The sequence below is a fragment of the Bufo bufo genome, chromosome 4, assembly GCF_905171765.1.
Source record: "Bufo bufo chromosome 4, aBufBuf1.1, whole genome shotgun sequence".
Lineage (NCBI taxonomy): Eukaryota > Metazoa > Chordata > Amphibia > Anura > Bufonidae > Bufo > Bufo bufo.
In genome coordinates this window covers 306,157,964-306,230,052 of record NC_053392.1, presented here as the reverse complement: position 1 = coordinate 306,230,052, position 72,089 = coordinate 306,157,964, and the positions used below count along the sequence as shown (strand labels likewise).

At 45.5% G+C, this 72,089-nt stretch overlaps 2 protein-coding genes across 2 annotated transcripts; one reads left to right on the top strand and one right to left on the bottom strand.

Annotated features, from left to right (window-relative positions):
- The first annotated feature begins 27,319 nt into the window (after nt 1-27,319).
- On the top strand, nt 27,320-45,227 carry SRSF12 (serine and arginine rich splicing factor 12). The gene is made up of 5 exons (XM_040428752.1): nt 27,320-27,514; nt 36,189-36,293; nt 40,745-40,848; nt 42,346-42,466; nt 44,804-45,227. Exons 1-5 carry the CDS (start codon nt 27,450-27,452, stop codon nt 45,135-45,137), a joined length of 729 nt encoding a protein of 242 aa, XP_040284686.1. The 5' UTR covers nt 27,320-27,449; the 3' UTR covers nt 45,138-45,227.
- Nucleotides 45,228-54,257: 9,030 nt separating this feature from the next.
- On the bottom strand, nt 54,258-56,568 carry PNRC1 (proline rich nuclear receptor coactivator 1). Its single transcript, XM_040428753.1, has 2 exons — nt 56,079-56,568; nt 54,258-55,353 (listed from the first exon to the last, which is right to left on the bottom strand). Exons 1-2 carry the CDS (start codon nt 56,325-56,327, stop codon nt 54,904-54,906), a joined length of 699 nt encoding a protein of 232 aa, XP_040284687.1. The 5' UTR covers nt 56,328-56,568; the 3' UTR covers nt 54,258-54,903.
- Between the last annotated feature and the right edge of the window lie 15,521 nt (nt 56,569-72,089).

Genomic DNA, 72,089 nt, shown 5'->3' with positions numbered 1-72,089 from the left:
TTCTGAGCCCAGCTGCCTATTTAAAGGACAGCCAGGTGCTGCCAAAACCTGGATCGGCACTTAAACTCCGGTCCGGTATTTGATCTCACCTGGCTGGAAATCAGCCCAGCCGCCCATGTTGGGATGAAAATACCTGCTTTCCCAAACAAAACTCCTTGCTATGTCACATACCCCCCCCCTTTGTTCAACCCTGAGGGGGTGAACACACACCAGACAGTGTACCCGGGATAGGGCATCCGCGTTTGTCTGTAACCGGCCTGCCCTGTGTTCTACTGAAAATTTTAAGTTTTGCAAGGACAAGAACCATCTGGTGACCCGAGCATTCCTCTCTTTGGCCTGGCTCATCCACTTGAGAGTTGAGTGGTCGGTCACCAGACTGAACTTTCTCCCCAACAGATAATAGCGGAGAGACTCGAGTGCCCACTTGATGGCCAGGCACTCTCTCTCCACTATACTGTACCGGGTCTCGGGTGGAGTGAGCTTACGGCTGAGGCTGACAACGGGATGCTCCTCCCCGTTGACTTCCTGAGACAGTATAGCACCGAGGCCTACTTCGGAGGCATCGGTTTGTACTATAAACTCCTTTTGAAGTCGGACGTCACCAAAACCGGAAACCCACACAGGCCCGACTTCAAAGCAGAGAAAGCCTCTTCTGCCTGGTCATTCCAGTGGACAATCACAGACTTCCATCCCTTCAAGAGCCCTGTCAATGGAGCTGCTAAAGTGGCAAAATGGGGAACGAACCTCATATAATAGCCCACCATTTCCAAGAACGACTTTACTTGCCTACAGGTGACAGGTCGGGGCCAATTCCTTATCGCCTCTATTTTGTTTACTTTGATGTTGGGTTTGATGACTTCGCGCCTAATGACATACCCTTGGTATTTGGTCTCCTCTAACCCTATCGCACATTTTTTGGGTTAGCTTTTAGACCAGCCTTTCGAAGGGAGTCCACTACGGCCTGTACTTTGAGAAGGTGACTTTCCCAGTCGGTACTGTGAATGACAATATCGTCCAGATAAGCCGAGGCGTACCGCAGATGTGGACGAAGCACAATGTCCATTAGACGTTGAAAAGTGTCAGGGGTGCCATGCAGACCGAAGGATAACACCTTATATTGGTACAGCCCCTCTGGTGTAATGAAGGCAGTTTTATCTTTGGCAGCCTCCGTCAAGGGTACCTGCCAGTACCCTTTGGTGAGGTCCAAAACAGAAAAATACCGGGCTTGACCTAACCTTTCAATATGCTCATCCACCTGAGGCACGGGATATGCAACAAATTTAGATATTTCATTCAGCTTACGAAAATCGTTACAAAACCGTAGCGTCCCGTCCGGCTTGGGTATTAAGACTATAGGACTGGCCCACTCACTTTTAGACTCCTCGATGACGTCTAGCTGCAGCATGAGCTGCACTTCCTCCGAGATTGCATGTCGCCGAGCCTCGGGCACCCGGTATGGCTTTAACCGGACTTTTGCTTGAGGCTCAGTAACAATGTCATGCTGGATTGCGGAAGTGCGTCAAGGGAGGTCCGAGAACACATCCGAGTTCCGACTAATGAACTCCCTGGTCTCCTGAGAGGCTGAGGCTGTCAGCAATTTTTACTGTGGCAACCGCTTCCCTTGCCTCAGACATAGGAGCCGGAACCGCTTACCCTAGAAAACCAGGCCGCAGGCTGTCTTCAGTACAGGTCTCCCTATCTTTCCAAGGTTTAAAGGGTTTCTATCACTTCGTATCACATATTTAGGTGTCAGACACTAGCGATCCGCTAGTGTCTGCTCTAACAAACTATCCTAATATGATAGGTTTTGGGGCAGCCGTTTCGCTAAAATAAGAACTTATATCTATATGCTAATGAGCCTCTAGGTGCTATGGGGGCGTCATTAGCACCTAGAGGCTCCGTCTACCTTCATAAAATGTGGCCGCCCAGCGCGTCCCTCCAGCCCGCCCATCTCCTGCTGAATGCGATCCTCTCCGTGCGCGTCTCTGTTCGGCGCATGCGCAGTGAATGTCTGACCGCTTCCCTGCTCAGACATCTCCACTGCGCCTGCGCCGATGACATCATAGTGCTCCGAGGAACAGGCGCAGTGGAGATGTCTGAGCAGGGAAGCGGTCAGACATTCACTGCGCATGCGCCGAACAGAGACGCGCACGGAGAGGATCGCATTCAGCAGGAGATGGGCGGGCTGGAGGGACGCGCTGGGCGGCCACATTTTATGAAGGTAGACGGAGCCTCTAGGTGCTAATGACGCCCCCATAGCACCTAGAGGCTCATTAGCATATAGATATAAGTTCTTATTTTAGCGAAACGGCTGCCCCAAAACCTATCATATTAGGATGGTTTGTTAGAGCAGACACTAGCGGATCGCTAGTGTCTGACACCTAAATATGTGATACGAAGTGATAGAAACCCTTTAAGTAAATTAACATGGTAAACCTGCTGTCACCGCCAGCTCTCTGAGAAGCGCTGGCAGATGTTCTTCTGTACCTCTTGCATGATGTTCTTTGTTTTGGTTTCACTTTGTCATCTGTTTTCCTTCTCCCAGCTGTCATTTATTTACACTGATTGCCTCCCTTTATATTCCCTCCCATACTGCCTCACTTTGCGGTTTATACTACTTCCTGGTTCGTGTTCTCTGCTAGATGCTGCAACTGCTGGTTCCTCAGATAAGTCTTTTCCTTTATTTGTGTTTCCGTGCTGGCTTGATTCTAGGTGACCCTGACTCCCTCCGTATTAAGTGCAGGGAGCCGGTGGTCGTGTCCTCTCACTATTATAGGGTTTTCAGGTGTCACACAGTCTAAGTACGAGGGCATGCAATTATCTATCATAAAGATCTTTGCATGGGCAGAGCAGTCAGGGAGAGCTCTAGGGGTTTTATAGGGCTCACCCATATGTTCCTTAGTTTGGGATCAAGTCAGTCGGATGTTTATTTATAACTTCCAGTTTTCTGCAACACCATCCGTGACATTATAAACCGCCGAAACCGTCTTAAGCATGGATCCGGTTTCAGCCTTGATTGACCGCATGCAGGGTCTTTCACTGGAGGTAGCAGATCTCCGTAAAACTGTGTCTCAGTTTCAGGTGACCGATTCTGCTTGCGTTCATGGAGTTTGTTCCGAGCCTAAGATCTTGCTTCCGGATACGTTCGTATTGCTCTGGCTGAATCTAAACTGCGTCTTTTATGCCAGGGTAAACAGTCCACAGAGATATATTGTTCAGAATTTCGGAGATGGGCAGCTGATACTGGTTGGAATGATGCTGCACTCCGAAGTCAATTTTGCCATGGTCTTTCGGAGGGATTGAAAGATGCATTTGCCTTTCATGAGAGACCTGCCTCGTTGGAGTCTGCCATGTCTCGAGCTGTTCGTATTGACAGGCGTCTTAGAGAGAGAGGAGAGATAACTCCTTCCTGTCATATTCAGTCCAAGGACAGTGGGGCGGTCTCATTCAGTGCGCAGGGGCCTCAGTCTCTCTTAATCCCCTCTGAGCAGGAGGCCATGCAGCTGCGTTTGCTTGCCTATGATAGTAGAGGATTCAGCTCTCAGAGGGTTTGTTTCTGTTGTGGAGGTATAAATCATTTGGCAAATGTTTGCCCCTCTAGGAGATTCAGGGAGTTTTCTGAGGGTAATAAAGAAACAAAAAGAAAAAAAAAACTTTAAAAACTTTCCATCTGTTACTATTGGCAAGGTTGATGCGGAAATTTAAGGTTTGCCGTTTGCTTGTAGTTCCCGTTTTGTCCTACCTGCCAGGGTGGCGCTAGATAGCAAGAACATTGTTTGTGAGATTTTTGTAGATAGTGGAGCAGCTGCCAATCTCATTGATAATCAATTTGCTATAACACATGGTTTCCAGGTATGCACTTTGGGAAAGGATATACCTGTTTTTGCTATCGATTCCGCTCCACTTTCTCAAAAATCGTTAAAGGGCATAGTTCACAATATCCGTTTGACTGTGGGTGATGCTCATGTTGAGGATTCGTCATGTTGAGGATTCGTCATGTTTCGTCCTAAGCGGATTACCTACTCCTCTAGTGTTGGGGCTACCCTGGCTCACTAAACATAATCCCACCATTGATTGGCAAGCAAGGCAAATACATGGTTGGAGTGACTTTTGCAGAGAGAATTCCCTCACGGCATCTCTTTCAGAGGTTTCTACCAAGACTGTACCATCTTTTCTCTCTGAATTTTCGGATGTGTTTTCAGAGAGTGGTGTCCAGGAGCTGCCCCCTCACCGGGAGTACGATTGCCCTATTAATCTCATCCCAGGCGCCAAGCTGCCAAAATCACGTTTATACAATCTCTCCCAACCTGAAAGGGTCGCTATGCGTACTTATATCTCTGAGAGCCTGAGAAAGGGACACATCCGACCCTCGAAGTCACCTGTTGCCGCTGGTTTTTTTTTTGTTAAGAAAAAAGATGGTTCTTTAAGACCATGTCTGGATTTCAGGGAGCTGAACCGTATCACAATTCGTGACCCTTATCCGCTTCCTCTGATCCCGGACCTGTTTAACCAGATTGTTGGTGCTAAAGTTTTTTCTAAGTTGGATTTAAGAGGGGCATACAACCTAGTCAGGGTCAGGGAAGGAGACGAATGAAAGACGGCCTTCAATACCCCAGAGGGCCATTTCGAGAATTTGGTTATGCCCTTTGGTTTGATGAATGCTCCAGCCGTCTTCCAACATTTTGTGAACAGCATTTTTTTATCATTTAATGGGGATATTTGTACTGGTGTATCTAGATGACATTTAGATTTTTTCTCCTGATTTCAAAACTCATAGGGACCACCTACGTAAGGTCTTGCTCATTCTGCGGGAGAATAAATTGTACGCTAAACTGGAAAAATGTGTGTTTGCGGTTCCAGAAATTCAATTTCTAGGGTTTCTTCTCTCCGCTTCTGGTTTTCGCATGGACCCTGAGAAGGTCCGCGCTGTGCTTGATTGGGAGCTTCCTGAGAATCAGAAGGCGCTGATGCAGTTTTTGGGTTTTGTCAATTATTACAGGAAGTTCATTTTGAATTATTCCTCTATTGTTAAGCCACTCACTGATATGACTAAAAAGGGGGTAGATTTTTCCTCCTGGTCGGTAGATGCGCTTAAGGCCTTTTCTAGTATCAAAGAGAGTTTTGCTTCTGCTCCCATCTTGGTACAACCTGATGTCTCTCTGCCTTTCATTGTTGAGGTGGACGCTTCTGAGGTGGGTGTGGGTGCGGTCTTGTCTCAGGGTCCCTCTCCTGCCAAATGGCGACCGTGTGCCTTTTTCTCAAGGAAACTCTCCTCCGCAGAGAGAAATTACGATGTGGGAGATAGGGAGTTGTTGGCCATCAAATTAGCTTTTGAGGAATGGCGCCATTGGCTAGAGGGAGCCAGACACCCTATTACCGTGTTTACCGACCATAAGAATCTGGCCTACTTGGAATCAGCCAAGCGTCTGAACCCGAGACAGGCCAGATGGTCTTTATTTTTTTCTAGGTTTAATTTTGTTGTCACGTTCCACCCTGGGGTTAAAAATGTGAAGGCTGATGCCCTGTCACGTTGTTTTCCGGGAGGGGGGAACTTTGAAGACCCGGGTCCCATTTTGGCTGAAGGGGTGGTCGTCTCTGCTCTTTATCCTGATTTGGAGGCAGAGGTTCAGGCAGCCCAGGCAGAGGCTCCTGATCTTTGTCCTCCTGGGAGGTTGTTTGTGCCTCTCGCTTTACGACACAAAGTTTTTAAGGAGCACCACGATACTGTCTTTGCTGGGCACCCGGGGAGTAGAGCCACAGTGGATCTCATTGCTCAGAGATTCTGGTGGCCGGCTCTTCGTAAGAGGGTTGAGGGCTTTGTGGCAGCCTGCGAGACCTGCGCTCGTGCCAAGGTCCCTCATTCACGGCCATCGGGTTCTCTCCTCCCGTTACCCATTCCTTCCCGTCCTTGGACGCATCTGTCCATGGACTTCATTACGGACCTGCCTCGTTCCTCGGGGAAGACTGTGATTCTGGTAGTAGTGGACCGTTTCAGCAAAATGGCGCATTTCATTCCCTTTCCTGGGTTACCCAATGCTAAAACGCTGGCCCAAGCATTTATTGATCACATTGTCAAATTGCATAGCATTCCTTCAGACATAGTTTCTGATAGGGGCACACAGTTTGTTTCCAGATTCTGGAAGGCTTTCTGTTCTCGCTTGGGGGTTCGGTTGTCGTTCTCTTCTGCTTTTCACCCACAGTCGAATGGCCAGACCGAACGCGTCAATCAGAATCTGGAGACATATCTGCGCTGTTTTGTGGCAGAGAATCAGGAGGATTGGTATTCTTTTTTGTCCCTTGCTGAGTTTGCTTTAAATAACCGTCGCCAGGAGTCCTCGGATAAGTCACCATTTTTTGGTGCATATGGGTTTCATCCGCAGTTTGGGACATTCTCTGGAGAGGGGTCTTCTGGTTTACCTGATGAGGAGAGATTTTCCTCGTCTTTGTCATTTATTTGGCAAAAGATTCAGGGTAATCTGAAGAGGATGAGTGAGAGATATAAGCGTGTGGCGGATAAGAGACGTGTGCCTGGTCCGGACCTGAATGTGGGTGATCTGGTGTGGTTGTCTACAAAGAATATCAAACTGAAGGTTCCCTCCTGGAAGTTGAGTCCTAAGTTTATTGGGCCTTACAAGATCTTGTCCGTCATCAATCCCGTTGCCTTCCGTCTTGATCTTCCTCAGACTTGGAAGATCCATAATGTTTTTTACAGGTCCCTATTAAAACCGTATATCCAACCCACTGTACCCTCCTCTTTGCCTCCTCCTCCGATTGTTGTTGATGGTAATCTTGAATTTCAGGTCTCTAGGATTGTGGATTCTCGCATTATCCGCGGTTCTCTCCAGTATCTGGTTCATTGGGAGGGTTATGGTCCTGAGGAAAGGATGTGGGTCCCAGTGGTGGACATTAAGGCCACTCGTCTTATCAGGGCTTTCCATAGGTCCCATCCTGAGAAGGTGGGCTCTGAGTGTCCGGAGTCCACTCGTAGAGGGAGGGGTACTGGCACCGCCAGCTCTCTGAGAAGCTGTGGCAGACGTTCTTCTGTACCTCTTGCATGATGTTCTTTGTTTTGGTTTCACTTTGTCATCTCTTTTCCTTCTCCCAGCTGTCATCTATTTACACTGATTGCCTCCCTTTATATTCCCTCCCATACTGCCTCACTTTGCGCTTTATACTACTTCCTGGATTGTGTTCACTGCTAGATGCTGCAACTGCTGGTTCCTCAGATAAGTCTTTTCCTTTATTTGTGTTTCCGTGCTGGCTTGATTCTAGGTGACCCTGACTCCCTCCGTATTAAGTTCAGGGAGCCGGTGGTCGTGTCCCCTCACTATTATAGGGTTTACAGGTGTCACACAGTCTAGGTACGAGGGCATGCAATTATCTATCATAAAGATCTTTGCATGGGCAGAGCAGTCAGGGAGAGCTCTAGGGATTTTATAGGGCTCACCCATATGTTCCTTAGTTTGGGATCAAGTCAGTTGGATGTTTATTTATAACTTCCAGTTTTCTGCAACACCATCCGGGACACCTGCTCCGGCTTCCGCTGCCCTGGCTGGTGTACCTTGTAATTTACCTCTCCAACTTTCTCGAGTACCTTGTAGGGCCCCTGCCATCTAGCCAGGAACTTACTGTCCACGGTCGGTACTAAAACTAAAACCCGATCACCCTGGTTAAAGATCCGGACCCAAGCCTGCCGATTCTAGATCCGACCCTGGGCTCGCTGAGCGGCCTCCATATGCTCCCTGACAAGAGGCAAAACGGTCTCTATCCGCTGTTGCATCTTGATAACATACTCCAGGACACTTTTATGCGGAGTGGGTTGCTTTTCCCACGCCTCTTTGGCCACATCCAACAGACCACGAGGTTGTCTGCCATAAAGCAATTCGAAGAGCGAGAACCCAGTAGAAGCCTGGGGTACCTTTCGCACAGCAAACATGAGATAGGGCAGAAGAAGGTCCCAATCCTTCCCATCTTTAGACACCACCCTTTTTAACATTGTTTTTAGAGTTTTGTTAAACCTTTCAACCAGACCGTCCGTTTGCGGATGGTACACGGACATCCGTAACTGTCTGATATGCAGCAACTTACAGAGTTCCCTCATGACCTTGGACATAAAAGGGGTCCCCTGGTCAGTCAGAACCTCTTTAGGTAGCCCCACTCGGGAGAACATCTCCATTAGCTCCTTAGCTATAAGCTTCGCCGATGTATGTTGCAGTGGCACCGCCTCCGGGTAACGAGTGGTGTAGTTCAGGACGACCAAGATGTGTTGGTGTCCTCTAGCGGACTTTGGTACTGGGCCTACGAGGTCCATAGCAATTCGCTGAAACGGTACCTAGATGATCGGAAGAGGTACCAAGGGACTGCGGAAAATGTGCTGGGGGCTAGTTGCCTGCCAGGTCGGGCAAGACTTACAGAATTCTTCCACCTCCTTAAACACACTGGGCCAGTAAAACCGTTGTAGTATCTGGTCCTGTGTCTTCTGCATTCCCATATGACCCCCGAGAACATGCTGGTGGGCTAACTCTAACACAAGTCTGGGGCGCCACCAACTGTTCAATGGATTCACCTTGCAGCTGGTTTACCCAGTACAACATACCCTGATGAACGACAAAATGGGGGAACACCGACTCTGCCCCTGGTTGTTGTGGTTCACCATCTACTATTAATACATTTTCCCAGGCTCGAAATAAAGGGTTGGGTCCCGGTGTTGGGCGGTACCAAAATTATCCCCGAAGACATTGAGGTCTGCCAGCTCAGGACCCGGCGGCAAGTCCTCCGTGTTTTCTACCATCACACTTAGCGGGGTTGTCTCCACCGAAGTGGTGGTCACCCCTACCACTGGCCCTTCACCCCCGATCCTCCTCTCGCCTGCAACCGAAATCCCGCGCAGTCGCAGTGTCGGCGATTTAGCTGACTGAGGAAACAGCGAACACGTCACTGGGATCGGCGCATGCCCAGTGACGCTGTTGAAGCTGTTGCCCTCAGTCGTCTTATCATAGCGCAGGCCCAGGAAATCGCCGGCACTGCGCCTTGCGTGGGATTTCGGTTGCAGGCGAGAGGAGGATCGGGGGTGTTTGCCGCTGAGCGCGGCGCTGGGGGGGGTGAGCACTTAGCCTCGCCTCTGGGAGGCGTTTTAGCTGAACTTGGAGGAGTTATTAGTTTTCAAATTTAGGCGGGCACGGCACTTCAGAGGAGCGTTCCTGGGCACCGTGGAGAAAGAATAATGCCCCTCTGGGCTCCTTACAGCTTCATTTGCATATCATAAGAAGCGTTTTTTTGAAGAAATGACAAGACTCACAATAAAAAGAACAAGACATATGGAAATAAGGTACTTTATTACACATGGATTCATAAAAAAAAAAATTGATAATATGCTAGTGACAGATTCCCTTTAAAGAGGACCTTCCACCTGTATAAACTATGTGAACTGAGTATACTGCCATATAGAGCGGCGCCCGGGGATCTCACTGCACTTACTATTATCCCCGGGCGCCGCTCCGTTCTTCCGTTATAGGCTCCGGTACCTTTGCTCCTTAAGTTATAGTAGGCGGGTCTTCCCTTGTCCTGTGGGCGTCTCCTTCTCCTAGGCTGCAGCGCTGGCCAATCGCAGCGCACAGCTCACAGCCTGGGAGGTTTTTTTCTCCCAGGTTGTGAGCTGTGCGCTGCGATTGGCCAGCGCTGCAGCCTAGGAGAAGGAGACGCCCACAGGACAAGGGAAGACCCGCCTACTATAACTTAAAAAGCAAAGGTACCGGAGCCTATAACGGAAGAACGGAGCGGCTCCCGGGGATAATAGTAAGTGCAGTGAGATCCCCGGGCACCGCTCTATATGGCAGCATACTCAGTTCACATAGTTTATACAAGTGAAAGGTCATCTTTAAGCATTGAATGAAAGGATGTGGTGCGCATTAATTACTGAATAATATATTAAATTTTATTCCCTGTCACCTATGTATAGCAGTATATTCACGTCTAAAATTGTATAATGTCAACCCAAGAATGTAACAGAAAAATTATTGAAATTTATTAAGCTTTCAACTAGGTAGAGGAGGGGTATATTGCACCTAAAAATTGGTGAATTTCACCAGAATATATAACTGACAATTTTTTTTTTTGAACCGGCTTAATAGGTATAGCAGTGGTACTATACACCCAAAAATTTGTTCATTTCACCCGAAAAAGTAAATGACAATTTTATTTTATTTTTTTACCGGTCTACTAGGTATAGCAGTGGTACTATACACCCAAAAATTGGTGAATTTCACCCGAAAATGTAAATGACAAAGTAGTGAAATGATATAAAATAAAACACGTACAAAAAAAAAAATGGATTTATGAGGTGGAGTTCCATATGGAGTAGGAGTTTGAGGAGGCGGTGGACGTAGACGAATAGGTGGAAGCGGCGGTGGAGGAGGACGAGGTAGCCAACACAGATTTTTGGTTTTAATTTAATTTTGTAAAATAAAGGTACACTCCAAAAGAGTGTGAAATATCCAAAATACAAACATGAGCAATTGCTCTGCAGTATAACAATGGCTGCTTAGTGCTGGTATACATGTCTATTCTGCACAAGGTACGAACAAGTCCTGAGAGACCCATGCCTGGTTCATTTTAATAAACGTGAGCTTGTCCACATTGGCTGTGGACAGGCGGCTGCGCTTGTCTGTGATGACGCCCCCTGCCATGCTAAACACACGTTCAGATAATACACTGGCTGCAGGGCAGGCCAGCACCTCCAAGGCGTAAAGGGCAAGCTCAGGCCATGTGCCCAATTTGGAGACCCAGAAGTTGAAGGGGGCAGACCCGTCATTCAGTACGTGTAGGCATGTGCACACATACTGCTCCACCATGTTGGTGAAATGCTGCCTCCTGCTAAGACGTTCCATATCAGCTGGTGGTGCTGGTTGTTGTGGCGTGCAGACAAAGCTTTTCCACATTTCGGCCATGCTAACCCTGCCTTCTGAGGTGCTGTCGGTGCCCCAGCTGCATTGGAGACATCTTCCTCGTCCTCTGCCTTCGCCTTGTGCTTCCACTGTGCCCCCGCTGTCAGGTGGGAATGCCACCAGCAGCGCGTCTACCAGCGTGCGCTTGTACTCACACATCTTACGATCACGCTCCAGTGACGGAATTAAGGACGGTACGTTGTCCTTGTAACGGGGATCCAGCAGCGTGGCCACCCAGTAATCAGCACAAGCTAGAATGTGGGCAACTCGACGGTCGTTGCGGAGACACTGCAGCATGTAATCGCTCATGTGTGCCAGGCTGCCCAGAGGCAACGAAAAGCTGTCCTCTGTGGGAGGTGTATCGTCTGTGTCCTCTGTATCCCCCCATCCACGCACCAGTGATGGCCATGAGCTGGTCTGGATGCCACCCTGCTGTGAACATGGTTCCTCCTCCTCCTCCACCTCCTCATCCTCCAGAACTGTGCCCTGGCTAAACAATTGTGTACCTTAGGTTTGTGGGTGCAGGAACCCACCCTCGGAGCCACTTGGAAATGACTGTCCGGAAACCCTACGAAATGATCCCGCTTCCTCCTCCTCCTGTGCCACATCATCTTCCATCATCGCCAGGAGCGTTTTTTCAAGGAGGCATAGAAGTGGGATAGTAACGCTGAGAACGGCGTTATCGGCACTGGCCATGTTGGTGGAGTACTCGAAACAGTGCAACAAGGAATACAGGTCTCGCATGGAGGCCCAGTCATTGGTGGTGAAGTGGTGCTGTTCCGCCGAGCGACTCACCCATGCGTGCTGCAGCTGAAACTCCACTATCGCCTGCTGCTGCTAGCACAGTCTGGCCAGCATGTGCAAAGTGGAGTTCCACCTTGTGTGGGCACGTCGCATATGAGGCGGTGAGCGGGAAGGCCTAAGTTACGCTGCAGCGCTGACCGGCGAGCAGCAGCAGGGTGAGAACGCCGAAAGCGTGCACAGACGGCCCGCACTTTATGCAGCAGCTCTGACATATCGGGGTAAGTTTTAAGGAATCTCTGCACCACCAAATTCGGCACATGCGCCAGGCAAGTGATGTGCGTCAAACCGGCTAGTCCCAGAGCTTCTACGAGATTTCGCCCATTATCGCACACCACCAGGCCGGGCTTGAGGCTAACTGGCACAAACCACTCATCGGTCTGTTGTTCAAGGCCTGTTCACAGCTCCTGCGCAGTGTGGGGTTTGTCCCCCAAACAGATAAGTTTTAAAACTGCCTACTGTCATTTACCCCTGGCTGTGCTGAAGTTGGTGGTGAAGGTGTTACGCTGACCAGATGAGGAGCTGGTAGAGTATGAAGAAGCAGAGTAGAAGGAGGAAGCAACAGGAGGCAAACTGAAGCGCCCTGCAATCCTCGGTGGTGTAAGGACATGCGCCAAACTGCTATCCGCCTCAGGCCCAGCCACCACTGCATTTACCCAGTGTGCTGTTATGGAGATATAACGGCCCTGACCATGCTTACTGGTCCACGTATCTGTAGTCAGGTGCACCTCGCCACAGATGGCGTTGCGCAGTGCACACCTGATTTGTCCCCTACTTGGTTGTGCAGAGAAGGGATGGCTCGCCTTGAAAAGTAGTGGTGGCTGGGCAGGACGTACTGTGGGACAGCCACCGCCATAAGGCCTTTAAAACTATCCGTCTCCACCAGACGGAATGACAGCATTTCAAAGGCCAGTAATTTAGAAATGCTGGCATTCAGGGCTAGGGATCGAGGGTGGGTAGGGGGGTACTTCCTCTTCCTCTCCAGCGTTTGGGATATGGAGAGCTGTCCGTGGGACATTGTGGAGATGCTTGGTGACCCAGGTGTTGGTGTTGCTGGCAGATCCTCTGTTTGCGGGGTGCCAGGTGGCACTGTCACTCCAGAGGTGGATGAAGAGGCCGCGACTGCAGCAGAAGAGGAAGCAGAAGGAGCCAGAGACCTTTCTTGGTTTTTGAGGTGTCTACTCCACTACAGCTCGTTCTTTGCACTTAAATGCCTGGTCATGCAGGTTGTGCCTGTGCTTCAGGCTCTGATTGCACAGCGTGCAAACCACTTGTGTCTTGTCGTCAGCACATTGTCTGAAGAACTGCCACGCCAGGGAACTCCTTGGAGCTGGATTTGGTGTGCTCGGTCCCTTGCTGCGGTGGGCAGTAGGATGCGTACTGTCTAGAGGACGGCCACTCCGCTTTTGCACCCTGCTCCCTCTTCTGCTGTGCTGGTGGCTCTGTGCGACCACCGCCTCTTCCTCCGAATTACATCGGTCACTTGCATGACCTTGATTCCATGTGGGGTCGAGGACCTCATCGTCCTCCACATCATCTTCCACCCAGTCTTCACCCCTGCCTTCCTTGTCGGTCTGCACACATTCGAAAGACCCAGCAGTTTGCACCTGTGTTTCGTCATCATCCGAGACGTGCTGCGATAGTCCTCCCATGTACTCATCTTGAAAGATAAGTGGTTGGGCATCCACTTCTGGGGCAGGGCTAGGTGGATGGCCCTGGGAAACCCTGCTAACAGAGTCATCAAAAAGCAGAAGAGACTGCTGCATGACTTGGGGCTCAGACTGCTTGGCTGATTTGCAAGGGGGTGAGGTGAAAGACTGATGGACATCGGCTGCAGGTGCCAACTGTGGTTTTTCAGCAGGAGACTGGGTGGGAGACAATGTGAAGGAACTGGATCCATTGTCAGCAACCCAATCTACTATAGCCTGTACTTGTTCAGGCCTCACCATTTGTAGAGCACCATTAGGCCCGACCAAATACTGCTGCAGGTTTTGTCGCCTACTCGCACCTGAGGAAGGGGTTTCACTTGTGCTTGTAGCTGGCACAGATCGACCACGTCCTCTCCTTTAAACAGGAGCTCCACCACCAGCACCACGACCTGGGCCACGTCCCTTATTTGACGCTATCCTCATATTTTTCTAATTTAGGATCTTGCCCTAAATGGGTGTTTAATTAATAGTAGAATAGAACAACAGTATGTAAAGGGTGTATCTCACACGGTCTGAACTAGTGTAGGCCTGAAGTATATATTTCTTTGCCCAAAATGGCTGTATTTCAAATGGCTGTATTTCAAATGCCTGATTCAAACCCCTGTATGTAGAGGGGGTATCTCACACGGTCTGAACCAGGGTAGGCCTGAAGTAAATATTTATTTGCCCAAAATGGCTGTATTTCAAATGCCTGATTCAAACCCTTGTATGTAGAGGGGTATCTCACAAGGTCTGAACCACTGTAGGCCTGAAGTAAATATTTCTTTGCCCAAAATGGCTGTATTTCAAATGGCTGTCTTTCAAATGCCTGATTCAAACCCCTGTATGTAGAGGGGGTATCTCACAGGGTCTGAACCACTGTAGGCCTGAAGTAAATATATCTTTGCACAAAATGGCTGTATTTCAAATGGCTGTATTTGAAATCCCTGAATCAAACCCCTGTTTGTAGAGGAAGCATCTCACACGGTCTGAACCACTGTAGGTCTGAATTAAGTATATATTTGCACAAAATGGCTGTATTTCAAATGGCTATATTTAAAATGCCTGATTCAAACCCCTGTATGTACAGGGGGTATCTCACAGGGCCTGAACCACTGTAGGTCTGAAGTAAATATATCTTTTCCCAAAATGGCTGTATTTCAAATGGTTGTATTTCAAATGGCTGTATTTCAAATGCCTGATTCAAACCCCTGTATGTAGAGGGGGTATCTCACACGGTCTGAACCACTGTAGGCCTGAAGTAAATATATCTTTGCCCAAAATGGCTGTATTTCAAATGGCTGTATTTCAAATGCCTGATTCAAACCCCTGTATGTAGAGGGGGTATCTCACAGGGCCTAAACCACTGTAGGCCTGAAGTAAATATTTCTTTGCCCAAAATGGCTGTATTTTGTATTTCAAATGCCTGATTCAAACCCCTGTATGTAGAGGGGGTATCTCACAGGGCCTGAACCACTGTAGGCCTGAAGTAAATATATCATTGCACAAAATGGCTGTATTTCAAATGGCTGTATTTCAAATCCCTGAATCAAACCCCTGTATGTAGAGGGAGTATCTCACATGGTCTGAACCACTGTAGGCCTGAAGTAAATATATCTTTGCCCAAAATGGCTGTATTTCAAATGGCTGTATTTCAAATGCCTGATTCAAACCCCTGTATGTAGAGGGGTATCTCACAGTGCCTGAACCACTGTAGGCCTGAAGTAAATATATCTTTGCACAAAATGGCTGTATTTCAAATGCCTGATTCAAATCCCTGTATGTACAGGGGGTATCTCACACAGTCTGAACCACTGTAGGCCTGAAGTAAATATATCTTTGCCCAAAATTGCTGTATTTCAAATGGCTGTATTTCAAATGCCTGATTCAAACCCCTGTATGTAGAGGGGGTATCTCACAGGGCCTAAACCACTGTAGGCCTGAAGTAAATATTTCTTTGCCCAAAATGGCTGTATTTTGTATTTCAAATGCCTGATTCAAACCCCTGTATGTAGAGGGGGTATCTCACAGGGCCTGAACCACTGTAGGCCTGAAGTAAATATATCTTTGCACAAAATGGCTGTATTTCAAATGGCTGTATTTCAAATCCCTGAATCAAACCCCTGTATGTAGAGGGAGTATCTCACATGGTCTGAACCACTGTAGGCCTGAAGTAAATATATCTTTGCCCAAAATGGCTGTATTTCAAATGGCTGTATTTCAAATGCCTGATTCAAACCCCTGTATGTAGAGGGGGTATCTCACAGGGCCTGAACCACTGTAGGCCTGAAGTAAATATATCTTTGCACAAAATGGCTGTATTTAAAATGCCTGATTCAAACCCCTGTATGTAGAGGAGGTATCTCACAGGGCCTGAACCACTGTAGGCCTGAAGTAAATATATATTTTGCCCAAAATGGCTGTATTTCAAATGGCTGTATTTCAAATGCCTGATTCAAACCCCTGTATGTAGAGGGGGTATCTCACAGGGCCTGAACCACTGTAGGCCTGAAGTAAATATTTCTTTGCCCAAAATGGCTGTATTTCAAATGCCTGATTCAAACCCCTTTATGTAGAGGGGGTATCTCACAGGGCCTGAACCACTGTAGGCCTGAAGTAAATATATCTTTGCACAAAATGGCTGTATTTCAAATGGCTGTATTTCAAATGCCTGATTCAAACCCCTGTATGTAGAGGGGGTATCTCACAGGGCCTGAACCACTGTAGGCCTGAAGTAAATATATCTTTGCACAAAATGGCTGTATTTCAAATGCCTGATTCAAACCCCTGTATGTAGAGGGGGTATCTCACAGGGCCTGAACCACTGTAGGCCTGAAGTAAATATATATTTTGCCCAAAATGGCTGTATTTCAAATGGCTGTATTTCAAATGCCTGATTCAAACCCCTGTATGTGGAGGAGGTATCTCACAGGGCCTGAACCACTGTAGGCCTGAAGTAAATATTTATTTGCCCAAAATGGCTGTATTTCAAATGCCTGATTCAAACCCCTGTATGTAGAGGGGGTATCTCACAGGGCCTGAACCACTGTAGGCCTGAAGTAAATATATCTTTGCACAAAATGGCTGTATTTCAAATGGCTGTATTTCAAATCCCTGAATCAAACCCCTGTATGTAGAGGGAGTATCTCACACAGTCTGAACCACTGTAGGCCTGAAGTAAGTATATCTTTGCACAAAATGGCTGTATTTCAAATGTCTATATTTAAAATGCCTGATTCAAACCCCTGTATGTAGAGGGGGTATCTCACAGGGCCTGAACCACTGTAGGTCTGAAGTAAATATATCTTTGCCCTAAATGGCTGTATTTCAAATGGCTGTATTTCAAATGCCTCATTCAAACCCCTGTATGTAGAGGGGGTATCTCACAGGGAATGAACCACTGTATGCCTGAAGTAAATATATCTTTGCACAAAATGGCTGTATTTCAAATGGCTGTATTTCAAATCCCTGAATCAAACCCCTGTATGTAGAGGGAGTACCTCACACGGTCTGAACCACTTTAGGCCTGAAGTAAATATATCTTTGCACAAAATGGCTGTATTTCAAATGGCTGTATTTCAAATGCCTGATTCAAACCTCTGTATGTAGAGGGAGTATCTCACATGGTCTGAACCACTGTAGGCCTGAAGTAAATATATCTTTGCCCAAAATGGCTGTATTTCAAATGCCTGATTCAAACCCCTGTATGTAGAGGGGGTATCTCACAGGGCCTGAACCACTGTAGGCCTGAAGTAAATATATCTTTGCACAAAATGGCTGTATTTCAAATGGCTGTATTTCAAATCCCTGAATGTAGAGGGAGTATCTCACACGGTCTGAACCACTTTAGGCCTGAAGTAAATATATCTTTGCACAAAATGGCTGTATTTCAAATGGCTGTATTTCAAATGCCTGATTCAAACCCCTGTATGTAGAGGGGGTATCTCACAGGGCCTGAACCACTGTAGGCCTGAAGTAAATATTTATTTGCCCAAAATGGCTGTATTTCAAATGCCTGATTCAAACCCCTGTATGTAGAGGGGGTATCTCACAGGGCCTGAACCACTGTAGGCCTGAAGTAAATATATCTTTGCACAAAATGGCTGTATTTCAAATGGCTGTATTTTAAATCCCTGAATCAAACCCCTGTATGTAGAGGGAGTATCTCACGCGGTCTGAACCACTGTAGGCCTGAAGTAAATATATCTTTGCCCTAAATGGCTGTATTTCAAATGCCTCATTCAAACCCCTGTATGTAGAGGGAGTATCACACACGACCTGAACCAGTGTAGGCCTGAATTCAATATTGGTGCACCAAATGGCGGTATTTAAAATCTCTGAATGTAACCCAAATGTATTAAGGGTGTATCTAACAATGACATCTGCATCAAAGGCTGCCAACAAATTTTTTTGTGCCCAAACGAGTGTTTGTTCAACAACTGAATTTGACAGCAGTATATAAGCCTCTAATTTCACACGTGCTGATGCTGCAAGGCCTGAAAATAGTGTTTTTTGTCAAAAAAGTGTGTTTTCAAAACCCAGAAAATGATGGGTGTATTTCTAGCTTAAATTGCACACTGACTAATACAGATGTTGTAGATTGCCAAAAAAGTCTTTTTTTGGTAACAGAATATGAAAGCTGTATATATTAAACTTGAATTTAACACTTGCAGATCTGGAAAATACTGTTTTTTGAAAAAAAAAGTGTGTTTTTCAAACCACAGAAAATGATGGGTGTATTTCTACCTTAAATTGCACACTGACTAATACAGATGTTGTAGATTGCCAAAAAAGTCTTTTTTTTGTAACAGAATATGAAAGCTGTATATATTAAACTTGAATTTAACACTTGCAGATCTGGAAAATTCTGGTTTTTGAAAAAAATGGTGTGTTTTTAACCACCTTAGCCCCTATAGCCTAAACACCCTGAAAGACCAGGCCACTTTTTACACTTCTGACCTACACTACTTTCACCGTTTATTGCTCGGTCATGCAACTTACCACCCAAATGAATTTTACCTCCTTTTCTTCTCACTAATAGAGCTTTCATTTGGTGGTATTTCATTGCTGCTGACATTTTAACTTTTTTTGTTATTAATCGAAATTTAACGATTTTTTTTGCAAAGAAATGACATTTTTCACTTTCAGTTGTAAAATTTTCCAAAAAAAAAGACATCCATATATAAATTTTGCTCTAAATTTATTGTTCTACATGTCTTTCATAAAAAAAAAATGTTTGGGTAAAAAAAAAAAATGGTTTGGGTAAAAGTTATAGCGTTTACAAACTATGGTACAAAAATGTGAATTTCCGCTTTTTGAAGCAGCTCTGACTTTCTGAGCACCTGTCATGTTTCCTGAGGTTCTACAATGGCCAGACAGTACAAACACCCCACAAATTACCCCATTTCAGAAAGTAGACACCCTAAGGTATTCGCTGATGGGCATAGTGAGTTCATAGAACTTTTTATTTTTTGTCACAAGTTAGCGGAAAATGATGATTTTCTTTTTTGATTTTTTTTTTCTTACAAAGTCTCATATTCCACTAACTTGTGACAAAAAATAAAAACTTCTATGAACTCACTATGCCCATCAGCGAATACCTTGGGGTGTCTTCTTTCCAAAATGGGGTCACTTGTGGGGTAGCTATACTGCCCTGGCATTCTAGGGGCCCAAATGTGTGGTAAGGAGTTTGAAATCAAATTCAGTAATAAATGGCCGGTGAAATCCGAAAGGTGCTCTTTGGAATGTGGGCCCCGCCCACCTAGGCTGCAAAAAAGTGTCACACATGTGGTATCTCCGTATTCAGGAGAAGTTGGGGAATGTGTTTTTGGGTGTCATTTTACATATACCCATGCTGGGTGAGAGAAATATCTTGGCAAAAGACAACTTTGTATAAAAAAATGGGAAAAGTTGTCTTTTGCCAAGATATTTCTCTCACCCAGCATGGGTATATGTAAAATGACACCCCAAAACACATTCCCCAACTTCTCCTGAATACGGAGATACCACATGTGTGACACTTTTTTGCAGCCTAGGTGGACAAAGGGGCCAACATTCCAAGGAGCACCTTTCGGATTTCACTGGCCATTTTTTTACAGAATTTGATTTTAAACTTCTTACCACACATTTGGGCCCCTAGAATGCCAGGGCAGTATAACTACCCCACAAGTGACCCCATTTTGGAAAGAAGACACCCCAAGGTATTCGCTGATGGGCATAGTGAGTTCATGGAAGTTTTTATTTTTTGTCACAAATTAGTGGAATATGAGACTTTGTAAGAAAAAAAAAAAAAATCATCATTTTCCACTAACTTGTGACAAAAAATAAAAAATTCTAGGAACTCGCCATGCCACTCACGGAATACCTTGGGGTGTCTTCTTTCCAAAATGGGGTCACTTGTGGGGTAGTTATACTGCCCTGGCATTCTAGGGGCCCAAATGTGTGGTAAGGAGTTTGAAATCAAATTCTGTAAAAAATGGCCAGTGAAATCCGAAAGGTGCTCTTTGGAATGTGGGCCCCTTTGCCCACCTAGGCTGCAAAAAAGTGTCACACATCTGGTATCTCCGTATTCAGGAGAAGTTGGGGAATGTGTTTTGGGGTGTCATTTTACATATATCCATGCTGGGTGAGATAAATATCTTGGTCAAATGCCAACTTTGTATAAAAAAATGGGAAAAGTTGTCTTTTGCCAAGATATTTCTCTCACCCAGCATGGGTATATGTAAAATGACACCCCAAAACACATTCCCCAACTTCTCCTGAGTACGGAGATACCAGATGTGTGACACTTTTTTGCAGCCTAGGTGGGCAAAGGGGCCCATATTCCAAAGAGCACCTTTCGGATTTCACCGGTCATTTTTGACACATTTTGATTTCAAACTTCTTACCACACATTTGGGCCCCTAGAATGCCAGGGCAGTATAACTACGCCATAAGTGACCCCATTTTGGAAAGAAGACACCCCAAGGTATTTCGTGATGGGCATAGTGAGTTCATGGAAGTTTTTATTTTTTGTCACAAGTTAGTGGAATATGAGACTTTGTAAGGGAAAAAAAAAATCATCATTTTCCGCTAACTTGTGACAAAAAATATAAAATTCTAGGAACTCGCCATGCCCCTCACGGAATACCTTGGGGTGTCTTCTTTCCAAAATGGGGTCACTTGTGGGGTAGTTATACTGCCCTGGCATTCTAGGGGCCCAAATGTGTGGTAAGGAGTTTGAAATCAAATTCTGTAAAAAATGGCCAGTGAAATCCGAAAGGTGCTCTTTGGAATGTGGGCCCCTTTGCCCACCTAGGCTGCAAAAAAGTGTCACACATCTGGTATCTCCGTATTCAGGAGAAGTTGGGGAATGTGTTTTGGGGTGTCATTTTACATATACCCATGCTGTGTGAGATAAATATCTTGGTCAAATGCCAACTTTGTATAAAAAAATGGGAAAAGTTGTCTTTTGCCAAGATATTTCTCTCACCCAGCATGGGTATATGTAAAATGACACCCCAAAACACATTCCCCAACTTCTCCTGAGTACGGAGATACCAGATGTGTGACACTTTTTTGCAGCCTAGGTGGGCAAAGGGGCCCATATTCCAAAGAGCACCTTTCGGATTTCACCGGTCATTTTTTACACATTTTGATTTCAAACTTCTTACCACACATTTGGGCCCCTAGAATGCATGGGCAGTATAACTACCCCACAAGTGACCCCATTTTGGAAAGAAGACACCCCAAGGTATTTTGTGATGGGCATAGTGAGTTCATGGAAGTTTTTATTTTTTGTCACAAGTTAGTGGAATATGAGACTTTGTAAGGGAAAAAAAAAATCATCATTTTCCGCTAACTTGTGACAAAAAATATAAAATTCTAGGAACTCGCCATGCCCCTCACGGAATACCTTGGGGTGTCTTCTTTCCAAAATGGGGTCACTTGTGGGGTAGTTATACTGCCCTGGCATTTTCCAGGGGCCCTAATGTGTGGTAAGTAGGTAAATGACCTGTGAAATCCTAAAGGTGCTCTTTGGAATGTGGGCCCCTTTGCCCACCTAGGCTGCAAAAAAGTGTCACACATGTGGTATCGCCGTATTCAGGAGAAGTTGGGGAATGTGTTTTGGGGTGTCTTTTTACATATACTCATGCTGGGTGAGAGAAATATCTCGGCAAAAGACAACTTTTCCCATTTTTTTATACAAAGTTGGCATTTGACCAAGATATTTATCTCACCCAGCATTGGTATATGTAAAATGACACCCCAAAACACATTGCCCAACTTCTCCTGAGTACGGCGATATCACATGTGTGGCACTTTTTTGCAGCCTAGATGCACAAAAGGGCCCACATTCATTTTATGAGGGCATTTTTAGACATTTGGATCCCAGACTTCTTCTCACGCTTTAGGGCCCCTAGAATGCCAGGGCAGTATAAATACCCCACATGTGACCCCATTTTGGAAAGAAGACACCCCAAGGTATTCAATGAGGGGCATGGCGAGTTCATAGAAATTTTTTTTTTTTGGCACAAGTTAGCAGAAATTGATTTATTTATTTTTTTCTCACAAAGTCTCCCTTTCCGCTAACTTGGGACAAAAATTTCAATCTTTCATGGACTCAATATGCCCCTCACGGAATACCTTGGGGTGTCTTCTTTCCGAAATGGGGTCACATGTGGGGTATTTATACTGCCCTGTCATTCTAGGGGCCCTAAAGCGTGAGAAGAAGTCTGGAATATAAATGTCTAAAAATTTTTACGCATTTGGATTCCGTGAGGGGTATGGTGAGTTCATGTGAGATTTTATTTTTTGACACAAGTTAGTGGAATATGAGACTTTGTAAGAAAAAAATATATAATTTCCGCTAACTTGGGCCAAAAAAATTTCTGAATGGAGCCTTACAGGGGGGTGATCAATGACAGGGGGGTGATCAGAGAGTCTATATGGGGTGATCACCACAGTCATTGATCACGCCCCTGTAAGGCTCCATTCAGACGTCCGTATGCGTTTTGCGGATCCGATCCATCTATCAGTGGATCCGTAAAAATCATGCGGACGTCTGAATGGAGCTTTACAGGGGTGTGATCAATGACAGGGGGGTAATCAATGACAGGGGGGTGATCAGGGAGTCTATATGGGGTGATCACAACAGTCATTGATCACGCTCCTGTAAGGCTCCATTCAGACGTTCGTATGCATTTTGCGGATCCGATCCATCTATCAGTGGATCCGTAAAAATCATGCGGATGTCTGAATGGAGCTTTACAGGGGTGTGATCAATGACAGGGGGGTAATCAATGACAGGGGGGTGATCAGGGAGTCTATATGGGGTGATCACCACAGTCATTGATCACGCCCCTGTAAGGCTCCATTCAGACGTCCGTATGCGTTTTGCGGATCCGATCCATCTATCAGTGGATCCGTAAAAATCATGCGGACGTCTGAATGGAGCTTTACAGGGGTGTGATCAATGACAGGGGGGTAATTAATGACAGGGGGGTGATCAGGGAGTCTATATGGGGTGATCACCACAGTCATTGATCACGCCCCTGTAAGGCTCCATTCAGACGTCCGTATGCGTTTTGCGGATCCGATCCATCTATCAGTGGATCCGTAAAAATCATGCGGACGTCTGAATGGAGCTTTACAGGGGTGTGATCAATGACAGGGGGGTAATCAATGACAGGGGGGTGATCAGGGAGTCTATATGGGGTGATCACCACAGTCATTGATCACGCCCCTGTAAGGCTCCATTCAGACGTCCGTATGCGTTTTGCGGATCCGATCCATCTATCAGTGGATCCGTAAAAATCATGCGGACGTCTGAATGGAGCTTTACAGGGGTGTGATCAATGACAGGGGGGTAATCAATGACAGGGGGGTGATCAGGGAGTCTATATGGGGTGATCACCACAGTCATTGATCACGCCCCTGTAAGGCTCCATTCAGACGTCCGTATGCATTTTGCGGATCCGATCCATCTATCAGTGGATCCGTAAAAATCATGCGGACGTCTGAATGGAGCTTTACAGGGGTGTGATCAATGACAGGGGGGTAATCAATGACAGGGGGGTGATCAGGGAGTCTATATAGGGTGATCACCACAGTCATTGATCACGCCCCTGTAAGGCTCCATTCGACGTCCGTATGCGTTTTGCGGATCCGATCCATCTATCAGTGGATCCGTAAAAATCATGCAGACGTCTGAATGGAGCTTTACAGGGGTGTGATCAATGACAGGGGGGTAATCAATGACAGGGGGGTGATCAGGGAGTCTATATGGGGTGATCACCACAGTCATTGATCACGCCCCTGTAAGGCTCCATTCAGACGTCCGTATGCGTTTTGCGGATCCGATCCATCTATCAGTGGATCCGTAAAAATCATGCGGACGTCTAAATGGAGCTTTAAAGGGGGGTGATCAATGACAGGGGGGTAATCAATGACAGGGGGTGATCAGGGAGTCTATATGGGGTGATCAGGGGTGATCAAGGGAGATCAAGGGTGAATAAGGGGTTAATAAGTGACGGGGGGGGGGTGTAGTGTAGTGGTGCTTGGTGCAACATATTACTGAGCTACCTGTGTCCTCTGGTGGTCGATCCAAACAAAGGGGACCACCAGAGGACCAGGTAGCAGGTATATTAGACGCTGTTATCAAAACAGCGTCTAATATACCTGTTAGGGGTTAAAAAAAATCACATCTCCAGCCTGCCAGCGAACGATCGCCGCTGGCAGGCTGGAGATCCACTCTCTTACCTTCCGTTACTGTGAGCGCGCGCGCCTGTGTGCGCGCGTTCACAGGAAATCTCGCGTCTCGCGAGAGGACGCGCCGGCGCGTCCATTCGGAATGAATCAACCACCTCCAGGACGCGTCGCTGCGTACGGCGGTCCGGAGGTGGTTAAAACCCCAGATAATGATGGGTGTATTTCTAGCTTAAATTGCACACTGACTAATACAGATGTTGTAGATTGCCCAAAAAGTCTTTTTTTGGTAACAGAATATGAAAGCTGTATATATTAAACTTGAATTTAACACTTGCAGATCTGGAAAATACAGTTTTTTGAAAAAAAATTGTGTGTTTTTAAAACCCCAGAAAATGTTGGGTGTATTTCTACCTTAAATTGCACACTGACTAATCCAGATGTTGTAGTTTGCAAAAAAAAAGGTAATTTGCAATGTCCCAAAAGCTCAGATGCAGTGCTGGTGCACTGAGCTTGCATAAAATGGCCGCCGCCACCCACCTAACTATCAGAATTATAAAAGTTATTATTTTTTTGGTCAATGGCGTCAGGGCAGGGTGAAACGATTGTGTTCTGCACCCACACAACTATTTCTATGTAGATCGCTGAGTTAGATTCTCTCCTATTCTCTCCCTGAAATCACAAGTCCAGCAGCATCCTCTCCCTACACTTGTAACAGCAGAGTGACGTGCAGCGCTACGTGACTCAAGCTTATATAGGGCCTGGGTCACATGCTGCTCTGGCCAATCACAGCCATGCCATTAGTAGGCATGGCTGTGATGGCCTCTTGGGGCAACTAGTATGACGCTTGTTGATTGGCTGCTGTGCAGCTTTTCAAAAAGCGCCAAGAAAGCGCCAAACCTTAACTTTTACGGAAATGTTCGGGGTACAAAAAAACCTAAAGTTCGGTACGAACCCGAGTTCGGGTTCGCTCAACCCTAATCGCCACCTCTTCTTGGGTATTGAATCTGCTCCATTACTTGATATTTTAACCCCTTAGCGACCACCTATATGACATTTTACAGCGGTCACTAAGAGGCCATAGGCTGGGCGGCGGGTCTCCAGCAGCAGAGAGCCAGGGCTTGACTCTGGGATGTGAGCCGTGCTCCTGCTCTAAGGAGCACCGATCCAATCCCTTACATAGAAGTAAATAAAGAAATACTGACTCTATAAAGGAGTGTCCCCCCGATATGGTGACAAAACAGGGAACAAAAGAATGAACAAAAATTCCCCACATACTAATAAAAACAAAACACTTTACAAAAAAACTGTGAAACAAGATTTTTATCAGGTAAGAAAAAACAAAAACGGGATACATGGGTGGGTAATTCTCTAAGGTGTATAGGAAGGGGCCATCCCATAGAAGTGAATAGGACGGCTTGTAATTACACTGCTCACTGCTGCAATGTCAACGGCGAACAGGTAGACAATGAAGGGAAGGCTGCGCTCGCACTGATCGCAACCTTCTCTTCAAGTAGATGAGTGGCAGAGGTGCTGGGTGTCATACCCCGCCCATCTGATTGTGATGACCTATCCTGAGGATTAAAATCCTGGAAAGTACCTTTAATTTCGATGGAACTGCCACAAATAGCTGAGCGCTGGCTTGGCTATTTATGTCAGCCCCATTGAATTGAATGGAGTGGTGGCTGCGCTTGCCTAATGTGCTTTCCATTCATTTTGATGAGAAGTCTGGAAATAGCCAGGCAGTGCGCTCAGCTATTTTCAGCAATCCCATAGAAATGAATGGAGTGCAAGCCGGGCTCTGTTCTAAAGAGAGGTGTGTGTCCCAGAGTTAGGACCTGCACCTATCCTAGCAATATGCCCCCAATGCACAAGACGGGCCAAACTTTTTAAAGGGTTCTCTGGGCTTTTAATATTGATGACTTACCCTCAGAATAAGTCATCAATATCAGATCGGTGGGGGTCCGACACCCGGCTGATCAGCTATATGAGAAGACGGTGCATGCAATACGCACGTGCCATCTCCCGTCTCTCTTCTGGCACGTGTGCACTGCATGCACAGTCTTCTCATATAGCTGATCAGGATAGGTCATCAATATAAGATCATTGGGGGTCCGACACCCGGCTGATGAGATATACGAGAAGACGGTGCATGCAGTGCGCACGTGCCATCTCCCGTCTCTCTTCTGGCACGTGTGCAATGCATGCACAGTCTTCTCATATAGCTGATCGGGATAGGTCATCAATATAAGATCATTGGGGGTCTGACACCCGGCACCCCCGCCAATCTGATATTGATTACCTATCCTGATGATAGGTCTTCAATATTAAAAGCCAGGACAACCCCTTTAATGCTGAGAGCATCAGATCATTGTGTACCAAGTGGGTGGCCGTGAGGAGAACTTGGTTGGCCCTCCAGGAATTTTCCCTGTAGCCAAGCCATGCCCACTCACAGCAATCAATAACCATGTGATTTTGCTGTAAAATCATGACGCCATTGGCTGCTGTGGGTGGGCAGGAATTGGTTGCATGCATTCAGCCATCTCATCAGGTTGTACCCTAAGGCCCCTTTCAGACGAGCGAGTTACACGCATCGGAATCGCAGTGTGAGTATGCGGCACCGCCCGTCCCGACCTCCCAGCACTGTCACTGTTATCCAGTACATTCCAGAGGGTTACATAGAATCATAAATCAATATAATGCTATGAGACTCTTGCAGTGCTGGGAGTTACATATCTAATGTGTGGAACTGGCTCGTCTGTAAGGGCCCTAAAGGACAGAGCTCCAAGTCCACAGTCATTTTTCAGGCACCATAAACCTACATATAAAAGTATTCTTTGGGTTTGCATAATACTGCATTTGCGTCCAATTGTGCGAAACGTATGCAGTCGTGTGACTGGAGCCTTAGCTTCTAAGCTGGAACTCCTCTAAGCCACTTGAATACCCTCTCATTTCTTGCCACTACCTCAGGAAGGCTATGGCATGTAGGATTGTGACACGTGACATAACGCCAGCAAGCCCTGGACTAACCGCCTACAGATAAGCTCAATGACTACACTGCAGTGCCCTCTGGTGGCCGTCAGGTAGAAGTTATCACAGGTGAACAGGATATGCGCAGAAAGGTAAGAGTTTCCCGTTCAAAAATGGCCGCTGAGCCGTTTCCGGTCCCGCCCTGGCAGAACGCCACACCTCTCTGGAGGACTAGAGCGCGTCACTATCCAGGACGGTTAAGTTGGTGAGAGCCGTTTGTGCGCTCGCGTATAGCATTCTGGGAGTTATCTCCTCGATTAGGAACCAACCGCACGGTGCCAGGGCCTAGAGCAGCGCCAGCATGTCCCGCTACACCAGGCCGCCCAACACCTCGCTCTTTGTTAGGAACGTGGCCGATGCTACCAGGTAAGTACGTCATGTGGTCCTCCGCCATTCATCGGAGTGCGTGTGTGGAAATGGGGGAAGGGAGGCCTGTCCTGGGGGGAGAGCGCTGTGGAGCGTGGCGCGGGCTGGGGAGGCCTGGGCTTCATCGGGATGTCTTAGTACCCGAGTCCTGGCTGGGAGGGCCTTCCATGTTCTACAGTACACGGAGACTGCAGTGTGCGCGACATAAAGGGAGCCATCAGCAGGGCTTGCCTCGTGGTAAGGCTACTTTCACACTAGCGGTTTTCTTTTCCGGCATTGAGTTCCGTCCTAGGGGCTCTATACCGGGAATAAACTGATCAGTTTGCTCTCCATTCACAATGCATGGGGATAAATCTGTTCAGGATGCATCCAGTTCAGTATTATTTACTGATCAGGCATATCCCCATGCATTCTGAATGGAGAGGAATCCGTTCAGGATGTCTTTTTGCCCTTTCAGGAAGGAGATAATACCTACGGTTTTATCTCCGGACAAAAATGCTGAAGACTTGCCTGAATGCTGGGAACGGTATTTCCCCCCCCCCCCCCCATAGTAATATATTAGTGCCGGATCCGTCCTTCCGGTCTGTGCATGCGCAGACTGTTAAAATTCCGTTCTTGCAATGCATTTGTAAGGTGGATCAGGATCCTGATCGGTCTTAAAATGCGTTCAGTTGGCATACGTTTTGACAAATCCGGCAGGCAGTTCCGGCGACGGGACTGCTTGCCGGATCACTCTGCCGCAAGTGTGAAAGTACCCTTAGGGTACTTTCACACTAGCGTTTTTCTTTTCCGGCATAGTGTTCCGTCCTAGGGGCTCAAATCCGGAAAAGAACTGATCAGTTTCATCCCAATGCATTCTGAATGGAGAGTAATCCGTTCAGGATGCATCAGTTCAGTCTTTTTAGGAAGCCGTAGCATGTTGTATTTTTATCTCCGGCCAAAAATCCGGAACACTTTGAACGCCGGATCCGGCATTTTCCCTTTCACATGCATTAATGCTGCATGCAGTGCCGTGTGTTCTGTCAAACCGGATCCGGCTTTTGCATGTTAAACCCCAAAATGTGCAAAAAAAAGTTAGTCCCATCAGTTTTTTCAAATGCATTTTTTCATTGTGATCAGAATCCTCAGGATTCAAATGTAATCCGTTTTCACACGTTTATCCGGATCCGGTGGGCGGTTCCGGCGACGGAATTGCCCGTCGGATTCAAACAACGCTAGTGTGAAAGTAGCCTAACCTGGTGTAAAATGGTAATTAGAGCTAAAAGTGCCTCTGTCAGCTTGATCAACCCCATTACACTAGGCATACTGCCTGGTAGAGTTGATTGTGCTGAGTAAATTTTCTCTTTTCTTTAGATTGACTAGTTGCCACAATCTATATTTATGTAAATGATCTATTTTGAGCACCAAGGGGCTGGTCGTAGCTCTTGGAGCACCTCTAGCGTAGCACCTCGTGCTCTCTACCCCCCTTGATAGGGCTAGACATTTCATCTAGCCTTGTGTTCTGGCGCCAGCACCGAGTCGTTTCAGAGACTTGGCTCCTGTGCCATGGATCTCATGTGCTTGAAAAGCGGCGCTCATCAGATCCACTGCGCAGGCACCTAGTTACAGAGCCGGCTCAGCGCTTGCGCAGTGGATCTGCGGCTGAGATGTGTAGCCCTCAGGGGAGGCAGGGTGGGTGCGTTTGCGTTGCTCCAAATGGGTCATTTGCATGAATTAATATATTGGGAACTAGTCAACCTGAAGATAAGAGGCACATAAAATTTTACTCATCATGATCTACCCTACCAGGGAGTAGTTTAGTAGTTGATCATGCTGACGGGCTGGGCACATGCATACAGCTCAGTCAGCGATAACCCTGTGCCAAGCTACAGCTGGACAGGTGTGCGTGACGTAGAAGGCGTCATCTGCCAACATCTACTTATGTTGATGGAAACTCGGCGGCTTCTGCATCCAGAATCGATAAAAAAAAAAATCTGCATTTTTTTTTTAAACTGCAAATGAAAACGGGCGCTATATCACTTTCTCTGTATACACACTTGCACAGAGAATGCAATCAGTCACTGAAAACACCTTTGTGTACAGCTATCAGTGACTGACAGCCATCTATGTATACACACTTACACAGAGAATGCTACCAATCACTGATAACACCTTCTGTGTACAGCTATCAGTGACTGACAGATATCTCTGTACACACACTCTTGGGCCCTTTCACACGGGCGTGTATTCCGCGCGGGTGCAATGCGTGACATGCACACATTGCACCCGCCCTGAATCTGGACCAGTTCATTTCAATGGGGCTGTGCAGATGAGCGGTGATTTTCACGCAACACAAGCCCCATAGAAGTGAATGGGGCTGTGTGAAAATCGCATGCATCCGCAAGCGAGGAGGCAATGCGTTTTTTCACTGATGGTTGCTAAGAATGTGATGAGATGAGCCCCGGGACCCCATTAAAGTCCATTTACTTTAATATTTTCCCTTAGAGCATGGTTATAAGGGAAAATAATAGCATTCTGTAAGGGCACTTTCACACTTGTGGCAGATGATTCCGACAGGCAGTTCCAGCAATCCGGACGCAAACTAAAGGCATTTGTTAGACTGATCCGGGTGCGATACGTCTGACAAATGCATTGAAGTACCGGATCCGTCTCTCTGGTGTCATCTGGAAAAATAAATCCAGTATTAATTTTTTTCGCGTTTCTAAAGGTCTGCGCAGACCGGAAAGCCGGATCTGTTTTGCCGGAACACTTAAAGGGGTTCTGCACTTTGTTTAAACTGATCTATCCTCTGGATAGATCAGCATCTGATCGGCGGGGGTCCGACACCCGAGACCCCCAGCCGATCAGCTGTTTGAGAAGGCAGCAGCGCCGCAGTCGTCTCACCGTTTACCGCTGGCCCAGTGACGTCACGACTAGTATCACTGTCCTGGGCGGGGCTAAGCTCCATTCAAGTGAACAGAGTTTAGGCCCGCCCATGCTAGTTGATACAAGTCATGAAGTCACTGAGCCAGCGGTAAACGGTGAGAAGGCTGGAGCGCCGCTGCCTTCTCAAACAGCTGATCAGCAGGGGTCCCTGGTGTCAGACCCCCGCCGATCAGATGCTGATGATCTATCCAGAGGCTAGATCATCAGTTGAAACAAAGTGCAGACCCCTTTAATGCCAGATCCGGCACTAATACACTTCAATGCAAATTAAAGTGTTCAGTATTTTTGGCCAGAGAGAAAACTGTAGCTAGCTGAAATTAATGAAATCATGCCAACAATGCAGAACACCAGGGGTCAATGAGGCTTCTGAACTGGCTAATTGAATACGGCATCCTGAATGCATGTCAGAACTGCACTGTGTGCCTGCACCCCAAGGGCTCTTGCACACGGCTGTATGCCCTTCCGTGTCCCGGAGCGGCATACATCGTGCTCACAGGAGTACACAGCATCATAGTAACCTATGATGCTGTGTGCACCGAGCCGCCCGTGGTGCTTTAGTCCAATAGTCCAGCGGGTGGCCCGATGCGCACAGCATCATAGTAAGGGCCCTTTCACACTTGCGTTGTCCGGATCCGGTGTGTACTCCATTTGCCGGAGCTGCCCGCCGGATCCGGAAAAACGAAAGTGAACTGAAAGCATTTGAAAATGCGTTCAGTGTTACTATGGCACCCGGGACGCTATTAAAGTCCTGGCTGCCATAGTAGTAGTGGGGAGCGGGGGAGCAGTATACTTAAAGTCTGTGCGGCTCCCAGGGCGCTCCAGAATGACGTGATCCATGCGACACGTCACCCATGCGCGTGGGGCGCCCTGACGTCGCTCTGGAGCGCCCGAGGAGCCGCACGGACGGTAAGTATACTGCTCCCCCGCTCCCTACTACACTTTACCATGGCAAACAGGACTTTAGCGTCCTGGCAGCCATGGTACCCATTCAGAAAAAGCTAAACGTCGGATCCGGCAATGCGCCGAAACGACGTTTAGCTTAAGGCCGGATCCGGATCAATGCCTTTCAATGGGCATTAATTCCGGATCCGGCCTTGCGGCAAGTGTTCAGGATTTTTGGCCGGAGCAAAAAGCGCAGCATGCTGCAGTATTTTCTCCGGCCAAAAAACGTTCCGGTCCGGAACTGAAGACATCCTGATGCATCCTGAACGGATTTCTCTCCATTCAGAATGCATTAGGATAATCCTGATCAGGATTCTTCCGGCATAGAGCCCCGACGACGGAACTCTATGCCGGAACACAACAACGCAGGTGTGAAAGAGCCCTTAGCAATGATGCTGTGCGCACGATGTATGCTGCTCCGGGACATATGGGCCTGCTCCGGCACAATAGAAAACGGATCCGTCCCCCATTGACTTTCAATGGTGTTCAAGACGGATCCGTTTTGGCTATGTTACACATAATACAAACGGATGCATGCGGTTGTATTATCTGAACGGATCCGTCTGTGCAGATCCATGACGCATCCGCACCAAACGCAAGTGTGAAAGTAGCCTTAGTTATGTATAGATCTGAGGCCGGGCTGCTTTTTAAAACGCATACATTTTTACCCTGATTCTGTTTTAGGGGTTTTTGTACAGGTGAAACATGCTAAAGGGTCAGTAAATTTTCAAAAATCTAGATATTTCATAGAAACATCTCAAAAGTTAATATTGGTTTGAATTAATGTGATAACAGCCTATGCAGAATTTACAGGTGAAACACATTGGCCCTGATGTATCATACCTTCTCTCCACTGGCACCAAAAAGTCGCAAAATAGGGCTCTTGTGACTTTTTTTGCACTCGCTTGCGCATTTTTTTTATGCGATTGCGCAAAAATTTGCGACTTTTTACATTCACTTGCACAAAATTTAGCGACTTTGTATTTGTACACCACTCACTCCAGTTTTATAAAGTGGGTGGTGGTAGCTATGTTAATGAGTTTCACTCCAGGAGGAGAGTGGAGGAGCTTCTCTAGACAGAGTACAAGTACTCCAATACAGACTCAAGCAAAACTCACTTCAGATTAGAGTTGTTGCGATACCAAATTTTTGATTCGGTTTCGATACCATGAAAAAGTATTGCGATACTCGATACCATTCGATACCACGCGAAAAAAATAAACAAAAAAAGCCACGTGCATTCCTCATTTTTAAAAATGGCGAATCGCGCAGTTTTTATTTTATTTTTTCTGTTCCGGCATTCACCACCTAGATTTTTTTTTTATATTTAATAGTTTGGACTTTTCTGACGTGGCGATGTAATATGTTTATTTATATATTTTATATGTGAAATTGGAAAAGGGGGGTGATTTATACTTCATATTTTAGTGTTTTTTTTTTTTCACTTTTTATTTAATAACTATTTCCCCCCTTAGGGGCTAGAACCTGGGATCTTTCATCCCTTTTCCTATTCACCCTGATAGATCTCTATCAGGGTGAATAGGACTCCACACTGTCCCTGCTGCTCTGTGCTTTGTGCACACAGCATCAGGGATGTTACCATGGCAACCAGGGCTTCTGTAGCGTCCTGGCTGCCATGGTAACCGATCGGAGCCCCAGGCTTACACAGCTGGGGCTCCGATCAGAAGCTGCCACTGCACCACCAATGAGGGGGAGTGGAGAGGTCCCTGTGGCCACTGCCACCAATGATTTTAATACTGGAGGGTTGAGAGGGGCCGGCGCACTGTGCCACCAATGATTTTAATGGGATGGGGGGATTGAGGGGGGGGGGGCACACTGCACCACCAATGATTTTACCCCTTTATACAGGAGGCGGGTACTAGCAGATCAGCGGCAGTTAACTGCCGCTGATCGCAGCTCCCTGTCAGGGGCAGGGTGCCGGCAATGCGATTCTGCTGCCGGCACCCGCCTCCTGTATGTGTTAAAGACTGACTACTGTATATGAGTCCAGACTTTCACTATTAGGCCACACAGAGCGGCGCCCAGCGATGTCTCAGCACTCACCATTTAGTCCTGGGCGCCGCTCCGTTCGCCCGCAGTGCCCCATTACTGTCTCCTCTCCTGCTCCACATGCTGCTGATTACTATCGGAGCGATGGGAGGAGACATCAGCTTCACTAGTGGGCGTTCCTTCTCCCTGGCTGTAGCGCTGTCCAATCGCAGCGCAGGGAAAAGGAACGCCCACTAGTGAAGCTGATGTCTCCTCCCATCGCTCCGATAGTAATCCTATCATTGGTGGCGCAGTGCGCCCGCCCCTCTCTTCTCATTGCCGCCCCTCCTCCACCCCCTCTCTTCTCATTGCCGCCCCTCCTCCGCCCCTCTCTTCTCATTGCCGCCCCTCTCTTCTCATTGGTGGCAGCGGCAGCAGCACAGGGGGAGGGAGGACAGCTTCCTTCTCCCCGTGCTGCTGAGAGAGAACATGAGCGCGCCGATAGCAGCGCGCTCATGTTCAGAGATACTAGACTGCGCAGAAGCGCAGCCCAGTATCGAAAAAACGGAAATCCCGGTATCGTATCGATACCGGGACAAAAGTATCGATTGGGTATCGAAATTTCGATACCCGCAACAACCCTACTTCAGATATTCTCCTCATGATAAATTCCCTCCATTGATTTTTATGTTTCACCTTTAAAAAAAATTAAAAATAATATAAAAATGCAATATATCTTTTCTTTATTTTCCCACTGGTGCATTTCTCATCAGCACAAAAGCAACGTGTAAACCCCGCATGAGCTGGCAACCCAAACGCAGATCCACAAAATACAGACACCAGCAGTGTGCATACCACTTTTTCCTAAAAAGGGCAAGAATAAGACATGTTCTGTAATTTGCGGAACTACGGGTCCTCGTGTGATCCACAAAAAATGTGGATCAGACTCAGACCCAGAATTTAGTGGTGTGCTTGAGGCCTGTTCTAATATTGGACAGCAGGGATCCAGCCGGTGGGGGGATGACATGTTATCTAGGTCAGGACTGAACAGCTTAGTGGAAGAGTGTAATGTCATACGCCTGACATGTATAGAAAGGTTTTTCTATCGCCTGCGTCCAGCGGGGATTTTATGGAAAACTGTTCTCTTGCCAAAATCAGAATATTGCATAGGTGGAGTATTGAAGAAACGCGTGTGTTGGAAGTAGTTGATATTTTATTTTTTGCATGATTCCCCTGATATGGGGCAACTTCCAAGATTAAGAGGTAAACTCCAATAAAAAAAACACTTTTTTTCCTTTTGCATTGTGATCTGTGGCCACTGATACTACACAGCGGCATATGTCGCAGAATACTCCCACATCGCTCCATTAGAATAACGGTCAGCTGTGCTAGGCTAAAGCCTGACACCGCCGCTGGGTGCATGCGGCCATGCAGGCCCTTGGCAGCCTGTAACCCCACGATTTTGCTGCAAAATCATGCTGTCATTGGCTGGTGTGAGTGGGCAAGGCTTGGCTGCATGCGGAAAGTGGCACTGTCGGGCTTTGCCGGTACATTGGTTAAAATTTGCGGTGCTGCCAGTGACGCCAGGTAAAACTGTACACGTGTATTTTGGTTGTGGGCTTTGTACTACAGACTGAATTGTATAGACTTATTTTTCATGGCAGCTGCCACAAGTGTGTATAATTTACAATATAGTGCTTTATACAAATGTTTGCTTTTATTTTGAAGGAATCTGTCACCATGAACAAGCAGTCTAATCTGTGTGCAGGAGTTGCTCAGTGCAGCCATTTTCCTCCTGACACTGCCTGTGACCGCTGCAACCAAGCACTGTCCTCAGCAGTTGGGTGCAGTGGTCACATGCCGTACACCTGCATAATCACTGTCGGCGACGTGCGGATGACTGCTACAGCCAATCATTGGCCTCAGCCAGGATGCCCGGCCCAGTCATTCAAGGGCTGGGGGAACAGCAGTGGTGAAGCAGTGCTCCGACGGGCAGGGCCGGGCTCCTCTGTGCTCTCAGCACTTCCTTAACATGTTACATAAACTGCAGGGTTCTCTCAAACAGGACCATGGATTTAATTTACATCAAAATGATCAACCCTAACAAAGTATGCCTGGCTTAAAAGGTGCGATCATGCTTCCAAGAGTGCCGGGAGTCTGGCCCCGACACGGATACTGGTGACCAGATGACCCTGTTAATTCTTGCCTATATTGAATATTAGCACTGCCTGTTTGAAGGGACCCTTATACACAAACCCTGATATGAATGGGCCCTGTTCCTCCTCTTAGGCTAGGTCTATACAACGACATGTGTCGCGGGACAGACAGGGCACAACTACACTGCAACACATGTCGCGCGACAATTGTTATAATGATAGTCTATGGTATCGCAGTGCGACATGCTGCGACGAGGCAGTCGCAGAAAAATACATTTTGAATGGATTTTTGTGACAGTCGCAGCATGTAGCAGTGTGACACCATAGACTATCATTATAAAAAATGTTGTCGTGTAGACCTAGCGTACTATCCACAGATCAGACTGCATGTTCTGTTTATTCAGCCTGTGATGTCACCTCTCCTGCCAGTAACTTTCTATAGGTTTGTTGGCCAGTGCGCCATGTCCCATGGCACCTAAAGAGGAATGGACAAACAGTAGAGCTTGTGTGCCCAGTATTGGGGTCATGCGATTGAAGCTGAAGGCTGATCTCGGTCATAGCTGGGGGGGCTTCCTAACTTGGAGCACAGACATCATGTTGTTGACCTGCCAAAGCAATGAAATTCCACTATCAACCTTGTTTCTTTACCTTACACACTTCAGGCCGGAGGACTTACGGCGTGAGTTTGGTCGGTACGGCCCCGTAGTAGACGTTTACGTTCCACTTGACTACTACAATCGTCGCCCCAGAGGATTTGCATATATTCAATATCCTTTATTTGCCTGTGATGATGTTCAGGAGCATGGGCGTGCCGGCTTCCTAACTGTATGTGTGTTTATTTCTCTGTCTCAGAAAATGTAAAGCAGTCCACAGTAGCTGGCAAGCACACCAAGGTTTGAATGAGCCTGGTTAGATAGAACCAAGCGTAAAGCCCACAGAAGTGGCAGCTTCAAGGAATAAAGAGGGAGGGTGGAAACAGATAAGAAAGCTGGAAGAGGGAAAGTTCTTGCCACCCACTAAAGACACAGCCTGCACCGAGCTGAGGGCTCAAATTACCTACCTTTAAATCCAAAGCCAAGTTCGATTTGGTTGACCCTTGTCCAAGTTCACCTTGCAAGCTCCAAAGAGTAAAGGTCAAGGTTCAAGATCAAGTCAAACGAGGTAATCGCAAAAGTTTCCTTTTGTATCCTACTTCTCAAAAATGTCTGGTCAGTAGAGGATGCTTCAGGTAGTGAAATTCAGCCGTCAAGACAAGTTCATGGGTTGGCTTTGCAGACCTACTTCCTAGAAGAGATACAAGGCTGGGAAACATTTATATCTGGGAATAGTTTATATATTTTTTTCCTTCAATCTGTCCTCTTTTATTAAGGGGTTTCAGCCACTGTATTGGCAGGATTTAAGAGGTGGAAGGACCACGTTCTAATGAGGGCATTTTAGTGCAGATCATGGGGATTATTTAACATGTTCTGCATGAATCTCTAGGCATATTACAACTGTTGGGGTTGTACTGCAAGATAAGTTTCTGGTGTGTAAGGTCTGTATTACACTGCTAGATTTAAGGCCCTGTTAGACAGGCAGATTATCGTTAAGATGGCTAACGAGCGTTCATCTGGCTGTGTTAAAAGAACCTGGTTTGCCGGCGGCAGATCCCGCCGTGTAATAGGCGCTCCACTGCCGGCAAACAATGAGACGGTATAGGGACGAGCGATGCATTAGCGATCACTTGTTCCTATACTGAGGAGGAGATTGTTGCATGTAATAGCAGTAGCCGCCTCCTCTATGGAGCAGGCGATTGACTGGAGGGAACGCTTCCCTTCCGAACATTGTCTGCTCCATCTCCCCGTGTAAAAGGGCCTTTAGCAGACACCTGCTTGTCAGTAAAGGAGACCGCTGCTATTACATGCAGTGATCTCCTCCACAGTATGGGGAGGAGGGATCATTAATGTCACCACTTGTCCCCACACAGTCATTGGCCGCCACCAGAGAGCTTAATTAGATGCCAAAATCTGTCAGCAAATGATTTGTGACTGCATAAAAGATGAATCACCCGATGAACGAGCAAATGTTTGCTCACTCATGGGGTAGTCTTGTTAGCGGTTCTCTTGCTGATCCTTGGCCAGTGTAATACAGGCTTAGGGCTCATGAACACATCCTTAAGGCCTCTTTCAGACGTGCGGCCCAAATTTGCTCCGGGTGCACTGCGGGAAACCCGCGCGAGTGCGCACTCAATTTCAGTCAGTCACTGCCTGCAATTGCATTCAGTTTTTATCGCACGGGGCAATGCGTTTTGCACGCGTGTGATAAAAAACAGAATGTGGTACCCATACTTCACTAAAGGTCGGTGTTGTGTAGATGTTTTCCCTTTATAACTTGATCGCACAGCCGGCATGTATTCTCCTTCTTTCAGGACCTGCCAAAGAACCTTTGACGTAATTGCGCTCATCACGTGGTGAGCGCAGTGACGTCGGCACAGGTCCTGCTGAATGAAGATGGAAGATCCTTCTAGCTTCATTCAGCAGGACCTGCAGTGAGCGCAATTACGTCATCAAAGGTCCTTTTGCAGGTCGAAGAAAGAAGACTATACCGGCTGCGCGATCAAGTGGATGAGGAGTTAATTTTTTTTATTTTTAACCCCTCAAGCAACTTTTTAGTAAGCATTCTGTATTAAGAGCTATTTCCCCTTATAACCATGTTATAAGGTAAAATAATACAGTAAATTGACTTTAATTTACCATGTCTTCTGTTGGAAAACAGGAATAAAAGGTGACCAAAAACGTGTTCCATAAAAAAAAAGACAAAATTGGAAGTGGGGTAATTTATTTATTTTCCCCACTTTTTACACAATAACTTCCAGGCAGTTAAAGTTAACCATGACAGGCCTGGAAACCTTCAGAAGGTGCAGGGGCTCCAATCGGAAGGCAGAGGGAACCCCCTCCCTCTGCCTAAACCCACAGATGCTGTGCTTGCTATTGAACATGACTGGGTTCAGCATTATCGCCAATCATGTTCATTGCAGCTGGGTGGCGGCTGTATTATACAGCCTGCACTCACAATGTATGGATCGGTCATAGCGCAGAAACTCGCATCATACATTCCCCTTACACATAAGTTGCAGAGATGTGTTTTAGTCAAATGCAAATGAGCATGTTGGAGTACCAGGAGGCAGGGCTGAATATTTTGAGCACTGCTTTAGAACACCCCGTGTGCTCTGCATACCACCCCCCCCACCCCCCCCCCCACCTTCCCTTGATTGACAGGGCTAGACTTCAGCATGCTGAGGGCAGAGCTGTGTCTTCGCATCTACATATTATATACATTACTTTCTGTATCCTTACCACATTGAGATGAGCTCAGAAAGGTAATATATATATTACTGCTTTATTCACAGGCACAATGTATGATTATAAAGACACCAGTAATGTTGGCTTTCGAAGCATAGAAAAGACAATCTTCTATGTGTGAAAAAACTATAGCTTGGGGATAATTATCTGATCAGTGGGGGTCTGACACTCGTGACCTCCACCGATCAGCTGTTCAAGAAGGCAGCTTCTCGCTGCTTTCACCAGGCCAGGTGACGACACATTCATCTGTCACGTGGCCTAGGTGCAGCTCTGCCCCATTGAAGTGAATGGGGCTGAGCTCTTAAACCAAGCACAGCCGCTAAACAATTTACGCCGCATGCTCACTGGAGCGCCAGTGTCTTTTCAAACAGATGATCGGCAGGGATCCTGGGTGTCGGAACCCAGGTGTCAGATACTGATGACCTATCCAGAAGATATCATCAGTATAAAAATCTCAGAAAACCCTTTTAAAAAGCTAATAAATATTGCTGGTTTCTTTATAATCATATATTGTACTTGTGAATAAAGAAGTAGTATGTATATTAGCTTTCTGAGTATATCTCAATGTGGTAAGGATACATTAAGTGGTTATGATATGTAGATGCTAGGAGACAGCTCTGCCCTTACCATGCTGATTTCCAGCCCTGTCGATCAAGAGTTGGGAGTATGCAGCGCACAGGGGGTGTTACAAGGCAGTGCTCAAAGAATTCGGCCCTGCCCCCTGGTGCTCGAACGTGCTCATTTGCCTATGAATAAAATGCAGATATATCTGTAGCTGTTTATCACACAGACAAGATGGGTATTGTTTTAATCCCCACAATGAGCCCTATTAGGCAGTATGCCTGGTGTATTAGTGTTGATCATGCTGACACAGCATTTCAGTTTGTTGCAGGTATGTGCTGCAGATGGCACTTACTGCAATACAAAGGGTGACGTTTGTGGCAAATCCCCAGCTTTTCTGCCTGTGTGTTTTGACTCGCACCAAATCCACTCCATTTGGACATGTGGCTGTGACCTAAAAGTTGTCAGAGCTATAGAAATAAAAGTAACCACAGTAAGGGTACATTCATGCTTGGTCGCCTTTCTGCCATAGAATTGCTGGCAGAATATCTGCAGCATGTTACAGTGCTTGCAATGAGGTCTTTCCGGAGAGGTCAGAGGGCCAGTCTGGTGGATTTGCTAGTGAGTGGTTCTGTGCAGCTGATGGTGCCATGTATATACATGCCGGCTGTAGAAGGAGAATGAAAGCCAAATGTTTCATTAAACCGAAATACAATGATATGTTAACACAGAATGCAACTCGGCAATGGGGAGAAAGAATTGATCTTAAAAAAAAAAAAAAAAAGTAAGGAATTGAAACACGAAGTATATTAGAATTTATTTTTTTAAGCCTTATTTACATCAAACCAGAAAACCCCTTTAAGAAATGTTAAGAAGCTTTGTAGTGTCACAGCAGCATTAGGGGTGTTTCAAGATTAAAAATCTGGTAGTGAAAAAGGTAATGAAGAAAGACATTACTCCACTCAGATTCCCCATCGCGCCAGCAGTGCTGCCAGTAAGTATGAAACTTGGCTGCTGCAGCCAATCACTAACCTCGATGGTCATGCGCCATACTTATTTGCTAGGTATTTAACAGGTGAGTACGATGTATTTTTCATTATTGAAGTTGACCGGTTCTCTAACTTGAAACCAATGGGCCTATTGTAGTTAAAACAGGCACTTTTGTTAAATTGACTGCGTGTGCAGTCCATCATGCGGTTTTACTTCATGGGATAATTTTCTGATAACAGTTCATTGAGCTGTAAACTGTTTTCTCAAACATTGTTTTATGTGGTGCCATGTCAGTGTATGCCAAAGTCTCCTTAACAGACAGCCAGGTTTGAAGATGTTCGTGATGCGGAAGACGCACTTTACAATCTCAACAGAAAATGGGTTTGTGGCCGTCAAATTGAAATACAGTTTGCTCAAGGTGATCGTAAAAGTAAGTACGTGGGTTTACAGGTTTATTATTGTCAGGAATAAAGGCGGGCATACACTTTGTCCAAGTGAAAATTCAATGTACAATCTAATGATGTACCGATGATAGACAATTCACCAGTGCCAACTGCTAAACAATCTAGGAGGTGAGTAGGCGCAATAAAACCTCACCACCATCCAGTGGTCTCCAATATATTAGTATAGTGACATCCAACTAGACAGTAAGAAACACACGTGGTGATTTCAAGGTCCTCCAGATGCCTAGGGAATAGACTAAATGTGTTTCAACAGGCATGTCCTCTAAAATCCCTATCAGGTGGCTACTCTGTCCCTGATACCTACACACAGTGTAACTGCTCTAAGGGCAACCCAGTCAGGAACCTGCCCCTTGCCCCAACACCCTGCTTAGACCCGATCATGTAATATCCCGACGTGCCATGCTTCACCATAACAAACTTTAGTGTTGGGTCCACAGCAGGAAGGAGCTGGAAAAGATGGAAAGCCGCTCCACACGGGCTGGAATGCTAGTAGTGAAGTGGTATAAACATTGCCAGCAGGCTAATGCACTGGTAGACATACCTGTAAAGCGAATGCTGCATAGATACTTCGCCCATATCTCCCTGGTTCCAGCGTGCTTGCACGAAGCCGATCTCAAAGTCTTACCCACGTGACATGACTTCAGTTTGGAGGGGGTCGGGCTAGAGTTACAGAAGGTGTCTGGCAACGGAGGCTGCGTGTCAGGCTGAGAGAGATCCATAGCAAGAGCGCTAATGCATACAAAGAGTATTGCTGGCAGATGGATTAAAGATCTATTTCCTGGCCAGGGTAGGATGGGAGGTAAACTGCTCAGTACTTTGCCTGGTTGGATGCCACCGAGCATTCCATTATTGTCACTATACTAATATATCGTTGTCTGGTGACCGATGGATGGTTGCGAGGTCCTCTTTCATGACCTAAAGGGACACACTTTTTTTTTTTTTTTTTTTGGCTAACCCCCTAATATCGTTATGTTTGTTGTAAACTTGCTTATGGACTTTTAATGTGACTAGTAAAGGTTACGTTTTATTGCCCATACTCGCCTCCTAGATTGTTCAGCCACACACTTTCAATAGCTGTCGGCTGACCGCTCTCTCCCCCCAACTTCCTCCTGGCTCCCCCATACACATTAATGTGAGAGTGGAGATAGAGAACAATAGGATGAGGTCCTCCCCTGGTGCACCTGGTTGGGGTATAAAGTTCACTTTCTCAGCACTATGTTGAGCAGGTACAGGGTATTGTATTACCTCTTGTCCCTGTGGGGGGGGGATGTGTAAAAAAACTGATTCCTCTAGTTGCAGCCAACCTAGGACTATATTGCATATATTCGCATGAGATTTCATCTGGAAGCACATCTGCTCTGAAGCCATAGGGATAACACAGTAGAATTATGTGGGGATCTACCACTAGCCAAAATATAAATTCTAGTTATTAAATGCTACCTAACTATGCTTTAATCTCTTAGCTCCTGGACAAATGAAGTCCAAGGAACGAAATACCTCTTCTCCAGTTGATCGGAGAAGATCAAGAAGCCACAGCAGACGAACACGCAGCCGAAGCGGTTCTTGGGACCGTGGCAGGAGAAGGTGGGTTATTTAGACAGCAGTGACCTCTTTGTTTTAGGAACGGCGCATAAAGACTAGCTGTAATAAAATAACAGTACGTTGGTGTGCATGCAGGAATGCAGCGGAAGGTTGCCTGTATTTCTATGCAGAAATGTGATTTTACTCTCGATTTGGTACACTTAAAGCCAGATAGAAATCGGTTTCTATAAAAGTATCTACATGAATTTTATATTGCATTCCGTCAGGTTGAACATTGCACGTGCTTTATAGGCAGCATGTTATAGAGCAGGAGGAGCTGAGCAGATTGAAAAAATGAGAAATATTGATAAAATATTCAGTATAAACTGTTCTGGGCGTTGAAGTCGAGGAATTGGTTTTATCAGTGATTGACAGCCTTCCCTCTGACTGTGTAGAGATAGCGGTCAATCACAGATGGGGCCGCCTCCTAATGTCAAAGCCCATAATGAGGTGGGAACCACATTTATTTTATTATAGCGCCAACATATTCCGCAGTGCTTTACACAGTCAATTCCTATTAGACACTCTTGGCATATGGTGGATATGCCATAACTGTTTGAGATGCGAATACCCTTTTTAATGATGAGTTTGCTTTAGCAGTTTTCAAAATGGAGAGCATGCAGGCTGTTCTGATGGTTTACTCATGTAATATACATGTGCCATTGATCTAAAATGTCATAAATGAAAGTATATTGAACTTATTTATTCCATGTGGGGGGGTGTATATATAATATACACTGAACAAAAATATAAACGCAACACTTTCGGTTTTGCTCCCATTTTGCATGAGCTGAACTCAAAGATCTGAAACATTTTCTACATACACAAAAGACCCATTACTCTCAAATATTCACACATCTGTCTAAATCTGTGTTAGTGAGCACTTCTCCTTTGCTTAGATAATCCATCCCACCTCACAGGTGTGGCATATCAAGGTGCTGATTAGACAGCATGAATATTGCCCACAATAAAAGTCCACTCTGAAATGTGCACAGTTTTGCCTTGGAAGAGGGTCAAAAAACCAATCGGTATCTGGTGTGGCCACCATTTGCCTCATGCAGTGCAACACATCTCCGTTGCATAGAGTTGATTGTGAAGTTGCAGAATATTGGCAGGAACTGGAGCACGCTGTCGTATACGCCGATCCAGAGCATCCCAAACATGCTCAATGGGTGACATGTCCGGTGAGTGTGCTGGCCATGCAAGAACTGGGATGTTTTCAGCTTCCAGGAATTGTGTATAGATCCTTGCAATATGGGGTCGTGCATTATCATGCTGCAGCATGAGGTGATGCTCGTGGATGAATGGCACAACAATGGCCCTCAGGATCTCGTCACGATATCTCTGTGCATTCAAAATGCCATCAATAAAATGCACCTATGTTCGTTGTGCATAACATACGCCTGCCCTTAACATAACCCTACCGCCACCATGGGCCACTCGATCCACAACGTTGACGTCAGCAAACCGCTCACCCACACGACGCCACACACGCTGTCTGCCATCTGCCCTGAACAGGGAAAACCCGGACTCATCCGTGAACAGAACGCCTCTCCAACGTGCCAGACGTCATCGAATGTAAGCATTTGCCCAATCAAGTCGGTTACGAGGACTAACTGTAGTCAGGTCCAGACGCAGATGGGGACGACTAGCATGCAGATGAGCTTCCCTGAGACGGTTTCTGACAGTTTGCGCAGAAATTCTTTGGTTATGCAAACCGATTGTTGCTGCACCTGACCGGGTGGCTGGTCTCAGACGATCGTGGAGGTGAACATGCTGGATGTGGAGGTTCCTGGGCCTGTGTTAGACGTGGTCTGCGGTTGTGAGGCCGGCTGGATGTACTGCCAAATTCTCAAACTCCTTTGAGGACGGCTTATGGTAGAGAAATGAACATTCATTGCACGGGCAACAGCTCTGGTAGACATTCCTGCAGTCGGCATGCCAATTGCACACTCCCTCAAACGTTGCGACATCTGTGGCATTGTACAGTGTGATCAAACTGCACATTTCAGAGTGGCCTTTTATTGTGGGCAGTCTAATGCGCACCTGTGCAATATTCATGCTATCTAATCAGCACCTTGATATGCCACACCTGTGAGGTGGGATGGATTATCTCGGCAAAGGAGAAGTGCTCACTAACAGATTTGTGAACAATATTTGAGTAATGGGTCTTTTGTGTATGTAGAAAATGTTTCAGATCTTTTAGCTCAGCTCATGCAAAATGGGAGCAAAACCAAAAGTGTTTATTTTTGTTCAGTGTGTGTGTATATATAAATGGACAGGATCCATGGCTTTTTTTTATTAACTTTTAGACTTATGGATGTGTTATATATCCCTCAGGTCAAGACACAGAAGACATTCATATAGTCATTCCAAATCTCGTTCAAAAACTCCACAGAAGCATTCACGATCACCTCTGAGACACGTTTTCTCAAAAGGACGGTCTAGATCAGTGGAAAAATCGCCATCTGGTTCACCACCGAAGGAATCTGGATCAAAGCCTCGATCTGGCCAGGGGCGCTCTGGTTCTGCAAGATCACGTTCAAAGTCTCCCCGTCAGAGGCACTCCAATTCTACATCGCAAAAAGAAATGGCCCGAAACTCTCGTTCGCGGTCTAGATCGCGGGGCTTTAGGGGTAGAAATAGTCGGCACTCTGGTTCTGATGAAGACTAGTCTACTCCTAAACAATTTCCCAGACTAAGGCTACATGCACATGACCGTATGTGTTTTGCAGTCTGCAAATTGCAGATCTGCCCAAAAAAAGGATGCCATCAGTTGTTTGTTTTTTTTTTGTTTTTTTTTGGATCCGTTGTAACAATGCCTAAAACAGACAGCAATTGGACATGTTCTATATTATTTTTTTTGCGGGGCTACAGAACGGACATACGGATGCAGGTAGCACACTGTGCTGTCCGCTTTTTTTTTTGTGGACCCAATGAATTGAATGGGTCTGCATCCTATCCGCTAAAAAAATAAAAACTGAACTGAAACGAGCAACGTTCGTGTGCATGTAGCCTAAGGGACATACAGACTATTCTGTATAAATGATCTGTAAGTTCCTTGACTGTTCAGAGGCTTTTCTCATATCACTTAGGCTTCCCGAGAAGAGAAATCTTCTCAATAGTGTAAATAGAAAACTACTAAGGTTCATTTAGCAAATGTGAGTGGAGGCAATTCTGTGTTGCTTTAACAAACATCAGTATTCTGTTGGCCTCCGAGCGTGTTTTCATTTGTTTTGTATTCTAATAACTTTTTTATATCTTCATGTATGAAGTGCTGTTTTAGAGGTTGTGGGAAAGCATTTAACTGGGTACAGCTTTGTTAAATGCCGTCTAGGTTGCTACCTTTCATCATATTTTGTAATTACTTTTTGATAAACTGTGTTCTATAGGAGTAACATTTTAATCTTTTGATCTTTATTTCCAAACATCTGTAAGATGCATTTATTTAGTATGCCTAAGGCTACTTTTACACTAGCGGCAGATCAGACAGGCTGTTCACCCTGTCGGATCCGTTCCTGCCACTATTTCGTCGGACTGCCGCTCCGTCCCCATTGACTATAGGCGCATCGCGGCGAGATGCCGCTGGGCTAAAAGTACTGCATGTCTGACTTTTTAGTCCGTCAGCATCTCGCCGTGCTGTGCCGGAGCTCTGCCCCGTCCCCATTATAGTCAATGGGGACGGAGCGGCAGTCCGGCGGCATGAACGGATAAACAGCCGGTCGGATCCGCCCTGCCGCTAGTGTGAAAGTACCCTAAACTGAAGGCATTTTCTTTAACTGACAACCTCCCTATTGCCTGGTCTTTTTGTTTTGCATGAAGCATTAGGCTGCATTCACGTGGCCATGTGACGGCTATAGGCTTAAATTAATCGAGCTTCAGATCATAGATCCAAAGTTGATTCGTTCAAAAACTGTTTGTAATGCTGTTTCCATATAGCATTAAAATGTATGGGCTCCGTGTAGCCAAACGTTGTCTTGCCTGAAGTTGCGCGAGACTTTGGTGAATGACTTCAGTATTCCTTATCAGCGTATTTAAAAACCATTTTAAAATAGGAATCCTAAGTGGGCTTTGGTGTGCTGGCTGGTACCTGGGTATCAAAGCCCACTTCGGATTCCTATTTTAAAGTGTTTTTAAATACGCTGATAAGGAATACTGAATTCATTCACCAAAGTCTCGCGCAACTTCAGGCAAGATGACGTTTGGCTACACTGAGCCCATACATTTTAATACTGTACAGAAACAGAATTTCCAATGAAGTTTTTGAACGAATAGACTTCGGATCTATGATCTGAAGCTCGATTCGTTCAAGCCTAGTGATGGCCATACTTCCAGGACCGACCACAGCTTAGGCTACTTTCACACTCGCGTTTTGTGCGCACCCGTCTCGTCTGCATTGTATATCCCATTGACTTGCATTGTAAGTCTTGACTGATCCGTTAGGCTCCGCATAGTCAGACGGTCACCAAAACGCTGCAAGCTGCGTTTTAGTGTCCGTCTAAAAAACGTAACTGAGACCAAACGCAGCCAAACTGATGCATTGGGACTGAACTGATCCGTTTTGGGCCCTGAACGGATCTCACAAGCGGACCCAGAAACGCCAGTGTGAAAGTAGCCTTATGTGAGACAAACTCGCTGCTTCATTCATAGTGATTTTATCATGTGTTTAGTTCCAGCCCGACTGTCCACTGTCCCATACTCAAAGCATCATCTGAGTACAGGACAACAGATCCACTGCTGGGCTGGAACTCGGAGAATCGTAAATCGCTGCGATGCAGTGAGTTCGGCTCACATGAGCCATGATCAGCCCAGGAAATGTGGCTGTCACACAAACTGCATTTCTGGGACTGCGCACAACCATGTGCATGCAGCCTTTTTATATATTTTTATTTGTTTTCCTCCTGTGTTTCACTCTGTTAGGACATTTCATGTTGTGCTTTTGTTGCTCTGAAATGTCTCTTGCAAATGGTAGTGTTGGATAGTTGCATATTTTTGTCTAGAAGTTTTAATAAATAGAAAGTGCACAACATATTTTCACGTTGAAGACTTTTTTCTAAATCATTAGACAATTTTATTATTTTATAAACTAATCAAAAAATGGGATGGGGGGGATGGGGCGGAGCCTGCCGTCATGTATGTGCTATACAACTGCAAAATGATATAGCAGTAATAACCAGCATGGATTCCTGCAAAACCTCACGCCAAACCTACATGCTGCATTTCTATGAGGAGGCAAGTGCAAATCTGGGAGTTGGTCATGCGGCAGATGTGATATATCTGGATTTTGCAAAATCATTTTATATGGATAGCCTTGTGCTGAAGGGGCTAGGAGGCAATATTTACACATGGGTAAAGAATTGGTTATGAAACGTACTCAAAATGGGCTAGTCAGCGGCAGATTACCACAAGGATCTGTGTAAGGCCCGATACTCATCTCTATCAGTTATCTTGTGGATGGTAGTGAGAGAAGGGGGGGGAGGGTTACACAGATTATCTGACCAATTTCTGTCCAATCAGACCAATAGTTGGTGTGTATAACAAAAGATCTGTGTATAAATGGCCATCTGACCAATGATTGGTCAAATAATCTGTTGGTGTAATAGCACCCTTAGGCTTGTATTACACCATCGGATTATCTGACAGATTTCCTGGCCAATCATTGGTCAGATGGCTGTTTACACACACCAATTATTGGTCTGATTGGACATGGTCAGCTGGTTGAAGAGAAGGCACACACCGTGACAGCGCAGTCTTCTCCATTGTTGCGACTGTGATCAGGTATAATTACACCGAAGCTGTCCCATTCACTTCAATGGGACGGCTTGTTCTTACACACTTGAATATGAACTAGCCATCCCATTGAAGTGAAAGAGAAGGCTTCTTGTCATTTGTTGCAATTGTAAAGGGAGAAATTTCGCTAAAATGAAAGTGGCCCAAATGGGAGGAAATGCGCAAAAACCCTAAAAACTGTAGCGTGTTTATAACCGGGGGAGCAATTCCTCAGCATGTGATCCGTTGCTAGCGGCAATCCCCAACAAAATATGCATACAATGGAGGATGTCGGAAGCGGACCACATGCACCACCATCTTGTGTAGGATGCCTTTGTGGTTCATGTGGTCCGCTGCCGACATCCTCCAATGTATGCATTTTTTGCTGGGGATTGCTGCTAGCAATGGATCACATGCGGAGGAATTGCTCCCCCGGTTATAAACACGCTAGAGTGTTTGGGGTTTTTGTGCATTTCCTCCCATTTAGGCCACTTTTATTTTAGTGATATTTCTCCCTTTACAATTCACACCTGGTTTTAGCTTAAAAACTGCATAAGAAAATCTGAACGTGTATGGCCAACCTATGACTGAGTCACTTTCTCCCTGCACCTTCGATGTTTTCTCACGGTGCTCAGTAAGAGCCATAAACCGTACGCATTTTTGTTAGTTACTAGTTTAGATGGTGTTCAGGTGCCAGACACCCCTGGCAGCAGCTTGTATCATGTGAGAGCAAAAGGATTAGGCTACTTTCACACTAGCGTTCGGGGCTCCGCTTGTGACTTCCGTTTGAAGGGTCTCACAAGCGGCCCCGAACTGATCCGTCCAGCCCTAATGCATTCTGAATGGATGCGGATCCGCTCAGAATGCATCAGTCTGGCTCCGTTTGTCCTCCGCTCAGCAGGCGGACACCCGAACGCAAACGGATCCGTCCAGACTTACAATGAAAGTGAATGGGGACGGATCCGTTTGAAGTTGACACAGTATGGCTCAATTTTCAAACTAATCCGTCCCCCATTGACTTTCAATGTAAAGTCAAAACGGATCTGTTTGCATTATCATGAACAAAAAATTAATTTTTATTTTTTTTTTGTTCATGGTAATGCAAACTTATCCGTTCTGAACGGATCTAAGCGTTTGCATATAGGTGCGGATCCGTCTGTGCAGATACCAGACGGATCCGCACCTAACGCAGGTGTGAAAGTAGCCTAAGCTGTTAAAATAAAGTGCGTCTAATATTTCTCTACCCCATCATAGGGAAGAGTTGGACGTTTCCTATACACAATATATTGTCGAAAATCCCCGCCAAAAAACTGCTGCTTGTGGATTGCACTGCATTTTAATGGTGACAGGTTCTCTTTAGCTCCTAGAAAAACACTTTACTTTTACATGTTGTAAATGCTTGCTCATCTCTTGATTGCACCTTTTATACAGCACATAGAATCCATAATTGTTTGGCAGCACATTGTCCTGTGTAAACCCCCATACAGAGAAGATGGCTGCATTTACACGCCACAATCATCTCCATTCACTGTCGGGCAATTACTGGGAACTTTTGCTTAGTCCCTGATAATTGCCTGGGCATTAGACCATGAGAAAGGGCCTTAACCAATTCCCACCCAGTGCCGTACATGGGTTTTAAACAGCAGACACCCTGGGCTAATGTATGCGATCGATAATAACACCCCTCCTGTGTACAGCTGTCAGTCACTGACAGCTATCTATGTATACACACTTGGGGCTAATGCCCACAACATATGTATTTTGCGGTCTGCAAAAAACAGAACAGCTGGCCCCTAGTTATAGAACAGTACTATCCTTGTCTGTAATGCAGACAATAATGCAGAACGGAAATGGGATGCACATGAAGTACCTTACGGTTTGTTTGTTTTTTGGTGGACCCATTGAAATGAATGGTTCCGCAGACAGTCCGCAAAACAAATGGAACGGACACGGAAAGAAAATACATTTGTGTGCATGAGCTCTTACACAGAGATTGCCATCAATCACTAATGGCACCTCCCCTGTGTACAGCTATCGATGACTGACAGCTATGTATACACACTTACAGAGTGCTAGCAATCGCTGATAACACCTCCATTGTGAACGGCTATCTATGTGTATACACACAGGGAATATTATATACATTTTTTTCATATACAAAAAAATATAAATAAATTCTAATCACCACCCTTCTCCAAAATTTAAAAAAAAACAAAAAAAATAAACCTAGGCATCGCCGCATGTGAAACCACAACCAATATTTATCCCATAAGGCGAATGCCACAATGGGGGGGGGAAAAACATCAAAATCACTGATTTTCGATTATTTTTTTTTTTTTTTTTTTGTCACATCACCTCTCTCCAAAAATTGAAGTGATACACACTCAAAATTGGCATCAATAAAAACTACAAAATGAGCCTTCACACAGCTCTGTAGACATAAAAATAATGTTATGGGGGGCCAGAATATGGCTTTTTTTTTTTTTCTTCAGTATTAAAATAAAAAACTGTATAAATGTAGTAATAGTACTGATCCAGAGAATGAAGGTCAGTTTTATCACCGAGGAAATGCTGTAAAAATAAAACCCTTAAAACTGTTGTGGAGTTGTTTTTTTACAGCATTTCCTAGGTGATGAAACGGACCTTCATTCTCTGGATCCCCCAGGCTTCCCACTAAAATATATGCAACATGAGAGTACAACTTTTCCCGGAAAAAAAACAAGCCCTCATGTGGCTGTGTGAATAGAAAATAGTTTTGTAGAATAAGATTCAGTATAACTTGTATTTCACCCATTTTAATTCCTGCTCATTCTGAACTTTGAGGTCCAGGAGGCGGTCCTATCAGTGATTGACTGCCTGTCCTGACTGTGTATACACAGCTGTCAATCACTGATAGGACCGCCTCCTGGACTTCAAAGCCCAGAATGAGCAGGAATTAAAATGGATGAAATACAAGTTATACTGAATTATTTCCCATAAAACTACATATCAATCTGCTCGGCTCATGCTGCGTTCAGAGTCTACTGTTTTCAATGTGATGGGTTCACTGTAGGTACCAAGCCATGGGGCTGATGAGGATAGAGGAAAGCTCCTCGCTCTGGTCTAACCACCTAGATCTCCTCATCACTACCGGAATAATGTACCCCTTACTAAAAATGATGAAAGCACCTGTCCCTTGTATACTCTACTGATATTTTGGTTAATACAGAAGACTCCTAGTTAGTGGTGTACTCCCTCCCCCCACCAGTGACTGACGGCATCACGTACCTGTATATTGTGTATTAGGCGTCCGCTATGTTCTTTGTTAGACTCTATTAGCCAAATGGAACAATATTATTTTGTACCATTTGAACTAATAGTACAGCAGTCCTTCAATAGGGCAGCATATCCAGGTGATGTCAAAACAAAGAAAATAAAAAAAATCGAGACCCCCACGTCCACGGTGGAGGTTTAATCCAGATGCAACCTTGGATGTGCTGTCTCGATTTTTTTTTTTTTTCTTTCTTTGCTTTTATTATACTAGTCAGGGGAACTTGCCAATCCCCAGTGAGATGTGCACCCAACTTTGCCACATCATAGGAGTGCTGTTTATCCACTATTTTAAGGGGACATGTCATCAGAAAATAACCTATTGTCTAAATAAAAATTGTCCATATCACTAAAAAATATTAAATTCTGCCGTTCTCCCACCGGCCACTAAGTCTAATAAAAGGTTGACACTTCCTGTTCTGTAGAGATCAATTTTTGGCATCAATTATTTCGGGCAGAATTAGAATGATAGATAACAGAGGGTTGTACAGTAGGGGATGGGTCACAGCTTATCTACTCCCTTTCCCTGTAAGGTGACCCCCCTGTCGTAAAACAAATCTCTAAATGCTGTAAGCAGCCTGACTGCCACCATAATCATGTACAGCATATAGAATCCTAAAAAGAACTACAATCCAGAAATCATAGATTAGAGTGTGTCACTATCTGGCTTTAATTGGCAAATTTTTAATCTAATGCATTGCCTTTAAGAATAACAGCAGTAGTGAGGATAATTGGACTTGGCTGGATTTTAGATGGTCATATAGTATACAATAGTCTGAAGTTGATCAAAATAAACGCTTTCAACCAAAACAATTGTTCATTGGGTGAAGTTTAAAGGGTTTCTATCACTTGGTATGACATAATTAGCTGTCAGACACTAGCGATCCGCTAGTGTCTGCTCTGGCCAACCATCCTACTATAATCACTTGTGGGGCAGCGGTTTTGCTAAAAAACTAACTTTTATAAATATGCTAATGAGCTTCTAGGTGCTATGGGGGCGTCATTAGCACCTAGAGGCTCCGTCTACCTTCATACACAGCCGCCGCCCAGCGCGTCCCTCCAGCCCGCCCATGTCCTCCTCCGTGTGACGCAGTGGCCGAATTCTCGCGCATGCGCCGTGCGCGGCTGTATTCGGCGCATTTGAGATGTGAGCTCGGAGCGGTCAGACATTCAATGCGCATGCGCCGAATACATCCGCGCATGCGCATTGAATGTCTGACCGCTCCGAGCTCACATCTCAAATGCGCCGAATACAGCCGCGCACGGCGCATGCGCGAGAATTCGGCCGCTGCGTCACACGGAGGAGGACATGGGCGGGCTGGAGGGACGCGCTGGGCGGCGGCTGTGTATGAAGGTAGACGGAGCCTCTAGGTGCTAATGACGCCCCCATAGCACCTAGAGGCTCATTAGCATATTTATAAAAGTTAGTTTTTTAGCAAAACCGCTGCCCCACAAGCGATTATAGTAGGATGGTTGGCCAGAGCAGACACTAGCGGATCGCTAGTGTCTGACAGCTAATTATGTCATACCAAGTGATAGAAACCCTTTAATAATCGATTGTTTTAGCCGACAGTCATTGTCTAAAAAGAAGTCGACTGAGTTTGAAATGATCAAATAGCTGAACGAAAGATCTTTTGTTCAAAGGAAGATAATTTCATGGACGAATGGTTTTTCTTTGAAAGAATGTTCCCAGAAAGATCAATTGCGAGGTTTCATTAGTTTGATACTGGAACGGTCAATATGGACTAAAATGCGCATGGCCATGTCTGCGAAAAGATCATTCTCCAGATGACTATTTAATCATCTTCTATCCAATGTGTATGACCACACGTTAGAAGGTATGTTATGCCATGTCTAATTTCTGTTCTAGCTGATTCTAGTGTAGAACAACCCTAATAAAAGGAGACTGGACGCAGAAGAGGGGGGAGGAGCGGGTTCCTTCAACTTCCCTGTAGAAGTAATCATGAAAAACCTTCACACTTCATGTATTCTGGAGAGATATCCCTTGTTCCCTCACCAATGGAGATTATGAATTAAAAGATAGTGGTCTCTCAAGATACAATGGCCTCCGGAAATAATATTTTCAACATACAATGGTCTTTTCTTGTCCATCATAAGTTGAAACTAGACTCAACATACAATGTCTCAGCCTCAGATCCAACCAATCAACATAGCCATTTCTCTGGTAAAACACATATATTGGTTGTCTGGTAGCTCCTCTTTACAGTTCAGTGTGGTACTACATGTCCTATACTGCCCCCTGTCTGTGCCAGGATGAGCTGCTCATTTGGACACCAGTTGAGCAGTGACTCCATTTTATTTTATTGGTACATGTATGTGCTATGCAAGACCCTGAAGAAACTCCTGCCTTCACCATAGAAGGTCATTTACAGCTTCAATTCCTGTCTGTCTTACTTAACGGCTTGCTTTACATTTCTTGGTTATCTGCTTATTTTTCTTAAGACTTCACTTTTTCTTATTCTGAGATGACAGTTTGGGGCTCTGGAACCAGATACTGGTTTTCCTCAGAGTTATGGACTCAACTTATAATGGTTTTAACTTAATTGGTCGCCCCGCAACCAATTAATATTGTAACTTGAGGGACCACTGTAAATACTGGGCTGGAGGATGCAGATCTCCTCAAACTACATGTAGAATTGAAGAGTCTTGTTGGCACGTCATCCCATTCACAAAATGACCACATCGAAGGCAGATAGGGGAGGCCAAATTATTTTTATTTAATTTAACATTAGCCAATTTATGTGGAAGATGTGATTTTCTTAACGAATACAATCAGGGACTCATACTGGGAATACATTGGTTTCCCAGTTGTCATTTGTGCAGTGCTTTCCAAACGAGACAAAGTGCATTAAGCTTCGAGATACCTCTCTTGGTAAGCGGCTAGTTCTCTCAGCTGCTGAACTGGATAAAACAGCTGCCATGGGAAGTGCTTCCCATTTCATTCAAGGGGCCGAAGGCTAGAAATTGACGTAATTCATATAGTAAATGGGAATTGGTAGAAGGGAAGTCTTCTTTGTTCTCATCTGACTGTAGATGAAACCTTGTCACCTTATGTATAAAACACATGGGTTTCTTTAGTCAGGTCAAAATACATACTTTTATAACAAAACTAAAAATTTACCTGGAGTATAAACGAGGATATACACATATTACACTGTGTACACTATTTACACAACCATACAAAATATAATACTCAAATTCTGTACAGAAATGTAAAATGCAAGGTCTACTGAAGTTCCTGCACAAAAAGAAAAAAATGAAGGTTCCAAACGTGGAAAAATGCTGGGCATGGCGATTGGGTCTGTAACAAAATGCTCATTAAAAGAGGGCTGCAAGGAGGACTACAGCTGGACCTTCAGTAGGGCTTTCAGGTGATATGTCATCAGCTCCTTACACTGGTCGAAATGTTGACCATTGATCCCCATCCAGTGGCTGGGAGGCTTCGGAAGCACACTTGGGGATGGCGGGTCGCTGAATTTTGCTCCTGCATAGTTTATCTCTCTCTCAATTTCATCCTGGGTACAACCCTCTTTTTTTATTTTGATATGGGGGATATTTTCAGCGCTCATCAGTGGTTTCTTCTCAACCTTTTGGACATTTGTGAGCTCAGAGTCAGTGTGAAGCCTTTCAGTCTTTTTTGGGGAACTGCTCTTTATAGACTGAACTTTACATTTATTTTGCTGCTTGTGGAGACAACGCTGGTCACACCGATGTGCTGCCGGGCTGTGGGAGGCATTGATCTTTTCCGATTTCACAATCTTCTTGTCAGCCTTTGTTCTTGTTCTAAAGACCTATTGATAAAAACAAAAGTAAAGTTACCAAGTGAAGCTCACATACGGGCATTTTTACTGTACATTTAGCATGTACACATGTGGGAAAGCTGTTAAAACTGTCTAATCAGAAGGTGGGTAGGAGTGTGTCCATTTGGTCTCATCTGGCTGGTATACGTTAGTTTGCACACACAACCAGCAGTGCCCTGTATGAATTCTACCCTCCATTAATCTGATACCTTAGGGAGCTCCAGTGATGTCACTGCCCATATATGGACAGTTATCAATGGTGCTCCCCCGTGACAATGTACTGTGTGTGCATAAGGGGAACTGTGTATGGACCATGTACCCCACTGTAGGCAGGGGATATGTGAGCGCCATTCATCTCTATGGGACTGCCTGCAGGTCTGACTTTTCTAAGAGACATATCCCAGGCTGTATGGTGGCTAAGAGACATATCCCAGGCTGTATGGTGGCTAAGAGACATATCCCAGGCTGTATGGTGGCTAAGAGACATATCCCAGGCTGTATGGTGGCTAAGAGACATATCCCAGGCTGTATGGTGGCTAGCACCCTGACCCTGTCATCTGACTCTGAGATATTCCAGGGTGGAGGAGGAGATCCTCCTGTCCCCGTGTAACTCGACATAACCCCAATGAGTTCTAGAACACAAGACAAGGTGAGCTCCTGTTATTGGCACAGACAGATGTGTGACTGGAGCTGGCTATGAGGAGTAAAGTACGCACCTCTCTGCGGAGCTGCCTGTACTGGGCCGCCCTGGCGGGCTGCGGCTCCGCGCCTCCCGGGCTGGGGCTCCTGGCTCCATTCTCTCTCGATCTACTCTGCAGCGGGTTATGGTGATGGAGTCGGGTGGGGAAGGGCGTCGATCGCACTTTATTCTTCCTTCTCTTTCTGCGGCCGCAGCTCCTCGCTCTGCTCACAGTGCTCCCCCGCCTCCGTCCGCCACCGCCTCCGCCTCCTCCGGGTTCGGACATGACAGCTCCGTGTCACCGAACGCAGAGAAGTGTAATGCTCCAGAACAACGCTGTGTCTGAATTGGTTCCTTGCAGTTGTTGACGATCTGCTAGCGTCCAGCTTGCTCCAGTAGATGGGCTTTGCGCTGTACACAATGACAGGCTGTGTGGGGGCTGCACAAGATGTCGGCTCTGGAGCTCCCACCTCCACTGTTGTGTTTTCGTCGCGGGACCCACCCCTGCGCGCTCCCGCCTGAGGCGCGTCCCCGCTTCCTGTGAGGTAATGCTGGCGCCTAGTTCTATTATGGCGCGCTCCTGGCAGTGGCTGCCTGTTCGCACTAGCAGTCTATTACAAAGCAAGAGTATGAGTACTGCCTATGCTTTCAGTCCCTGCTGCTTTATCTTCTAGTCAGCACACATTATACCTTTTATAGGAGGATTTCAGACGCCCCACTACCGACAAATGCCAGAATAACCCCATTAACAGTTTTAGACATAGAGCACCCCATACATAGTGTCAGGCATAGAGTACCCCATATACTGTGAGACATAGAGCACCCCATACATAGTGTCAGGCATAGAGTACCCCATACATAGTGTCAGGCATAGAGTACCCCATATACTGTGAGACATAGATCACCCCATACATAGTGTCAGGCATAGAATACCCTATAAATAGCGTCAGACATAGAGCACCCCATATACTGTGAGACATAGAGCACCCCATAAATGGTGTCAGACATAGAGCACCCCATAAATGGTGTCAGACATAGAGCACCCCATACATAGTGTCAGACATAGAGCACCCCATAAATAGTGTCAGACATAGAGCACCCCATACATAGTGTCAGGCATAGAGTACCCTATAAATAGCGTCAGACATAGAGCACCCCATATACTGTGAGACATAGAGCACCCCATAAATGGTGTCAGACATAGAGCACCCCATACATAGTGTCAGACATAGAGCACCCTATAAATAGTGTCAGACATAGAGCACCCTATAGTCTTAGAAACAGCACCCCATACATAGTGTCCAACAGAGAGCACCCCATACACTGTGAGACAGAGCACCCCATAAATGGTGTCAGACATAGAGCACCCCATAAATGGTGTCAGGCAAAGAGCTCCCTATAAATGGTGTTAGACATAGAGCTCCCTATAAATGGTGTTAGACATAGAGCTCCCTATAAATGGTGTCAGACATAGAGCACCCTATAAATGGTGTTAGACATAGAGCTCCCTATAAATGGTGTTAGACATAGAGCACCCTATAAATAGTGTCAGACATAGAGCTCCCTATAAATGGTGTCAGACATAGAGCACCCTATAAATGGTGTTAGACATAGAGCACCCTATAAATACTGTCAGACATAGAGCACCCCATAAATGGTGGTAGACATAGAGCACCCTATAAATGGTGGTAGACATAGAGCACCCTATAAATGGTGTCAGACATAGAGCACCCTATAAATGGTGTCAGACATAGAGCACCCTATAAATGGTGGTAGACATAGAGCACCCTATAAATGGTGTCAGACATAGAGCTCCCTATAAATGGTGTCAGACATAGAGCACCCCATAAATGGTGGTAGACATAGAGCACCCTATAAATGGTGTTATACATAGAACACCCTATAAATGGTGTCGGACATAGAGCTCCCTATAAATGGTGTTAGACATAGAGCACCCCATAAATGGTGTCAGGCATAGAGCACCCTATAAATGGTGTCAGAGATAGAGCACCCTATAAATGGTGTTAGACATAGAGCACCCCATAAATGGTGTCAGACATAGAGCACCCTATAAATGGTGTTAGACATAGAGCACCCCATAAATGGTGTCAGACATAGAGCATATAAATCACTGCCTGAAAAGACGTATTAAAGAAAATAATAGTTTATTAAATTAAGTAATTAAAACGGGAAAACTGAATATCACATCCGTGACTATCAGGCTTCCAGAATCAGGTAATGTGATGTAGGAGTGGGATTAGATCCACACCACAACCTCAAAGTCTGGACTAGATCCCTATCCAGCTAGCACATAGGTGCTAATATATGCTGGCAAGGGAAAAGGACACGGTTCATGTGAGTGAACCAGGCACAGGTGCGTGTAAGCGGATCTACCTAGCTGAGCGATGTGAAATAGCTGGCGAGTGAAGTAAACCCAGGTAGGTATAAAGCATCCACAAGATGCTAGTATATGTGGACGCTCACTCAGCTATCTCCATCAGCCTGCCCAAAACAATAAAGTATTTGGTTATGGTCTCAGACCGCAAGTGTATTAACAAGTCAGCTGTTGCTCTGCTTGATACAAAGTAACACCCTGCCTAGAGAGCCGTGTCCTAATACAAGATCACCGGCTCAACGCGTTTCGCTATGGCAATGTGAGCCACAATTCATCAGGAGCGAAAATCTCTTTTTAACATTAGTTGCCTGTCAAGCAGAATAGCCTCACACTTTTGCGTGTCAAGGCTTCGGCGCTGTGATGGCCGTACGCGGCCGCTTGAACGCCGAGAAGATATCGAGTCAGCCCCGCCTATAGTGGGGGCATGTGTTAGCACTCAGCGAATCAGACAGAGGCGCGTCATCTGACCTTCACCCCTGATCCGCCCAGTGCTCACGTCATAACACACGCCTCCTGAATAGCACAACAAGCGCTCATGTATGGGAGGGGGAATCGAAACTCGCGGCTTACTGTGTGCCACCTATACGCTTGATTCTGATGTCAGCATAGCGAAAAATCAAAGGTTGGTGACATAGCGGTGTGTATATATACCCATATGTAAACCGTATAAAGGAAAGCAAAAGCAATCACACATATAAAGACACGGACAGAGACAGGGACATAGTCCAAAGTAATTAGACAATATGTTACCCTTAAATATCCTCCCTTAATTATCGAGCATATCTATATAGAGGTGACAACCATAGAAATTCAAGAAACAATAGGACTTACAGGGGTGTCTGTGTCAATCAGTGTGTATATGCACATAAGGGCAGTAGGGAACCTATGACTCAAATGAAGCATGAATAAGAAATTGCTTCATTTAACCCATTGGGCTGGATTGTTTGTAATCTGAAGATCCACATAGCCTCTTTTTGGAGCAATGGTATATCTATATCTCTGCCACGTGTGGATCTATTATGCATGACAATACCCTGAACTTTCAATACATCTGGATTCCCAGCATGTGCTTCCCGCACATGACGAGACACCGTAGTGTCCCGTGAATTACGGATATCTGACAGATGTTCTCCTATCCTCTTCGTCTTCCCCACATACTGTAGGCCACATTTGCAGGTAATAAGGTATATCAAACCCACTGAGGTGCATCCAATGAAGGAGCGAATCATATATCTTTCTCCACTAGTGGAACTAGTGAAGGAATCTCCTTTCTTGATGAACTTGCATATATGCACGAACCACAGGGGAAGTTGCCTTTTGCTGAATTTTTAAGCCATGTTTCAGGAGTGGGCCGAGTGTTGAGGCTGTGTACCAATCGATCGCGTAAATTAGATCCACGTCTATACGTGACCAATGGGCGGTCGGATAGAGATGGTCCAATATCCGGGTCCGATTGAAGAATAGACCAATGATTCTGCAGAATTTCACAGACTTGACGGTGGGCCTTATCAAAATTAGCTAGGATACGTGGTGCAGAATCAATATTGTCCCTATTTTTGGGGACCAATAGTTGACTTCGGTTCGTACTCATGGCATGATGGTATGCCTTTTTAAGGGTATACTCTGGGTATCCTCTATTTTTAAACCTGTATTTCAGGTCGAGGGCTGCGGCCTTAAAATCCCCAAGCTCCGAACAATTTCTCCTGGCCCTGAGATATTGTTCCTTAGGGATACCACTTCTCAGGGCCAGGGGGTATCCACTCTCCCAATGTAGAAGACTATTGGTTGAGGTTTGTTTTCTAAAAAGCTTGGTGGTGATGCGCCTATCTCCACCTATCGAGATGGTAAGGTCTAAGAACGTGATCTGGCTCTCCTGCATCTCAGATGTAAAGAAAAGGCCGACCACATTGGTGTTTAAGGTCTCCACAAATTCAAGAAATCCATTTCTAGTGCCATTCCACAATATCAATACATCATCCAGATATCTAATCCATAATTGGATGCAGGATGTGTATTGGTCCATAGTGTCCGTAAACACCACCTCCTTCTCCCACCAGCCCAGGAAGAGGTTTGCAAAAGTGGGGGCACAGGGACTGCCCATCGCAACCCCCCTGAGCTGGTGGTAGATACGTTGGTCAAAGAGGAAGATGTTACGTGTCAAAATAAAATTCAGAAGTTGCATAATGAAGGCATTATGGCGGCGACACTGATCACCCCTCTGTCGGAGAAACATCTCCACAGCTTTACATCCCAAGTCATGTGGTATAGAGGTGTAAAGGGCTTCAACGTCCAAACTAGCCAGCCATATACCCTGATCACAATAAATTCCATCCAACCTCTGTAGCACATCCATAGTGTCACGGGCATAAGAGGGCAGACTCACCACAAATGGACGCAAAATAATGTCCACATAAGTGCTTATATTTGCAGTGAGGCTGCCCATGCCCGAGACAATGGGTCTGCCCTTAAGAGGGGAGCCTTGTTTGTGTAACTTAGGCAAGCTATAGAGTGTAGCAAGAACAGGGAATTTAGGTAATAAAAATTCATACTCTGTCTTGCTAATTAATCTCTCTTCCATGGCATCACACAGTATTGTCGCGAGTTGGGCCTTGAAAGTAGATGTGGGATCAGAACTCAGAATATTATAAGTCTTTTTTATCCTCCAGGAGTCTGAGGCACATAGAACGGTAATTCTCCTGGTCCATGACAACAATGTTGCCGCCCTTATCAGAGGGCTTAATGACAACACTGTTGTCATTTTCCAACTGTTCTAAGGCAATCCTTTCCTCGGGGTTCATATTATCGTGTCCAAAACACACCCCATCGAGTTTCCGAAGATCACGAATTACCACGTTTAGGAAGGTATCAATGGGAGTATTATCATTGAGGGGTGGGAATATTTTTGAAGGATTCTTCAAATCCGTATATGGACCATCACCTATGTTCCTATCCCCCTCCTCCGATAAGCCCACCAGAAGGTTTAGATCCTGGAGGTCCTCCACATCAATGCCCAACTCAAGACACTGTCGTTTGTTATGCATGGAGAAGAATTTCTTCCACTTAAGCTTGCGTGCATATAGAGCACCCTATAATTAGTGTCAGACATAGAGCATCCTATAAATCGTGTCAGACATAGAGCACCCTATAGTGTTAGAAACAGAGAACCCTATAAATTGAGACATAGAGCACCCCATAAATGGTGTCAGAGAGCACCGCATAAATGGTGTCAGGCATAGAGCACCCTATAAATGGTGTTATACATAGAACACCCTATAAATGGTGTCAGAGAGCACCCTATAAATGGTGTTAGACATAGAGCACCCCATAAATGGTGTCAGACAGAGCATCCTATAAATGGTGTTAGACATAGAGCACCCTATAACTGGTGTCAGACATAGAGCACCCTATAAATGGTGTCAGACATAGAGCACCCTATAAATGGTGGTAGACATAGAGCACCCTATAAATAGTGTCAGACATAGAGCTCCCTATAAATGGTGTTAGACATAGAGCACCCCATAAATGGTGTCAGACATAGAGCACCCTATAAATGGTGTCCGAGATAGAGCACCCTATAAATGGTGTTAGACATAGAGCACCCCATAAATGGTGTCAGACATGCAGCACCCTAAAGTGTTAGAAACAGAGCACCCCATAAATGGTGTCAGACATAGAACACCCTATAAATAGTGTTAGACATAGAGCACCCCATAAATGGTGTCAGATATATAGCACCCTATAAACAGTGTGAGATATGGAGCACCCCTTAAAGAGTGCAATATGTTTAACCAGTTCAAGACTGGGCCATTTACATAGTTGCCAACTGTCCTGAATTTGCTGGGACAGTCCCTGATTTTTTTAGAGACAGTCCTGGCAAATTTGGGCTGTCTCAGGAGAAAATGGGTGGGATCTAGCATTAACCCCACCCCTAAGTGGGCTTTGCTGGGGGCAGAGCTTAGATACACTGACTTTACCAGCTAAAACATTGGTAAGTATGCATTACACGTTTTCTCAGTCATGCGCCTTTGAAAGCTATAAACAGAATTTTTAGTAATTTTTGTTTTTATTAAAAAAAAAAAAAGGGGGGGGTCTGTTTTTCACATTTTTCTCTTATTAAAGGGGTATTCCCATCACATACAATTGAAGCATATCTCTAGGATATGTCATTGTCTGATAGGTGCGGGTCCCACCTCTGGGACCTGCACCTACAAGGAGAACAGAGCGGTGAGAGCTGTGGCTGGAGGTCCACGGGTTTCCCGGGGTCCGTCCACTACCAAGCGCTGCTCCGATACAAGTGAATAGGAGCGCACACGCGGCCCCTGCTCCCATTAATTTCTAAAGGGCAGACAGAAATAGCTGAGCACTCAGATATTTTTTGGCGGCCCCATTGAAATGAATGGAGGGCGGCTGCGCATGCGCAGTACGCCCTACATTCATTTCCCCACTCCGTTCTTGTTGTAGGTGCGGGTCCCAGAGGTGAGTGATCCCACCTTTAGAGAAACAGTTTAAAAGGACTCTAATATGGATTACATTTTATACCACTGATGAAGCGTGCAGGCTCCGAAACGCGTCTGTTGATAAACTAAATGTAATCCAAGAAGATCTTCTAAAGAATCTAATACCGAGACATGCAGCCACGATGGAATCTAAATAAAAAGAGGAGACTGCTTAACCGCCTCCGGACCGCCTAACGCAGGATCGCGTTCCGGAGGCGGCAGCCCTGCGCAGAGTCACGCATCTACGCGTCATCTTGCGAGACGCGAGATTTCCTGTGAACGCGCGCACACAGGCGCGCGCGTTCACAGGATCGGAAGGTAAGCGAGTGGATCTCCAGCCTGCCAGCGGCGATCGTTCGCTGGCAGGCTGGAGATGTGATTTTTTTAACCCCTAACAGGTATATTAGACGCTGTTTTGATAACAGCGTCTAATATACCTGCTACCTGGTCCTCTGGTGGTCCCCTTTGTTTGGATCGACCACCAGAGGACACAGGTAGCTCAGTAAAGTAGCACCAAACACCACTACACTACACTACACCCCTCCCCTGTCACTTATTAACCCCTTATGAACCCCTGATCACCCCCCTGTCATTGATCACCCCCCTGTCATTGATCACCCCCCTGTCAGGCTGCATTCAGATGTCAGTATGATTTTTACGGATCCACTGATACATGGATCGGATCCGCAAAACACATACGGACATCTGAATGGAGCCTTACAGTGGGGTGATCACCCCATATAGACTCCCTGATCACCCCCCTGTCATTGATCACCCCCCTGTAAGGCTGCATTCAGATGTCCGTATGATTTTTACGGATCCACTGATACATGGATCGGATCCGCAAAACACATACGGACATCTGAATGGAGCCTTACAGGGGGGTGATCACCCCATATAGACTCCCTGATCACCCCCCAGTCATTGATCACCCCCCCTGTCATTGATCACCCCCCTGTCATTGATCACCCCCCTGTAAGGCTGCATTCAGATGTCCGTATGATTTTTACGGATCCACTGATACATGGATCGGATCCGCAAAACACATACGGACATCTGAATGGAGCCTTACAGAGGGGTGATCACCCCATATAGACTCCCTGATCACCCCCCTGTCATTGATCACCCCCCTGTCAGGCTGCATTCAGATGTCCGTATGATTTTTACGGATCCACTGATACATGGATCGGATCCGCAAAACACATACGGACATCTGAATGGAGCCTTATAGGGGGGTGATCAATGACAGGGGGGTGATCACCCCATATAGACTCCCTGATCACCCCCCTGTCATTGATCACCCCCCTGTAAGGCTCCATTCAGACATTTTTTTGGCCCAAGTTAGCGGAAATTATTATTTTTTTTCTTACAAAGTCTCATATTCCACTAACTTGTGTCAAAAAATAAAATCTCACATGAACTCACCATACCCCTCACGGAATCCAAATGCGTAAAATTTTTTAGACATTTATATTCCAGACTTCTTCTCACGCTTTAGGGCCCCTAGAATGCCAGGGCAGTATAAATACCCCACATGTGACCCCATTTCGGAAAGAAGACACCCCAAGGTATTCCGTGAGGGGCATATTGAGTCCATGAAAAATTGAAATTTTTGTCCCAAGTTAGCGGAAAGGGAGACTTTGTGAGAAAAAAAAAAAAATATCAATTTCCGCTAACTTGTGCCAAAAAAAAAAATTTCGATGAACTCTCCATGCCCCTCATTGAATACCTTGGGGTGTCTTCTTTCCAAAATGGGGTCACATGTGGGGTATTTATACTGCCCTGGCATTCTAGGGGCCCTAAAGCGTGAGAAGAAGTCTGGGATCCAAATGTCTAAAAATACCCTCATAAAATGAATGTGGGCCCCTTTGCGCATCTAGGCTGCAAAGAAGTGTCACACATGTGGTATCACCGTGCTCAGGAGAAGTTGGGCAATGTGTTTTGGGGTGTCATTTTACATATACCCATGCTGGGTGAGATAAATATCTTGGTCAAATGCCAACTTTGTATAAAAAATGGGAAAAGTTGTCTTTTGCCGAGATATTTCTCTCACCCAGCATGAGTATATGTAAAGAGACACCCCAAAACACATTGCCCAACTTCTCCTGAATACGGCGATACCACATGTGTGACACTTTTTTGCAGCCTAGGTGGGCAAAGGGGCCCACATTCCAAAGAGCACCTTTAGGATTTCACAGGTCATTTACCTACTTACCACACATTAGGGCCCCTGGAAAATGCCAGGGCAGTATAACTACCCCACAAGTGACCCCATTTTGGAAAGAAGACACCCCAAGGTATTCCGTGAGGGGCGTGGCGAGTTCCTAGAATTTTATATTTTTTGTCACAAGTTAGCGGAAAATGATGATTTTATTTTTTTTTTCTTACAAAGTCTCATATTCCACTAACTTGTGACAAAAAATAAAAACTTCCATGAACTCACTATGCCCATCACGAAATACCTTGGGGTGTCTTCTTTCCAAAATGGGGTCACTTGTGGGGTAGTTATACTGCCCTGGCATTTTAGGGGCCGAATGCGTGAGAAGTGGTTTGAAATCAAAATCTGTAAAAAATGGCCGGTGAAATCCAAAAGGTGCTCTTTGGAATGTGGGCCCCTTTGCCCACCTAGGCTGCAAAAAAGTGTCACACATGTGGTATCTCCGTACTCAGGAGAAGTTGGGGAATGTGTTTTGGTGTGTCATTTTACATATACCCATGCTGGGTGAGAGAAATATCTTGGCAAAAGACAACATTTCCCATTTTTTTATACAAAGTTGGCATTTGACCAAGATATTTATCTCACCCAGCATGGGTATATGTAAAATGACACCCCAAAACACATTCCCCAACTTCTCCTGAGTACGGCGATACCACATGTGTGGCACTTTTTTGCAGCCTAGGTGGGCAAAGGGGCCCACATTCCAAAGAGCACCTTTCGGATTTCACCGGTCATTTTTTACACATTTACTACTTACCACACATTTGGGCCCCTAGAATGCCAGGGCAGTATAACTACCCCACAAGTGACCCCATTTTGGAAAGAAGACACCCCAAGGTATTCGCTGATGGGCATAGTGAGTTCATAGAAGTTTTTATTTTTTGTCACAAGTTAGTGGAATATGAGACTTTGTAAGAAAAAAAGAAAAGAAAAACAATCATCATTTTCTACTAACTTGTGACAAAAAATAAAAAGTTCTATGAACTCACTATGCCCATCAGCGAATACCTTAGGGTGTCTACTTTCCGAAATGGGGTCATTTGTGGGGTGTTTGTACTGTCTGGGCATTGTAGAACCTCAGGAAACATGACAGGTGCTCAGAAAGTCAGAGCTGCTTCAAAAAGCGGAAATTCACATTTTTGTACCATAGTTTGTAAACGCTATAACTTTTTCCCAAACATTTTTTTTTTTTATCAAAGACATGTAGAACAATAAATTTAGAGCAAAATTTATATATGGATGTCGTTTTTTTTTTGCAAAATTTTACAACTGAATGTGAAAAATGTCATTTTTTTGCAAAAAAATCGTTAAATTTCGATTAATAACAAAAAAAGTAAAAATGTCAGCAGCAATGAAATACCACCAAAGTGAGAAGAAAAGGAGGTAAAATTAATTTGGGTGGTAAGTTTCATGACCGAGCAATAAACGGTGAAAGTAGGGTAGGTCAGAAGTGTAAAAAGTGGCCTGGCCATTAAGGGTGTTTAAGCTATAGGGGCTGAGGTGGTTAACTAAAGATAAAAGAGAAGAAATACTGATACTACTCGATTGAAATGAACTCTCAATGATCTTAGAGTGAGCAACGATCTAGCAATCCAGCAGACAGGCAATACTGCCAAACACGTGGGACACCAAGTCTGGAAAAGAACCATCACGGCTACAGCGCTTGGTGTATGTGTGGAGCGGCTCCCGTACAAGTCTGTTCCCGCTGAAGACATCGAAGCGGCTACAGTGCTTGGTGCATGTGTGAAGTAGCTCCCTTATAGGTTGTTCCCGCTGAACATATCGAGGCGGTAATCTCTGTGCATCCAAAATGCACCCGAATGCCATCAATAAAATGCACCTGTGTTCGTTGTCCATAACATATCCCTGCCCATGCCATAACCCCACCGCCACCATGGGCCACTCGATCCACAGCGTTGACGTCAGCAAACCGCTCACCCACACAATGCCACACATGCTGTCTGCCATCTGCCCTGAACACTGAAAACCGGGACTCATCCGTGAACAGAACTCCTCTCCAACGTGCCAGACGTCATTGAATGTGAGCATTTGCCCACTCAAGTCGGTCACGACGTTGAACTGCAGTCAGGTCCAGACCCCGATGAGGACGACGAGCATGCAGATGAGCTTCCCTGAGACGGTTTCTGACAGTTTGTGCAGAAATCCTTTGGTTATGGAAACCGATTGTTGCTGCAGCTGTCCGGGTGGCTGGTCTTAGACGATCATGGATGTGAACATGCTGGATATGGAGGTCCTGGGCTGGTGTGGTTACACGTGGTCTGCGGTTGTGAGGCCAGTTGGATGTACTTCAAAGAAAGGGCTGGGCACTCTCTATATCTGGAGTAGATGGTACTTTATTCAATAAAATATTCTACTATAAATAATAACAATATTAATAAAATAGTTCAATATTAAATAAACAAGTCTGGCCAGACTAAAATAGTAAATTCACAGCCTGATGAACGTTTAAAAATGAACAAAACAAAACCTTTATTAAAGTCCGTTTAAAAGGGGGCAAAAAGCCTATATGTTACAGTCTGTGACCATCAGGCAACCAGTCTCAAAAATGCACAGAGAAGGGTAATAAATCCTCTGTGCAGTTGAGGGACTGGGCTAAAGGTCTGGCTTGCTAGCTGATAGTTGCTAATTTTTGCAAGTCAGAATATTAGAGCATGGTAGTCAGTGTAGATGGACGCTGGTGTGTATCTAACCAGTGATCTTGTTGGATGTATATACAGGTGTGGTTATGCCACCTGGTTCATAGGTCGCGTGATGCTAAGTACAGTAACAATACACTCTAAAAAGTGCATTCATCACTCTATGAGTGCAGATCGTTCACGGCTCCTGGTTCCAAAACCAAGAAGCTGTGAGGACCCCACACCCAGAATTGTCGCAACCTTTGATAAAGCCCATAAAAATGTCCGCAATATTTTACAGAATCATTGGTCCATATTGCAATCAGACCCAGATATTGGGGAGCTTATTCCGGATCATCCTTCAATTACGTACCGACGTAGTTCTAATCTATGTGACCACTTGGTACACAGCCTATATACACAACCCATGTCTGAAACGTGGTTGAAGAATACCTTAAAGGGTACCTTCCCTTGTGGCTCATGTATCATCTGCAAGAATATCCTGAGAGGTGCATTTTTTACCAGCCATACAACGGGAAAAAGGTACAACATACGTTCATTCATCAGATGTACGTCTATAGGTATTGTGTATTTGATCAGCGGGACACATCAGTGGCACGTCACGTATGTGAGATGCATGACGGTAACCCTGATGTGTTGAGAATACAGGGGATTGAACAAGTTAAAATATCAATTCGTGGAGGCGATATTGATATACCCCTTTTACGTAAAGAAGCAATGTGGACCTACAAGTTGCAGACAGTTCAACCACAAGGGCTCAATGAAGCCATATCATATGCCAGCTTTATCTAATGTATCAGCCACACTACAAATAGTAGGATGCATCGTATCCTGCATTAGAGTTGTGCGCTTTTCTTTGATGTGCTGCTCTATGATATTATTCATCTAGTACTTGTTCCTTTTCTCCGTGTACTTATTTATGTACATACTTATAGACACTAATGTACAATAGTCACATAATAGATACGCCTAGCGGTGGGCTGCAGTAGCAAGGTAATCGCCTGGATTGAGTGGGGGTGCCCCTCCCCGCTGGTGGTATATAGCGCAGACGGGGATCGGTACTTGCTTTTTCGGTCTATCACCATTTCCTGTGGGTCTCTATTAACGGACATGTCTCTGCATCAACTGATAATACATGAGCCGCGACTGATATTCCCCCATTAATTGCGCTAGTGCGCTATACTTGCTGAGAGGGGTAAGAATCAGTACGGCATCCTCCGGTCAGAGGGCGGAACTGTTTAGCCCGCCCTCAGTTCTGATTGGCTGTGGAACCGGCACACCCCTCCCGATAGGCGGGGCTTTGGCCATATGATGTCGGCGTTCGTCTGGCCTCGCGCGGCCATTACAGCGCCGGAGCCATAGCACGCTACAGTGCGGCATTTTTGTCCTGACATAGGCATATAAGCTCCTGAAGATACGTGACAACTACATGTCACGTTGAAACGCGTAGAGCTGCTGTTACTTAATAGAGCATGGCTCTCTAGGCAGGGTTGCACTTGATGCGATACATTACCCTGAAGCCTTAGAGTGTGTATGTGATGTATGAATGGAGCCAAAATATACTGGCTATAGCTGTGTGGATTGAGCCAAAATATACTGGCTATGAGTGATCGTGTATAGCCAAAATATACTGGCTACAGGTGTAGGGTTGTGACTTATATACTGGCCGCAGGCTATATATATAGGCTGGTCTGAACACTGTACTACATTGAAGTGTATATATATCTCCATAGCGACTTCACTTATGTAGAGACAGTGCGACCAACTGTAGTTAGCATCACGCGACCTATGAACCAGGTGGCATAACCACACCTGTATATACATCCAACAAGATCACTGGTTAGATACACACCAGCGTCCATCTACACTGACTACCATGCTCTAATATTCTGACTTGCAAAAATTAGCAACTATCAGCTAGCAAGCCAGACCTTTAGCCCAGTCCCTCAACTGCACAGAGGATTTATTTATTACCCTTCTCTGTGCATTTTTGAGACTGGTTGCCTGATGGTCACAGACTGTAACATATAGGCTTTTTGCCCCCTTTTAAACGGACTTTAATAAAGATTTTGTTTTGTTCATTTTTAAACGTTCATCAGGCTGTGAATTTATTAGCATTAAGGAACGTCTACCTACTTATCTGTCTAAGTGTGAAACAGACTAAAATAGTACCTACAAACAATAAAAACAATTTAAACAATCTCAGAATTGATAAGAACCACAGAGTTGCTAAAACACAATGGCTGTCTTATGATCCAATGCTCAAATTTCGCATAAAATTTTGAATAAATAATCACAAGGAGAAGAATACTAATGAATTCCAAATATTCGATCCAAATATTCGATCCAATGTCCAAACTCTTACATATAGTCGTAGCTTATCCAATTTTCGCTATAAGCTTGGTTAGTGAGGAAGGGGCCACTAAGAGCCCCGAAACGCGTTTGGTACTGGACCCCCTGATTCAACACAAGGATCATCAACCTTTGCAGCTTCGAACCTTTTTGGAGAAAATCTATTGAGGGTACTTTGTATGTATCTGCAGAGCGGTGGACTATAAAGAAACTACTGGCGCCAGTAAGTGAAAACCTATATTGTTCAACCAAAGGACATTTTGTCGAAATTCCTTTGAAATTTTTGGATATATTGCATACTATTATTCCACGCTAAAGTCGACACTCACGTTTGCAAGCAGTAGCGGAAGATCATATTCTGATTACCACGCGGGACGCCGCGGACTGTCGATCGGAGCCGCCTACGTACACCTGTTACGTGAGTAGACAATACAATCATAGATGGAATAAGTACTTGCGATGAAAAATACAATCGACATTTAGTCCTATTTGAAGATATTTATTGATGTTGCATCGTGCTGATTAAAGAGACTAACCAAGCTTATAGCGAAAATTGGATAAGCTACGACTATATGTAAGAGTTTGGACATTGGATCGAATATTTGGATCGAATATTTGGAATTCATTAGTATTCTTCTCCTTGTGATTATTTATTCAAAATTTTATGCGAAATTTGAGCATTGGATCATAAGACAGCCATTGTGTTTTAGCAACTCTGTGGTTCTTATCAATTCTGAGATTGTTTTTATTGTTTGTAGGTACTATTTTAGTCTGGCCAGACTTGTTTATTTAATATTGAACTATTTTATTAATATTGTTATTATTTATAGTAGAATATTTTATTGAATAAAGTACCATCTACTCCAGATATAGAGAGTGCCCAGCCCTTTCTTTGAAATATTGTTGTAGCTTATAGATTGGGTGAATCTGTGGGCTGTGAGCACCCATCCGGGCCACGCCACACAGTAGTGCGACCTAACTTTTGATATTTTAAAATCCTACAGTTGGATGTACTGCCAAATTCTCAAACACCTTTGGCGACGGCTTATGGTAGAGAAATGAACATTCATTGCACGGGCAACAGCTCTGGTAGACATTCCTGCAGTCAGCATGCCAATTGCACGCTCCCTCAAATGTTGCGACATCTGTGGCATTGTGCTGTGTAATCAAACTGCACATTTCAGAGTGGACTTTATTTTGGGCAGTCTAAGGCACACCTGTGCAATCTTCATGCTGTCTAATCAGCACCTTGATAGGCCACACCTGTGAGGTGGGATGGATTATCTTGGCAAAGGAGAAGTGCTCACTAACACAGATTTAGACAGATTTGTGAACAATATTCAAGAGTAATGGGTCTTTTGTGTATGTAGAAAATGTTTCAGATCTTTTAGTTCAGCTCATGCAAAATGGGAGCAAAACCCAAAGTGTTGCATTTATATTCTTGTTCAGTGTAATTTTCCCTATTATGGGGGGCAGGGCCAGCATATAGGTCATTATAAGTAGTGGGCCACCATAGGGGGCATCATAAGTACTGGGGGGCATAATAAATACTGGGATCACTATATGAGGCAATAAAAGGGTTATCTACGAGTATAAAATGCTCCCCCATATGCATGGCCCCTCACAATGAATATACTTACCTGGCTTCCCGCGCTTCTCCTGGTCCCCGCACTGTCGCTTCTCCCAGTGCGCGGATGAAAACATCTGATGTCAGGGGGGAGCAGCCAATGGCAGGCAGGGACGGGGACGAGCCTCCATAGCATCACGGGTGATGCTAGGGAGGCTCGTCCCCGCCCCCCATTGGCTGCTTACCCCCAGACACCAGGTAAGTATATTTATTGTGAGTGGCCTGGGCATATGGGGGACATTTTATAATCTTGGATAACCCCTTTAAGTAATGGGCCACTATATGGGATATTATAAAGACTGG

Excerpts from the sequence above, each read along its gene's own strand:
- SRSF12 (XM_040428752.1), top strand. The coding sequence starts at position 27,450 with ATGTCCCGCTACACCAGGCCGCCCAACACCTCGCTCTTTGTTAGGAAC. Across the intron at positions 36,294-40,744 it reads AGAGGATTTGCATATATTCA|GTTTGAAGATGTTCGTGATG; the intron begins ATATCCTTTATT and ends ACAGACAGCCAG. Across the intron at positions 42,467-44,803 it reads TGGGACCGTGGCAGGAGAAG|GTCAAGACACAGAAGACATT; the intron begins GTGGGTTATTTA and ends TATATCCCTCAG.
- PNRC1 (XM_040428753.1), bottom strand. The coding sequence starts at position 56,327 with ATGTCCGAACCCGGAGGAGGCGGAGGCGGTGGCGGACGGAGGCGGGGG. Across the intron at positions 55,354-56,078 it reads ACAGGCAGCTCCGCAGAGAG|GTCTTTAGAACAAGAACAAA; the intron begins GTGCGTACTTTA and ends TTTTATCAATAG.